The following is a 72,089-nucleotide window of genomic DNA, read 5'->3' as shown; positions in this document are numbered from 1 at the left end:
CTGCGTCGCCATCCTGCATCCCCATCCTGTCATGTGCTGCACCCATCCTGCGTCCCCATCCTGTCATGTGCTGCACCCATCCTGCGTCCCCATCCTGTCATGTGCTGCACCCATCCTACGTCCCCATCCTGCGTCCCCATCCTGTCATGTGCTGCACCCATCCTGCGTCCCCATCCTGCGTCCCCATCCTGTCATGTGCTGCACCCATCCTGCGTCCCCATCCTGTCATGTGCTGCACCCATCCTGCGTCCCCATCCTGTCATGTGCTGCACCCATCCTGCGTCCCCATCCTGTCATGTGCTGCACCCATCCTGCGCCCCCATCCTGTCATGTGCTGCACCCATCCTGCGTCGCCATCCTGCATCCCCATCCTGTCATGTGCTGCACCCATCCTGCGTCCCCATCCTGTCATGTGCTGCACACATCCTGCGTCCCCATCCTGTCATGTGCTGCACCCATCCTGCGTCCCCATCCTGGTATGTGCTGCACCCATCCTGCGTCCCCATCCTGCGTCCCCATCCTGTCATGTGCTGCACCCATCCTGCGTCTCTATCCTGTCATGTGCTGCTCCATCCTGCGTCCCCATCCTGTCATGTGCTGCACCTATCCTGCGTCCCCATCGTGTCATGTGCTGCACCCATCCTGCGTCCCCATCTTGTCATGTGCTGCACCCATCCTGTGTCGCCATCCTGCATCCCCATCCTGTCATGTGCTGCACCCATCCTGCGTCCCCATCCTGTCATGTGCTGCACCCATCCTGCGTCCCCATCCTGTCATGTGCTGCACCCATCCTACGTCCCCATCCTGGTATGTGCTGCACCCATCCTGCGTCCCCATCCTGTGTCCCCATCCTGTCATGTGCTGCACGCATCCTGCGCCCCATCCTGTCATGTGCTGCACCCATCCTGCGTCCCCATCCTGGTATGTGCTGCACCCATCCTGCATCCCCATCCTGTGCCCCCATCCTGTCATGTACTGCACCCATCCTGCGTCCCCATCCTGTCATGTGCTGCACCCATCCTGCGTCCCCATCCTGTCATGTGCTGCACCCATCCTGCGCCCCCATCCTGTCATGTGCTGCACCCATCCTGCGTCCCCATCCTGGTATGTGCTGCACCCATCCTGCGTCCCCATCCTGCGTCCCCATCCTGTCATGTGCTGCACCCATCCTGCGTCCCCATCCTAGTATGTGCTGCACCCATCCTGCGTCCCCATCCTGCATCCCCATCCTGTAATGTGCTGCACCCATCCTGCGTCCCCATCCTGTCATGTGCTGCACCCATCCTGCGTCCCCATCCTGGTATGTGCTGCCCCCATCCTGTCATGTGCTGCACCCATCCTGCGTCCCCATCCTGGCATGTGCTGCACCCATCCTGCGTCCCCATCCTGTCATGTGCTGCACCCATTCTGCGTCCCCATCCTGTCATGTGCTGCACCCATCCTGTGTCCCCATCCTGTCATGTGCTGCACCCATCCTGCGTCCCCATCCTGTCATGTGCTGCACCCATCCTGCGTCCCCATCCTGTCATGTGCTGCACCCATCCTGAGTCCCAATCCTGGAATGTGCTGCACCCATCTTGCGTCCCCATCCTGTCATGTGCTGCGCCCATCCTGCGTCCCCATCCTGTCATGTGCTGCGCACATCCTGCGTCCCCATCCTGTCATGTGCTGCACCCATCCTGCGTCCCCATCCTGTCATGTGCTGCCCCCATCCTGCGTCCCCATCCTGGTATGTGCTGCACCCATCCTGCGTCCCCATCCTGTCATGTGCTGCACCCATCCTGCGTCCCCATCCTGTCATGTGCTGCACCCATCCTGCGTCCCCATCCTGGTATGTGCTGCACCCATCCTGCGTCCCCATCCTGTCATGTGCTGCACCCATCCTGCGTCCCCATCCTGTCATGTGCTGCACCCATCCTGCGTCTCTATCCTGTCATGTGCTGCTCCATCCTGCGTCCCCATCCTGTCATGTGCTGCACCCATCCTGCGTCCCCATCGTGTCATGTGCTGCACCCATCCTGCGTCCCCATCTCGTCATGTGCTACACCCATCCTGCGCCCCCATCCTGTCATGTGCTGCACCCATCCTGCGTCCCCATCCTGTCATGTGCTGCACCCATCCTGCGTCCCCATCCTGTCATGTGCTGCACCCATCCTGCGTCCCCATCCTGGTATGTGCTGCACCCATCTTGCGTCCCCATCCTGTCATGTGCTGCGCCCATCCTGCGTCCCCATCCTGTCATGTGCTGCGCACATCCTGCGTCCCCATCCTGTCATGTGCTGCACCCATCCTGCGTCCCCATCCTGTCATGTGCTGCCCCCATCCTGCGTCCCCATCCTGTCATGTGCTGCACCCATCCTGCGTCCCCATCCTGTCATGTGCTGCCCCCATCCTGCGTCCCCATCCTGGTATGTGCTGCACCCATCCTGCGTCCCCATCCTGTCATGTGCTGCACCCATCCTGCGTCCCCATCCTGTCATGTGCTGCACCCATCCTGCGTCCCCATCCTGGTATGTGCTGCACCCATCCTGCATCCCCATCCTGGTATGTGCTGCACCCATCCTGCGTCCCCATCCTGTCATGTGCTGCACCCATCCTGTGTCCCCATCCTGTCATGTGCTGCACCCATCCTGCGTCCCCATCCTGTCATGTGTTGCACCCATCCGGGGGCCTGAGCAGGCGGGGACACCGGCGCGCTGTGGGGGTCAGGTGCCGGTATCGCCGCCAGCTCAAGCCCCCCAGCACTTACTATATTCACCTGTCCTCCGTTCCACCGCTGAGCGCCGCCATCTTCCCGGTCTCCTGGCTGTGACTGGTCAGTCAGAGGGCGGCGCCCTCTGAACTGAAGGTCACAGGCCGAAGACCGGGAAGATGGTGGCGCTCAGCGGTGGAACGGGACAGGTGAATATGGCCGATACTCACCCTCCTGGCGGTCCCTGCTTCTCTGTTGGAGATCGCGGTGTGCGTTCAGTGTGAACGCATGCTGCGATCTCCCGGGAGCGTCACTCTGTGAGGCCCAGACTGCGCCGACGCTTGCGCCTGCACAGTCTATAAAGGCTTCGGACAGAGTGACGCTCCCAGCGTTATATTATAGATGTTAATATATTGGATAATTCTATCAATAATAGATGGATCAGGAAATCTACTCAAAGACACAACAAGAGGGATCCAAATATGTTGTGCACATATTTAATATTTTCTTATCTATTTAGTCGACTCCGCTGCATTATTTTAAATTAGATTACACTGCTTATTATGCTGTTTCTTGTTTAGTTTCCCTCATTAGTTTTACTTCCTATATTGCATAGAAATTAATATTAAATTCATATAAGTGGCACATCTTGCAGTTCACATAAAAAAAACCCGCCACTGCTTCTTTTTTTATTTGACAGCTACTTGAACGATGTTCAGTGATCAATATATATAGATCGTACAAGGACCCTGCTTCTTGGCATATGTCTCCCATCTGCTTTAAAAAATGAGAGGAAGGGGGATGAGATGTTCTTATAAAGCTTCACCTAGAGCATCAAAGACAAAAGCTTGTGTACTCGCACATGAAAAGGACGCAGAACTTCAAAGACATACACTGAAGAATACAAATGCAACGCTTGCATACATTTGCATATCCGATTTTTAAGATTTAAATATGCAAAACACTATTAATTGTGTTTTTTTTTGCTCTGTGGACATCAACCCTTTTTATTCCTAAAAAAAAAGAATCAGAGTGGTATCTCTGCAGGTCAAAGAGCCTTTCATTCTGATTGGAGATATTTACAGACTGGCATCAATGAGGTATCATTTATTAGTATAATTATATTCAACGTTACTGGAGTATATAAATCACTCTACCAGCAGTAATATATGCAGAAGCAGGCAGAATCATTTCTTTTACCCATTTACATCTTCCAGTTAAAAATTAGACAATCAAGACAAATTGTTCTCGGCATATGAAGCAGAGTGCCACCCTCTATGGCATTTACAAGTCAGCAAAGTCTCATATTTTGCATTCTGCTTTTATATTTGCTGCTTTATCATTGTCAGCACATTAGTAAAGGTATATGTAGCAAAAGAATCTTACCTGGGACTATCTACATAATTCTGAAGTTTTGATTTTTTTTCTCGCTACACCATTTACCAATTCTTTTTCTATATTCATTGTGAACGCGGCGATACCAAATATGTGTATATTTGATTTTTTTTAAGTTGTTTTATTTTGAATGGGGCGAAAAGGGGGTGATTTGAACTTTTATATTTTTTTATTTTTTTAAATATTTTTAAAAACATTTTTTTTACTTGCGTCAATAGTCCCCATGCGATTATTCGATCGCTAGTGCTACATAAAGCAGGGCTGCAGCCCTGCTCTATGTAGCAGAAATGCTCACTTGCTATGAGCGCTGACCTCTGGGCGGCACTCATAGCTATTTGTCTATGACAACCACAGGGGTCTCCTGCAGACCCCGGGTTGTCATGCGAACCCATCGGCGACACACAGTCACGTGATACCGGCGCAGATGGGAGGAGATAATGACACTCTTCCTGCGCATGCATGTTAAATGCCGCTGTCAGAGCTTGACAACAGCATTTAACATGTTAACAGCTGCGGGTGAATCGCGATTCCACCCACAGCTGTTAGGGGAACATTTCGGCTGATCAGATCAGCTGTCATGTGCCGTAAAATGTACGGGCTCATCGTCGGAACCTGCACCAAAAAGGGGGAGGCGTACAATGTCAGATATATCCGTCATTGGACATTAAGGGGCAGGGTTATCAGGATAACATCAGGATTATCAGGATATCAGGATAACGTCAACCATAATCATATGCACATTAAACACACAATTATGCTGCAGCACAGTGGCCACGGTTGGCGCCTGCCTGCAGAAGAGGTTTTTTTTTATTGAGTATGTACATATAATGAGGGATCGGTGACCTGTCAGCAATCTTCATTATGAATAGCTAATCAGAGCACCACATGAAGCCCCCACACACACAGGACCACCCCAGAGCACAAGCATATTATAAACTGAAAATAAAAATTAAAAAACAACCACAAGACAGATTTCATCAACTAAGGTTTCATTTTAATTATCATAATGGCACCGACCTGACAGTATCTGGAGATTACTGTGCACAATCCTGCTGACAGATTCACGTTACGTTACACCATACACCACGGGTGCTTGCACAATGACTGCTCTGCTCTATTGTAATTACTGTCAATTCTCTTCAACAGGAACAGCTAGATGAAACTCACTAAGACGTACTGGTATGAAGAGACCTATACTTGGACATTCTTTTTAGAGTGAAAGTTCTGATTTTCTGCTGAGTAGGGACACATACCCAGGGACACAGTACATGGTATTTGTTTCTATTGCTGCAATCCTGGGTTATCTAAAATAGCATATGTATTGTCTGGTAGTATGCTAATAGTAATAAAAGTTATGTTCTAGATTTCACTTATTTTAGCAGTCTAAAGTTGGACTCTCTTAAATTTGCAGAAGATTTTGCTACTATAAAAACATTTACTTTTACTGTTGGCTCTACTTTTGATGGAAGTCAATCTATAACTTTTTAGGGTACTGAAATGTCCCTGACTCAGACAGAGTCAGAAATGCTATATGTTCTCTATTTCAAAAAATGGTTGCACCGCTAGTCACTACTCATGGACAAGCTGCAAGGCAGGGTAGTCAAACACTCCAGAGTCAGATAGGATGAGAGCACGTCATAAAACAAAGGGGAAAGTAGTCAGGTCAGGGTCTGAGGTCAGAATACCAGGAAGATAGATCAGCGCAAAGGCATAAGTAAACAGATGGTCAAAACTAGATTCAAGGTCAGGCAAGAATAGATCAGCAAACAGAGCACAGGACAACAATGCAAATATGCACCACCAAGCAAATGCTAAGATCGGCAGAGATCTGGGACTGGCAGCTTAGCTAAGTAGCTGGTTAATCACTTAGAACAGGGAATACCTGAAGGAAACTTAGCACCTCCCAGTCTCAGATTGGACAGCTGAGCTGTCTATCAAAAAACCGACAGCTCAGCACGGCCCTGCACTAGATTGGATGACTGAGCTGTCACTCACTGCATCCAAGACACACTAAGCAGAGGAATTGTGACACGAATGAAGCAGTTGACATATAAAAAGTTATTGTAAAGATCATCGAGTATGTGAAACATTATAAGCCCTACATCCCTTAGCATTATTTTGGAATAATTGCTCAAAATAAAAAAAATTAAATTATATATATATATATATATATATATATATATGTATATATGTATATATATATATATATATATATATATATATATATATATATATATTGTAAGGTGGCTGCTGCAGTACACATAGTGTATGGGAGTTGGGAGATATGTATCACAGAGGTTGTTATCCTTTGTGAAATAAACCTGGAGCAATGCTCAAGTACATATAGTACTGAGAGGACTTAATCGGTAATGACAGGTTGATTGTGAGCAGCTGAAGAGTTGGACAGAAAGGCTGCTCACTATATCTCCACCCCTGGGTGCGGTCTACATTGTAAAATGAGGTGACTAAGGCAGTATCTGGGATTACAGAAGGATTTAGGAAAGCGGAGGACCCCACACTTTAACCAGACCTTATTTTTATACAATGCTTCAAGGAACATATTTGCTCAGTCTATCACATCACATAACTGAACTCCTAGGCTCCAGCTCAGACCTTCATGTAACCAGGCCTCCACTAAAGCTCCTCTCCTTTTCCCACAGAACTAGCCTATATTACCAGCTAATTGCCTCCTGGGGTTTGGAACCAGCAAACCAGCTGGTTTCTTACACTCTGACCTTATTTATAGCCACATAAGACTCCCCACCAGAACTAACCCCACTAAGTTTGACAGTAGACTGCTATACTTTCCAAGACTCATTCAAGTACACCAGAGGAATCTCCAATGAGACTTCCTCAGACCCTTCCTTGGGATACAAACTGCTCTGTTCTCCAATCAACCATTACTCACAATGTCCGAGCCAACACCGGTTTTCAGCAAAACGTAATCCTTTCAAGTGTAGCAATCGTCAGGCATAACGTGTTCACATGTGAACTAGAACTCCATTACGCACGGCAGTTGGACACTATACAACCTCTTATTAGTGCCAAAACACGCTCCTTTCTTCCTCTCTGGGAAACCCTTACGTCACTTACAGCCACGTCACTTACGTTACGTCAAAGTATAGGAAAAATCAGCCGCACTCAAATGGTTGAAAGTTCAGCAAACTGTGTAGTTTCTTTATTAACATATACAATAAACATCACCAGGTGCTTTTTTAGGAGGTAAATGGGTGGTGGAATATTCAATTCGGGTAACGTTTTGACCCCAGCGGGTCTTTATCAAAACCACACTTATGCCAAAGAGGTAGAGGAGAGCAGAAAGAGCCGAGTTCCCATAGGGCAGCTCCGGTGGAGTTGTGTGAAAGCGCATCCGCCTAGTGGGTGATCACCCACTTTTCAATTTGACACCCCTTTTCAATTTGACACCCCTTTTCAATTTGCTATATTCTCCCATGAAAAATAAAAACAGCCTGCTCTCAGCTTTGTGGTGCCATTCCAGCAATGTGTGTGTCGGAACTCCTGGGGCTTGCGTGACAACGTTATGTCACGTGAGCCCTACAGCCAATTAACGCTGCTGCTCACTAACTTCCCTGAATGTCAGTTATATCCAAAGGGAGTGAGAGTGAAGTGGCCTCAGTTTGGCTGTAGGGCTCACGTGGTATGACAACGTCACGCAAGCCCGGAATGGCACCGGCGGTGAGTATTGCCTATTTCTAATTTGTTCAGGGGAATATAGCAATTGAGAAGGGGTTGTCCAAATGGTGGATAAGCCTTTTAGGGGAATAGGACTGAGTTACAATACCACGCACAAGCTTGTAAGCTCTGATATAGTGGCTCACATCAGTGTTTCAAAAAGGGTAATCACAACGACCATGAAAATTAAACCCTTAAAAACATATACTTTACGCTACAAATAATTATTAAAAACTTCGCTAAAAATTGAATATCAAATAGAAAAATGCTAAAAATGAATACTCACACATATAAGTTGTGTAATAACATCGATGATATAGGAAATTCCAATGACCTATGGTGTTGGGGAACCGTCTTTCCATATTATTTCCTGGTAGCAGCCCTGTCTAGCCATAGAAGTTGACACCCTAAATTCAACGCAGATGGCGCCCCCACTCAAAGATGTCTAATACAATCTAATACAATCTAGATACCGTAGTTTGTTTATTATCTGGAATTAATATAGGACTATTGGTGTACATAATAATATATCTGATATCCAGCCTATTATGCCAAATAGTGAGGGTGTGGGCTGTATGCCAAGTGTAGTCTGATATATACCCTGGGCCAGGGCTGGTTTTACAACAATGTGGGGCCCAAGGCAAAAGCTTAATGTTAGGCCCTAAATGAATGAAGGGGGCCTTAAAGGGAACCTGTCACCCCGTTTTTTGAGATTGAGCTATAAATACTGTTAAATAGGGCCTGCGCTGTGTGTTCCTATAGTGTATGTAGTGTACCCCGATTCCCCATGTATGCTGAGAAATAACTTACCAAAGTCGCCGTTTTCGCCTGTCAATCAGGCTGGTCAGGTCGGGAGGGCGTGGTGACATCGCTGGTTCTTCCTCAGCTTTACGTTGGTGGCGTAGTGGCGTAGTGGTGAACAAGCAGCGCGCGATCTGCGCTGTAATCCCTTGCATCGGTGGGGGCGGCCATCTTCCTGGGGCCGCGCGTGCGCAGATCGAGTGCTCTGCTGCACGGGGCTTCAGGAAAATGGCCGCGGGATGCCGCGCGTGCGCATTAGAGATCGCGGCGGCCATTTTCCCAAAGCCGAGATGCAAACTCGGCTTTGGGAAAATGGCCGCCGCGATCTCTAATGCGCACGCGCGGCATCCCGCGGCCATTTTCCTGAAGCCCCGTGCAGCAGAGCACTCGATCTGCGCACGCGCGGCCCCAGGAAGATGGCCGCCCCCACCGATGCAAGGGATTACAGCGCAGATCGCGCGCTGCTTGTTCACCACTACGCCACTACGCCACCAACGTAAAGCTGAGGAAGAACCAGCGATGTCACCACGCCCTCCCGACCTGACCAGCCTGATTGACAGGCGAAAACGGCGACTTTGGTAAGTTATTTCTCAGCATACATGGGGAATCGGGGTACACTACATACACTATAGGAACACACAGCGCAGGCCCTATTTAACAGTATTTATAGCTCAATCTCAAAAAACGGGGTGACAGGTTCCCTTTAAAATGATTTGAAAGTTATACACTGTAATGAATCGTATCTTCCTTTTAATATAAAAAAAAAACTTCACAGTAAAATACCCAATCAAATGTTTATACCATGTAATATCTCTAGAAATAAACTCTTTAGCAATTTAATTTCGCATGATGTCCATCAGCAGAAAAAATTGACTAGCTCTTCAGCAAAGATATGCGGTGATATCGTTACCCTGCACCGCCTTCTCTCTCATCTATCATTCCCTATCATGCATACAATCCATCTAAATATTTGTACCACTTTCCCAAGTGGGTGAATGAAATAAACATTCATTCATGAGATTAATTTAAGCGGCAGCAGAAATAGAGGAAAAGAGAAGGTTCCTGCTTTTTAGATGCAGCTCTATCACATATGGAAGCAGCAGGTTTTATTTTTTTAAATGGTAATTGAAAGAACTGAATCTAGAACTGCTATTATGGGAAGCAGTAACATTTAGCATGTGTACATTTTATACAGCTTTTCATTTCATCCAACAGTGTGATTTATTTTCCTTAAAGTCTACCTGCCAATTTGTCTCACATTTTGATGCAATTCATTTTTGCTAATGACAGTAAAATATTTGTTATTCCGTCCCCCCCAAAAAAAACCTTGATCATCCATTATTACCTATCGGAGAAAGAGCAATGAGGCTGCAGACAGTCCCCTAACATACACCCAGGATTGTGAAAAAATGGGGGTGGGGGAATGAATTATCTTGGGATACAAATAAAAAAATAATCTTTGCTTTTCCCAATTTAGAATGGTAATGTGAGACAAAATATAATCAAGCCAGAAGCTAAACAATAGGCGGGTCGTCCGTGCTGCTTTTCTTTACTTGTATGTGGTTATATCTTGATTAAAAAGTCTGAAGACTTCGAAACGCGTCGATAATAAAACAACATCAAATCTACTTTGTAATCTGGACTATTTTTCGGCTCTCCACCATCAGAGCAGACAACCCACCTATTGTTTATTTTCTGGCACATATCTGTCATATGCAACTTTACCAGATGAGCAATTCCCTGCACCTTATAATAATAATAATAATAATAATAGTAATCTTTATTTATTGTCCTTTATGATCAGATAAGACTCTTTTGTGATTTTTGCTCCTCAGCTTTTTCTTATAAAATATGATCACGGGAAGAAGAGAGGAATGACAGGAATTGATGAGATGTTTTTTTTTATTTGTGTGCATTTTCTGTGATTAAAATGGACCTGTCACCAGGTAAAAAATGGACAGATTGGCTCTTATTTTATTCCCTCTGCTTTCCTGAGTTTTTTTTTTTGTTCTTTATTTTATTTGTTTGTTTGTTTGTTTTTTTCACGCTTTACGGCTCTGGAGATATGGGCCTTTTTGTCTAGTTATAATGGACTTTGCCAAGAGGGTGTGGCTCCCAGGATTCTCTGTGTATTTTTACATTGTTCTGCAAAATTATTCTATGAGCAACGCCACCATTGGTAATAAAGACCATAAAGTTTAGCACTAAATAAAAAGATCTATAAGTTTGGAGCTGTATGATGGATTTATAGGATGCCAAAAAATAGAATACTCCGGGGGCAGCGTGAAAAGAATAAAAGTAAAATCTGGCTGCTTTAGACCTGATAACGGGTGCTCATTATAGGGGTTAGCCAGAACTTTTTTTTATGACATGGGCTAAGAACTTACCGGAAGTTAGTTGCTAATGACCTGCGCCTTCTGCCCTGCGACGATCTCTCCTGGCTTAGACAGCGATTTTGCTGCTTCCAATGACCTCACATCAACAGAGCAGTTATTTCTCTTCTGCTTTCTTCTGTCATGTTTGCAAGTTTTGACGCTACAGAGTGCTGCCTTATTTATTTTATTGTACATGAGTTGGTGACTCTAGGTTAGCACCTGTTCACATTTAGTCTATGTTTGGATGTGATGGTCAGTTTTTTGATATTTGTATTCATTAGCCTTCTGACTGAGCACTCCGCCTCTTAGCTTCAGGCGTGTTTAATCAAGACTGGACCCTACCCCTCCACAGAGATGTCGTTTTTTAGTCAGAGGACTCACAGGTTCCCATACAGATGAAGAATTTATTCTAAGTGAGGATGGCATTGATAGGTCCTGGTAAACGAGAAATGCCTTATCGTGGCTACCAGGTACACATGAATTGGCCGATTTATGTGCGATCTTTCTCAATTTTTCATATTTCTAGTGCAATTCAATTTTCAGATTTCATGTTTGCAAGTTTTGGCGCTACAGGGTGCTGCCTGAAAGTTCTTAGCCCCATAGGGTAGAAAAGTCCCTTTAACCCCTTTAACTTACATCTTTATCTTAAGACTGTGAACTGACATTGACTGTTCATTGTCTTTTCTAAGAAGCTGAATGAGAATCTAGAAAAAAAGGAAAATGGACTTTTATAAAACAGGAGAATGCTATAAAAGGATATATTCCTGCTTACAATGTTCACAGTAAAATTATCATTCAGAGCTGGAAATTAAAGTCAGTTATGGAAAATAAAACAGATCAAATACATTAGTCAGGTGTAAAAACATTTCTTAGGTCCTGCAATGTCCTGGATCGCAGACCCTGTGCACAAAATATCATGCAGCCTTACTATGCAGCTGCATTATTATTTCATTATGCATCACAGCCTGTTAATGCTGCAGTTGAAAACAATTCCGGAGGCGGCCAGCAGGGGGGCACTACGTAAAGCCCATTGCAAAGCAAATCACTAACTCCGCTGCATGAGCCATGTAATGACCTGCATGCTTACTACAGGTGGATGGAGGAGGGAAAATTGTTTCCTGAGAGATGTTTAATCTTCGTAGTCACATCACTTGTCATGTTTTCAATATTTTTCAATTTTCCAATGCGTTCAATATTTAGCAAATATCCTTTCAGAGATGGAGAGGACTAGAACTCTAGTGCTTTCTCTAGAGAGTAGCAAGCCGAAGAGTTAATATTGACCCTTTGATGAGCCTTACTTATTATATGAGTCACGATAACAATCCAAACCAGACACTCCATTTGCAGAATATCTATTGTAGTTTAGCTTTTATCCTAAATCATGTGGCAAGGCTCATTAAAGTGATAATATTGACTTTTAAGATTGCTGTCCCCAATAGGTAGCACTCAAGCTCTATTCTCATTCCTCTCTGAAAAGGATATTTGCATATTAAATTTCTCAGAGGAGCATTGCATGGCCTATAAGACTCCTTACAGCAACTTGGCACTCTCCACAAGGAGAAACATTCCCCCTTACAGCCCTTGAATATTTTGAGAAAATTGTGGGCTCTCCTATACATAAGTTGGCTCAGAGGTGTGTGTCACCCCAGGGCAGTGGGGTACTCGGTACCAGGTCCAGTCGCAAAACAGGGGATGTCACGGTGGCCGCGACCCGGTCCGTGGCCCTGGTGAAGAGAACTCATTTGCCTCTGAAAATGACATCACCTTCCCAGAAGGAAAAGCAATATCACTGCAGCAACCGGTTACCTGGGGTGCTGCACTCCCCCCCCCCCCCCCCCCGTTTACACCAGTACTCCCGGACTGGGAAAAGAAAACATAAACATTACAGGTAAAAATTATTTTGAGAAATGCATGTCAACAGGTGAAACAGATTAACTTAAGCATCCCTTTATGGGAGGTACGATTCTTGAACGTTGCATAACATAACAATAAAATAACTCTTTATTACATGTGCACACAGATTAAAGTGTAAACTTATGAAATCAACAAGGCACATTGACCAATCATGGTCTCTTCTGTGCCAGGTAGTTTTGCTCCATTCCTGAAAAGCAAAACAGGTACACATATATACAGTTTGAGTCTGTAAAGAAACCATGTAAACAAGGCAAACAAGACAAACAAGGTCCTACCCACGCAGGCAAAGTGGGCAGAACCAGGGTGCACCTTAACAGGTGCCAACTATTTATAACAGTTTCCAGGGAAACATCTTGTCCATGAGTACTGTAAAAGAAAAGGCATCAAAACAACATATATACATTGGTTAATTCACGCAGGTGAATGTCTTTTACTTCTGCTTTTTCCAGGGCAGGTCCTGGCATGCACAGCTTGGGGAAGTACATGAACACATGGGTCAGCAGGTGACTCCTTAGAAGAATGTTCAAGTTCCACAGTTTGTGTATCCTGAGTTTGCATTTCAGTTCCACTTTCAGTGGCTACACGGGTATGATCAGGATGTCCATGGCACCGTTTCACATGCAGGGTGTAGTATCCCCATGGTGCCGGGGATAAGTGACTCTGTCACCAGGGTATAAATCGAGGTCAGGGTGTCCTCTTAACAGGTGTGACTCCACATTCCTGCGGTTTACAAACAGTTCTCTTTGGCCAATTTGCTCTCTTATAAATCCCCAACCTCTGTCCAAGTTAAAGGATACTATAGTTCCAGTTCTAGTGGGCCCTCTACTGGCAGGTTTAATTAAATGGGATTGAGATTTAGCTGTTAAGTTCTTTTGCTCCATGGCTTCCCAATTATTTTGGCGTTTTCTCTGTTCCACTGCTAATTTACAAATCTGCTGTTTACAAAAGTCTTCTGAGTCAGTTAATTGTACATTATTAGCCACTGATAGGGCCTCCAATGGGAATCCCATAAGATCTGTGCTGGGGTGTTTCCAGTGTAATGTCTCTTTAGGTCTATATGCCTACAGGGGTGATGCTACTGGGATCATGGGCTCAGTCAATGTGTCACATGCATCAGTTATGCAGTCCCAAGTCATGGCAGTAGTTACTTGTTTGAGCACTAAGGTTGGCGGGGGTGCTAGTGGTCCCACTAAAGTGTCTTCAGCTACCGGGGAAGTGAACATACCTGTCTCACCAGTGCCAGTACTCTGTTTCATCTCCGCTGGGGTCTGGATGTCTGGTTGCCGCTGTGCTTGATCCGTGGGCTGCAGGGCCTGGTGCTGCGGCTTTGTCATCTCAGGGTTCGGCGTCTCGCTTGTCGGCATCTCGCTTTCCGGCTGGGCCTCACTTTCTGGCTCCATTGGGGGCGGCAGTCGCAAGGTCCAGGTTTTCCGTAGGTTGTGTTGTCTCCTCCATTAGCGCGTGGCCCTCCGGCTCCACTGAGGTCGACAGTGCAGTCTCCGCCAGGGCTGGGAATGCAGCTGGTAAGTGCTGACGTGGCGGCTGGGTGGTCTTCATTCTCTGGACCAGGGAATCTTTCCAGGTGGCCACCGCCGCCATGTAGGTCTTCATCAGTTGCTGGGCCAACTCCTCCATCTCTGCGACGAGGAGTTTCGGGTCCAGGGTAGGTTGCAGGTCCGAGGTTTCTTACCACTGCGGACCGGGGACATCTTTTGGGGTTTCTCTTAGTTTTGGCAGCGCTTCTTCGCTGTTTACCAGGGTCTTGACCAGGTTGCGTGCAGCCATCCTGCTGCCATGCTGTTCCATCTGCTTCTTTTTCTTACTGTGTCTCACACACTTTCCCGCTGGCTCTTTCTGGAGGTGGACCCATCCTGGTGACTGACATCTTTGTTTTGCACTAGAGTCTCTGAAGGGGGTAGATCCAGCTTTCGCACCGGTTCCTGAACTCCACCCATAGCAACACATCTTCTTCCTGCTTTATCCGCCTCGTGGTACACAAATGGCTGCCATATTTCAATCTCACATAGTATAACTGTCACGATCCATGTTTGGATCTGTGGCAGATCTGGTTTCCTTCAGATTAAAACCTTTTTTCCTTTCAGGTCATCAGGGGTTAATGCAGTTTTTCCCCGGTAGCTGCTGGTGTAATTGCATTGCAGCTTGTTCTGCTGTTGTGGGTGGTGACCACTCCCACCTTCCTTTAAAAGGTCACCTGGTGCATCAGCTGACTGTTGGTTATACAGGTCCTTTGGATACCAACCTTGCTGGAATAGGAGCTTGCTGAGTGCGGTTGTTCTACAGCTGAATACTTATTCCTGGTGCCTTACTCTGCTGTGCGGTACATTGCAGCAAAGAAAGCTAAGTGTGGTGTTATTGTTTCTTTGTCCCTTTGATGTTTGTAACTTTCCCAGTGTTGTATTAGTGCAGCAGTGGGACCAGTGCTCTCACCTGCCAGTTCCCTACATAGGGATTAGAGCAGCGCAAGTGAGGGACTAGGTGTCCTGGTCGGCGACGGGTTGAAAGAACCCTTATAGGGATGGTAGCAAGATCAGGGCACAGCCTCAGGTGAGTGCAGGAGGTGCCCATTCCCCGTTCCCTACCGACAGGGCCCACCGTTGTTAAAGTGTCCCCGGAGTACCCTTGTGTATTTCGCCGTTTTGTGACCAACCACCCACCAGGTCGTGTCACACCAGGACAGTCACAGCGTGACAATAACACAGTCCATTGCAATCCATGGCGCACAGTACCTGGTGATGCCAGGGCACAAAATCCTGTTCGTGATGCCAAAAAGTTGAGTTGCCCCCAGGGCAGTGGGGTACTCGGCACCAGGTCTGGTCGCAAAACGGGGGATGTCACGGTGGCTGTGACACGGTCCGTGGCCCTGGACCTCAACGTTAAAGGGAAAAATGTTCAAAGTATGTTGTGTCACCACCTGTGGCGTTCGGTCAGTAGTTGGACAGACACTGCATTAAAGGGGTCCCCTGGGGGATGTTGTGGCAGCATGGGTGTAACACTTCCCACAGGTGAAGCGGGGTCCCCAGGGGTCCTATAGTGTGGGGTGTAGATGGTATATGCCGATGAATAAAGATAAGAAAACAGGTGGTAAGTCTTTACCTGGTTTACTTGTGGGTGACAGGCCACAGACTAGGGTACCAGGCACGGATGATGGTGGTCCGGCCGGCTCAGAGGCAAATGAGAGTTCTCCTGTACCAGTAGAGGTCAATGAGCCTTTCCAACTAGCGCCTTCCAAGATGAGGTCCTTGCTGCCTGAAGCTTCCTCCAGGGTCCTCCAGTTTCCCCCTGTCCTGGGACAGGTACCTACATGACAGGCAGCTTGAGCCTTTTTACAGGGACTCTAACATGCCCCGGGCTCCTCTGGTGCTGCTGCGTCTCAGGAATGGTGCGGGCAGGTAACGTGTAGTGTCGTGCCCTCCAGTTCTGCTCCGTGTCCTAAAGTCCCACAAAAGCCTCGGGCTCCCGGTTCCCGGATTCTGTGCTTCAGCTCTGAGGGTGCCCTGCCACAGTTCCCCTCTGAGCTTTGTTCCTCTCCTGTGCCCCTTCCCTACCGACTACTTTACATACAACCCTTCCAGGTTATCTGTCCTTCCAGAGGCTGCAGCTCTCTCGTGGCAGTCAGGCCTCTCACGTCTGCACTCAGTTCCAGACTTCCTTCTACTTCAGTGTCTTTGAACAACTAGCTCCTCCTCCAGGCCAGGATACATAAAGCCTAGGGAAGCTCCCCTGAATCCGGATACTGAGCTCCCCTCCTGGCCTGGATTCAGAATGTGTTGCAGGTGTGTGCCTTACCTGGTGAAGAGAACTCCTTTGCCTCTGAACATGACATCACCTTCCCCGAAGGAAAAGCAACATCACTGCAGCAACCAGTTACCTGGCATGCTGCAGGTGCATCTATGGAAAGGGGAAACAAAGGGTCTAGAGTGCATCCCATTTCCAAGAGATCCTGCAGATTTTATTGAATATATTGTTTACTTTGCCAGAAAGAGTGCGGGATTGTTCTAAAAACTGTTTGTCTCCATGAGACAGCCCCTTTAAAGATTTTTCTCTCTCTCCTGACATGTCTAGTATAGCAATTATTTGCATTCTATATGACAATACAATTCCAAAACAACATTTCTCTCTGAATTGTGTCATTTCTCTTTTATGTTATAAATAGTAACTGATCCGTAGGCAGAATATTATGGAGCAGGAGGAGCTGATCAGATTGATATAGATTTTTGTTGGGAAAAGTTTCATATGAGGCTAGTGCAATCATACTAATGATTGACAATCTTCCATGTATGTCTGTGCAGAGATAGCTGTCAATTACTGAGTAGGAATAAAACACAAGTACTGAATCTTTTCCGGCTAACCTAAATATCATGCTGCTCGGCTTCTGCTTCTCTTTACCATGCTGTCCACTGATCAGACTGTGTGTATAAGGTGACAGGTTTCCTTTATTTATTCACCAAGTCCTTATACATTCTGACACTGGCCAATCTGTCCAAAAAGTTAAAAAATGTGTAAGGACACACAATATTTAATGAGTAAGGGCTCACTTACACGAGCGTATAACTCAGATGATGTTTTATCGGATAGCACCCACACCAATGTTACACAATGGGGCAGTTTTTTTCTCACGCTGAATCGGTCTGTGGAAAAAAATTGCGTGCTGCAAGTGGCTTCCCAAATCGAATCACATGCTCCCATAGAAGTCTATGGGTGCATGTAAAACACTGGACAGCACTCACACATCATCCTAGTGCTATACAGTGTCCAGACAATGGAGAAGATGGAGAAATTAAGTTCTCAGTCTTCTCCGCACCTGTGATATGATTCTCTCATCCGAGACTAACACTCTGATCAGAGTTTAAGAGGAATGTCATTATTACCATAATCGATCTGATTCTCTCTGGATTAAAAATGATCACTTGTATGACCATAGTCTAAGGCTAGGTTCCCATTGCGTTAATGGGTTAGCGCTAACGGACAGCGTTGCACGGCGAAAATGTTGCAATTAACGCCGTGCAACTGTCCGTTAGCGCACCCATTGACAGCAATGTTATTTCTGCCTGTAGCGCATCGCTAGCGCATGCCATTTTCGGCACGCGCTAGTGATGTGCCGTTCTTTTGTGATGGACCTCGGACGCTGCTTGCAGCGTCCGAGGCGCGTCCGAGGTCCGGTCCTCACTAGCGCAGATCGGGGATCTACGCTAGCGGGGACGGCGAACGGGGACCAAAAAGAAACATTGCGTTAGCACAATCCGCTAGCGCTATGCGCTTAACGGATTGCCATCCCGCAATGGGAACCTAGCCTAATAGTAATTCCCAGTTGCCAATTTAGTCATACATTTCCAGGAAAACCCATAATAGTCAACACATGCAACCACAATTTAGGGAACTTCTTAGACCAAATTAATCTTAAAAATACTAAGTATATAAACAATAGGTAAATGTATATTTATTTATTGTAATCATGTTAAATTGGAACAAATAGTGTTAAAAAAAGGCACACCCATAAATAGTATGAGGTAACACTGGTCTGGGACGTGAAAAAAAAAACAATTACATGTGGTAAAATCCATATAACTAACATGAAAAATTAGAAGCACATTGGAAAACAAGGCGAAAAATACATCAGGTCTAATTATCAAGGCCATAGAACTGAGTACAGGACACCAGCATGCCCCAAAATATGTTCTACCCAAGCTTCTAGGGATGAACACAGGGACGGCACAACACAAAGTTCATATTAAATGAACAAGGGACAAATCTTCCAATCTTAGTGTGACTGGTCAACTTTGGAAAGTGCATGGAGTATCCCGAACCCCCCCCCCCCCTTCCCCAATGACGGATGGCATGTGAATTAACTCCTTGATTCTTGAGATAGATAAGCTTCAGCTGGAGGTGTTTGACTGTGCCAGCAGTGTGATCAGGAGGCCATAGAGCAGGGGTCCCCAACTCCAGTCCTCAAGGCCCACCAACAGGTCATGTTTTCAGGATTTCCTTTGTATTGCACAGGTGATGCAATTATTACCTGGGCAAGACTAAGGAAATCCTGAAAACATGACATGTTGGTGGGCCTTGAGGACTGGAGTTGGGGACCCCTGCCATAGAGGACGAAACCCACTTCCTGCTACACTGCTCCAAATACACAGCAGTGAGGGACACTCACTTCAGGAGACTCTCACATCTCTTCCCAGACTTCATCACCATGAAGGAGGAAGAGAAAACATATATCCTGCTGGGAGAAGAAGAGAGAGCGGTGGAGATAGCAGCGCGGTATGTGAGCGAATGTCATAGACTGCGAGAAAGAGAACTATGATGTCATGGACTATAGCCGCCACAATGGATCTGCCCCATCCACCTCCCCTATGCCATGGACTATAGCCCCCACCCTGGATCTGCCCCCATCCACCTCCCCTATGCCATGGACTATAGCCCCCACAATGGATCTGCCCCATCCACCTCCCCTATGCCATGGACTATAGCCCCCACAATGGATCTGCCCCATCCACCTCACCTATGCCATGCACTATAACCCCCACAATGGATCTGCCCCCATCCACCTTCCCTACAGCTCCTACCCAACATCCCCACAGTCCCTATCCCTATTGCCTTTATACACTTGCTTTGGCAAAACTGATGTGTATTTGGTCCTGCCAATAAAGCTTCTTTGAATCTTGAATCTTGACTCCATTGAGAACACATGCATACCTAGTCAGGAGTGCATGAATGTCGATGAAAATAACTGTGCTCAGAACAAGTGTTTGGCTGGCAGCTATCTAAAGCCAATTTTCTCAATTGCTATATCCCCCAATCTAAAAGCAGTCTATACTCACCTCTGGAGCCAGTGCTATAACAGCACTGGCTCATCCAGAGCTCGTGTGATGTTATGTCATGTGCGCCCTGCAGGCAATCGGTGGCCGCTTCCCTCACTGATTACCTTCAAATGTCAGTTACCTCAGAAGAAAGAGAGCATACAGCAGCTCTCACTTCTTTTGGGTGTCAGTTTCATCAGAAGGAAGCGAGAATGAAGCAGATGTCGATTGCCTGCAGGGCTCATGTGACATAACATCACACGGGCTCTTGATGAGCCAGTGTTGTTGTAGCACTTGCTCCAGAGGTGAGTATAGACTGTTTTTATATGGGGATATAGCAATTGAGAAAATAGGGTTGTTTGAGTATGAGAGTGTCACCTGAGCCCCAGGAGACCAGACGCCAATGTCACTAGAACAGGGCGCCAGCACAGCATGCGAGTATAAGCCGTAAGCCATTCTCATTTTTATGAGAGTACATAGCAATTGAGAAGGGGGTATGTTTTCATTTTAGACTGGGGATATAGCATTTGAGAAAATCAGGATGTTTGAGTAGCAGATAACCCCTTTAAGTAATACAGAAAAATAAAATAAATCTTGTCTATGTGTTTCGGGAGCTCAGTCAGGCCCCACTCCTCTTCCTTACTGTCTGATGTATGCCTATAAGACAACTGGCAGCAGCAGAGGCCTCTGTGATGAGCCCTCTCTGCCCCAATATCACGCTATGACCGTCTTCGGTAAGAAACGGGGGCCTGAAACGGTCCCTGAAACTGTGACCCTAACTATCCCTGTCCTGGAGTACTCTTGAAGGTAGAGAGGACCAAGTCTCCAACCTTTCTATGCTCCTGCTAAACCCTGATCTGCCTCCTCCCCTCCCCCACTCCATGAGGCATGGGGGATAAATGTAAGATAAACAAGACACAAAGACAAAAGAGGGATAACAGAGAACCTCTATCATACAAAAGCACTAACCAACAATAGGGAGTAGGATAGGGACTGGGAGGAATAAAGTAATAGGAACAAGGACCAGGAGATAAACACACAAGCACTACAGCAAACCACAGAACACTACTCCAACTTCTTAGCTTTACCACACAGCACAGGAAGACAAATCTTTCAAAGGCAGGGCCAAAAAGGTCTGATCAGTTTTTATAGAAAGAAGTAATGAACAGATCAGAAGCAGCTGAAATGGAGTTGCATGTTTTTGACCAGCATAGAAAGGGTCGTTAACCTGTTCACCACCAAGGATACTAAATTAATTTAATATGGGACATAAATCACACCATCTCTAAGGAACATCTGCAAATCATTACCTAACGTGACCATCTAACTACAGGTCTTCCAGGGGACGTGACTCCCTTGTAACACCCAACCCTTGGCTAAGTTGGCGGGACTATTGGTGGAACTGATCAGTGTGAAATTAACCTCTATGCGCTTTGAGGGTTTTCTACAAGACTGGCTGTTTTATGTCTGTGCAGAAAACGCTGCAGAGGGCAACTCTGTGTCTGATTTAATTTAATTGTTAATTTCTAGGGTTGATGTTAAAAAAACATTCTCCGGCATTGGTATTGCATTGGAAATACAAGAATTACATGTAACGGACACGGAAGAAGAGATGAAATTCTCTCTTGCAGAAACAACCTACTAAAAGAGATAAAAATAATTGTTATGTCACAGTTATATTGAACTTATAGAATTGATTTAATTATATTTTCTAAAAAAACAGCAGATTAAAATGATGACAATAAAGCTTCTTTTTTTTATTCTTGAAGACGTCTTATTTGTATTTACTATAATGGCCATGAAATACTGATATTTTTTTTAGCACAGAAAAACCTATTTACTGCACACAAACATGATTGGATATATAAAAAATATCAAAAATGTGAATTTACTAGATCTTTTGTTACTCACTGGAGCTTCCCTCTGCTTATAAATATTTTGGATACAATTCACAGTAGGAATCTCAGAGTAAAAAGATTTATTCACTAAATGTGCAATTACTGGAAAGAGCTGAAAAATTACAGTTGTTGATTTTCTCTTTTTTTTACTTTGCTTTCCTGACAAATAGTGCGAGTTGTTGTGCTATTTCTGTTGATTGCCTGTTCTGCACCAGGAGTTTGCAGTTTAAACGTTTTGCTTGTGTAAATAATATTGAAAGTCTCGGAATTAAATTCCCATCTCCTGTGAATTACATGAGGGGCATATGGCTGAAGAGGTGCGAAAAAAGCATTCAGTCACAGGGGAAAGCATGTGCTGTAGAGGTGATGTTTCTTTCCCGAGAATGTTACAATGGATATAAACCTCTTAGCAATTTTTAGTAATCTTGCCTTCTATTAACCCCTTAATGACCGCCAATACGTCTTTTAACTGACCTGAGATATAAGAGAATAGCCTCCCCATACAGGTGACAATCCAGCATCTGTTGGTTGTACACTATAGCTGACAACTTGCTGTATCAGCCACGATCAGTATTTGCACCATCTAAATCTGTTTAACCCCTTAGATGCTGCTGTCAATAGTGACTACATCATTATAAATGGTTAACAGAGTGTGGGGGCTTCTTCTTTATCCCAATTGGTGCCCTCAGATCATGATTTTGTTGTCCTGATGTTTGCGATGGCAATTCATGACCAAATAGCGGCCTTAGAGTCTGACGGCTATAGTAATCTGTTTAGAAGTTAGCAACATTTAGGTGGTAAAAATACACATTTTCATTTCTGTCATGCCACTTTGCATTAATTCCTGTAAAGCACCTGAAGGGTTAATAAACTACCTGACAGCAGTTTTCAATATGTCAGGGGGTGCTGTTTTTAAAATGGTATCACGTTTAGGGGTTTCCCAATATATGGGACCCCTAAAGTCACTTCAAACATGGATAAGTCCCTAAAAAAATAAATGTGGTAAATTTCTTTGAAAAAATGAAAAATTACTGCTACATTTTTAAACCTCCTAAAATGCTAACAAAATAAAAGAACATTTTACAAATGATGCTGATGTAAAGCAGACATGTGGGAAATGTTATTTATTAATGGTTTGCTGTTGTATGACTATCTGGATTAAAGGGATAATCATTCAAATTTAGACAATTGCTAATTTTTTAACATTTTTCTCAATTTTTTTATATTTTTTATAAATAAACACAAAAAATATTGAACTAAATTTACCATTATCATAAAGTATAATGTGTCACGAAAAAACAATCTCAAAATCACTGGGATTTGTTGAAGCGTTGCAGAGTTATTACCACATAAAGTGACACTGGTCAGATTTCAAAAATTTGGCTCGGTCACTAAGGGGTTAAAAGAGCAGATTTACAGCAGGAAAATATTATTTCCAAATCTTATTAGGGAAAGGCCATGTATTTAGTCAATGGGTACATGCACACAAAATGAATGATCAAGGAGAAATGGAAGGCAGGGACAAATACCCAAAATTGGTAAATTGTAAACAGAGTCAGAATAGGCGGCTTCACAGGAGCGCCAAGCTGGCGATGGGTTTTTTTTAGTGCAGGTATAACTGCCACCTGAAGAAGACGGAACTATTCCGTTGAAACACGTTCTGGAAATATTAAATGAAGACTTTTTGATACCAGCTGAACTGTGTCACTTGCGCTCCATATGACCGGTCCATTTTTACTTCATCCAAAATTGGTAAATGTGATCCTTTAGTATACAAAAATTGAATTTTGTGGCATTGGGTTAAAATCACAATCCCTGAAGTTTCAGGTGAGGTTTCTACTGTGAAGAATCTAATGATATATGACAAATTAGACATAGAAAAATAAAAAGGGAAATACACTGCTAAGTTATTTGAAAAATGGCATAAGTTTTTTGATCACAGCTTTACTCCAACAGAAATTCAACGTTTCGGCCAAGATTCATCAATACCGGCGTTGTTTATGGATGAGGAAGCATAGTCGATTTAAAGGCTCCTGATTCTTGAAGGTAAAAGTAGCGCATGCCTCCGCTAGTCTCTCCATATATCTTACTCAAGTCAAGGACCCTGATCTTTGCATGTATAGAAGTTCAATGGGTGGTCCTCAGTGATGGACAGTCTTCCCTATATGAATGTGCACGCGGAGATAGCTGTCATGATCCCAATGGCAGGGGATCACAAAAAGGACAAGCACAGATACAAACAAGCTCTAGGGCGATGGAACCTGAGCTGACCGCGACCCTGAACCTAACACACAAATAAAAGTAGCCGGGGAACGTGCCTACGATGATCCTAGACGTCTCGCTCCAGCCGAAGATCTAACTTCCCCTATCAGAAGAAACACAGACCTCTCTTGCCTCCAGAGAAATACCCCACAGCAAATAGCGGCCCCCCACATATAATGACGGTGAAATGAGAGGAAAGCACATACGTAGTATGAAAACAGTTTCAGCAAAATGAGGCCCGCTAAAGCTAGATAGCAGAGGATACAAAAGTGAACTGCGCGGTCAGCGAAAAACCCTTCAAAAAACCATCCTGAAATTACTTGAACTCATGTGCCAACTCATGGTACATGAAAAGCAATTTCAGCCCACTAGAGCAACCAGCAGCAGAGAATCACATATCTGCAGGCTGGACTAAAAGCCAAATTAAGCAAAACACAAAACAGGAAAATCCAAACTTAGCTTGTCCAGAAGGTTCTAGGAGCAGGGAGCAGAGGTAACAAGACACACTGGATACATTGATAACCGGCGAGGAAATGCCAGCAAAGCCAGGTTAAATAGGAAACTCCCATATGCTGATGGAACAGGTGGAACCCAGAAACCCAGGAAAGACAAGTCACCCAGTACCATCAGTAACCACCAGAGGGAGCCCAAAAACAGAACTCACAACAGTACCCCCCCCTTGAGGAGGGGTCACCGAACCCTCACGAGAACCACCAGGGCGACCAGGATGAGCCCTATGAAAAGCGCGAACCAAATCATCAGCATGAACATCCGAGGCAACCACCCAAGAATTATCCTCCTGACCATAACCCTTCCACTTGACCAAATACTGGAGTTTCCGTCTGGAAACACGAGAATCCAAGATCTTCTCCACAACATACTCCAATTCTCCCTCCACCAGCACTGGAGCAGGAGGCTCAAGAGAAGGAACAACAGGTACCTCATACTTCCGCAACAACGACCGATGAAACACATTATGAATAGCAAACGATGCCGGGAGATCCAAACGAAACGACACAGGGTTAAGAATTTCCAAGATCCTATAGGGACCGATGAACCGAGGCTTGAACTTAGGAGAAGAGACCTTCATAGGAACAAAACGAGAAGACAACCACACCAAGTCACCAACAAGAAGTCGAGGACCCACGCGGCGACGGCGATTAGCAAACTGCTGAGCCTTCTCCTGGGACAACTTCAAATTGTCCACCACATGACTCCAAATCCGATGCAACCTATCCACCACCATGTCCACTCCAGGACAATCAGAAGGTTCCACCTGACCAGAGGAAAAACGAGGATGAAACCCCGAATTACAAAAGAAAGGAGAAACCAAGGTAGCAGAACTAGCCCGATTATTAAGCGCAAACTCGGCCAGCGGCAAAAAGGTAACCCAGTCATCCTGATCAGCAGAAACAAAACACCTTAAATAAGTTTCCAAGGTCTGATTAGTTCGTTCAGTCTGGCCATTCGTCTGAGGATGGAATGTGTTATGGCTGGCAATCAGGCAACACAGCGTGCAGTAATCAGCGCACATGCAGAGATCTGGCAATAACCCAAAACAATAGGACGAGCTCTGAGACGTGGAATCTCTGTAGACTGCAGTACCTGATCTATCCTCACACAACTGGAAGCAGCAGTGGATTGCGCCTATCAACTACCTATGCAACTCGGCACTGCCTGAGGAGCTGACTAGCCTGAAGATAGAAATACAAGCCTGACTTACCTCAGAGAAATACCCCAAAGGAATAGGCAGCCCCCACATATAATGACTGTTAGCAAGATGAAAAGACAAACGTAGGAATGAAATAGATTCAGCAAAGTGAGGCCCGATATTCTAGACAGAGCGAGGATAGCAAAGAGAACTATGCAGTCTACAAAAAACCCTAAAACGAAAACCACGCAAAGGGGCAAAAAGACCCACCGTGCCGAACTAACAGCACGGCGGTGCACCCCTTTGCTTCTCAGAGCTTCCAGCAAAAGATAATAACAAGCTGGACAGAAAAAACAGAAAACAAACTAGAAGCACTTATCTAGCAGAGCAGCAGGCCCAAGGAAAGATGCAGTAGCTCAGATCCAACACTGGAACATTGACAAGGAGCAAGGAAGACAGACTCAGGTGGAGCTAAATAGCAAGGCAGCCAACGAGCTCACCAAAACACCTGAGGGAGGAAGCCCAGAGACTGCAATACCACTTGTGACCACAGAAGTGAACTCAGCCACAGAATTCACAACAGTACCCCCCCCTTGAGGAGGGGTCACCGAACCCTCACCAGAACCCCCAGGCCGACCAGGATGAGCCACATGAAAGGCACGAACAAGATCTGGGGCATGGACATCAGAGGCAAAAACCCAGGAATTATCTTCCTGAGCATAACCCTTCCATTTGACCAGATACTGGAGTTTCCGTCTAGAGACACGAGAATCCAAAATCTTCTCCACAATATACTCCAATTCCCCCTCCACCAAAACAGGGGCAGGAGGCTCCACAGATGGAACCATAGGTGCCACGTATCTCCTCAACAACGACCTATGGAATACATTATGTATGGAAAAGGAGTCTGGGAGGGTCAGACGAAAAGACACCGGATTGAGAATCTCAGAAATCCTATACGGACCAATAAAACGAGGTTTAAATTTAGGAGAGGAAACCTTCATAGGTATATGACGAGAAGATAACCAAACCAGATCCCCAACACGAAGTCGGGGTCCCACACGGCGTCTGCGATTAGCGAAAAGCTGAGCCTTCTCCTGGGACAAGGTCAAATTGTCCACTACCTGAGTCCAGATCTGCTGCAACCTGTCCACCACATAATCCACACCAGGACAGTCCGAAGACTCAACCTGTCCTGAAGAGAAACGAGGATGGAACCCAGAATTGCAGAAAAATGGAGAGACCAAGGTAGCCGAGCTGGCCCGATTATTAAGGGCGAACTCAGCCAACGGCAAAAATGACACCCAATCATCCTGGTCAGCGGAAACAAAACATCTCAGATATGTTTCCAAGGTCTGATTGGTTCGTTCGGTCTGGCCATTAGTCTGAGGATGGAAGGCCGAGGAAAAAGATAGGTCAATGCCCATCCTACCACAAAAGGCTCGCCAGAACCTCGAGACAAACTGGGAACCTCTGTCAGAAACAATATTCTCAGGAATGCCATGTAAACGAACCACATGCTGGAAGAACAAAGGCACCAAATCAGAGGAGGAAGGCAATTTAACCAAGGGCACCAGATGGACCATTTTAGAAAAGCGATCACAGACCACCCAAATGACAGACATCTTTTGAGAAACGGGAAGGTCAGAAATGAAATCCATCGAAATATGTGTCCAAGGCCTCTTCGGGACCGGCAAGGGCAAAAGCAACCCACTGGCACGTGAACAGCAGGGCTTAGCCCTAGCACAAATTCCACAGGACTGCACAAAAGCACGCACATCCCGTGACAGAGATGGCCACCAGAAGGATCTAGCAACCAACTCCCTGGTACCAAAGATTCCTGGATGACCGGCCAGCACCGAACAATGAAGTTCAGAGATAACTTTACTAGTCCACCTATCAGGGACGAACAGTTTCTCGGCCGGACAACGATCAGGTTTATTAGCCTGAAATTTCTGCAACACTCTCCGCAAATCAGGGGAGATGGCAGACACAATGACTCCTTCCTTGAGGATACTCGCCGGCTCAGATAACCCCGGAGAGTCGGGCACAAAACTCCTAGACAGAGCATCCGCCTTCACATTTTTAGAGCCCGGAAGGTATGAAATCACAAAATCAAAACGAGCAAAAAATAACGACCAACGGGCCTGTCTAGGATTCAAGCGCTTGGCAGACTCAAGATAAGTAAGGTTCTTATGATCAGTCAAAACCACCACGCGATGCTTAGCACCCTCAAGCCAATGACGCCACTCCTCGAATGCCCACTTCATGGCCAGCAACTCTCGGTTGCCCACATCATAATTACGCTCAGCAGCAGAAAATTTCCTGGAAAAGAAAGCACATGGTTTGAACACTGAGCAACCAGAACCTCTCTGTGACAAAACCGCCCCTGCACCAATCTCAGAAGCATCAACCTCGACCTGGAACGGAAGAGAAACATCAGGTTGACACAACACAGGGGCACAGCAAAAACGACGCTTCAACTCCTGAAAAGCTTCCACGGCAGCAGAAGACCAATTAACCAAATCAGCACCCTTCTTGGTCAAATCGGTCAATGGTCTGGCAATGCTAGAAAAATTACAGATGAAGCGACGATAAAAATTAGCAAAGCCCAGGAATTTCTGCAAACTTTTTAGAGATGTCGGCTGAGTCCAATCCTGGATGGCCTGAACCTTAACCGGATCCATCTCGATAGTAGAAGGGGAAAAGATGAACCCCAAAAATGAAACTTTCTGCACACCGAAGAGACACTTTGATCCCTTCACGAACAAGGAATTAGCACGCAGTACCTGGAAAACCATTCTGACTTGCTTCACATGAGACTCCCAATCATCTGAGAAGATCAAAATGTCATCCAAGTAAACAATCAAGAATTTATCCAGATACTCACGGAAAATGTCATGCATAAAAGACTGAAAAACAGATGGAGCATTGGCAAGTCCGAACGGCATCACCAGATACTCAAAATGACCCTCGGGCGTATTAAATGCCGTTTTCCATTCATCTCCCTGCCTGATTCTCACCAGATTATACGCACCACGAAGATCAATCTTAGTAAACCAACTAGCCCCCTTAATCCGAGCAAACAAGTCAGAAATCAATGGCAAGGGATACTGAAACTTAACAGTGATCTTATTAAGAAGGCGGTAATCAATACACGGTCTTAGCGAACCATCCTTCTTGGCTACAAAAAAGAACCCTGCTCCCAATGGTGACGACGATGGGCGAATATGTCCCTTCTCCAGGGACTCCTTCACATAACTGCGCATAGCGGTGTGTTCAGGTACGGACAAATTAAATAAACGACCCTTAGGGAATTTACTACCAGGAATCAAATCGATAGCACAATCACAATTCCTATGCAGAGGAAGGGCATCAGACTTGGACTCTTCAAATACATCCTGAAAGTCCGACAAGAACTCTGGGATGTCAGAAGGAATGGATGACGAAATAGACAAAAATGGAACATCACCATGTACTCCCTGACAACCCCAGCTGGTTACCGACATAGAGTTCCAATCCAATACTGGATTATGGGTTTGTAGCCATGGCAACCCCAACACGACCACATCATGCAAATTATGCAGTACCAAAAAGCGAATAACTTCCTGATGTGCAGGAGCCATGCACATGGTCAGCTGGGCCCAGTACTGAGGCTTATTCTTGGCCAGAGGTGTAGCATCAATTCCTCTCAACGGAATAGGACACCGCAAAGGCTCCAAGAAAAATCCACAACGTTTAGCATAATCCAAATCCATCAGATTCAGGGCAGCGCCTGAATCCACAAACGCCATGACAGAATATGATGACAAAGAGCACATTAAGGTAATGGACAAAAGGAATTTGGACTGTACAGTACCAATAACGGCAGAGCTATCGAACCGCCTAGTGCGTTTAGGACAATTAGAAATAGCATGAGTAGAATCACCACAATAAAAACACAGTCTGTTCAGACGTCTGTGTTCGTGCCGTTCTACTTTAGTCATAGTCCTGTCGCACTGCATAGGCTCAAGCTTACTCTCAGACAATACCGCCAGATGGTGCACAGATTTACGCTCGCGCAAGCGACGACCGATCTGAATGGCCAAGGACATAGACTCATTCAAACCAGCAGGCATAGGAAATCCCACCATTACATCCTTAAGAGCTTCAGAGAGACCCTTTCTGAACAAAGCCGCTAGTGCAGATTCATTCCACAGAGTGAGTACTGACCATTTTCTAAATTTCTGACAATATACTTCTACATCATCCTGACCCTGGCATAAAGCCAGCAGATTTTTCTCAGCTTGATCCACTGAATTAGGCTCATCGTAAAGCAATCCCAGCGCCTGGAAAAATGCATCAACATTACTCAATGCAGAATCTCCTGGTGCAAGAGAAAACGCCCAGTCCTGTGGGTCGCCGCGCAAAAAAGAAATAATAATCAAAACCTGTTGAATAGGATTACCAGAAGAATGAGGTTTCAAGGCCAAAAATAGCTTACAATTATTTCTGAAGCTCAGGAACTTAGTTCTGTCACCAAAAAACAAATCAGGAATCGGAATTCTTGGTTCTAGCATCGATTTCTGATCAATAGTATCTTGAATCTTTTGTACATTTACAACGAGATTATCCATTGAGGAGCACAGAGCCTGAATATCCATGTCCACAGCTGTGTCCTGAAGCACTCTAATGTCTAGGGGAAAAAAAAGACTGAAGACAGAGCTAAGAAAAAAAAATGATGTCAGGATTTCTTTTTTCCCTCTATTGGAAATCATTGAATGGCTCCTTGTACTGTTATGGCTGGCAATCAGGCAACACAGCGTGCAGTAATCAGCGCACATACAGAGATCTGGCAATAACCCAAAACAATAGGACGAGCTCTGAGACGTGGAATCTCTGTAGACTGCAGTACCTGATCTATCCTCACACAACTGGAAGCAGCAGTGGATTGCGCCTATCAACTACCTATGCAACTCGGCACTGCCTGAGGAGCTGACTAGCCTGAAGATAGAAATACAAGCCTGACTTACCTCAGAGAAATACCCCAAAGGAATAGGCAGCCCCCACATATAATGACTGTTAGCAAGATGAAAAGACAAACGTAGGAATGAAATAGATTCAGCAAAGTGAGGCCCGATATTCTAGACAGAGCGAGGATAGCAAAGAGAACTATGCAGTCTACAAAAAACCCTAAAACGAAAACCACGCAAAGGGGCAAAAAGACCCACCGTGCCGAACTAACAGCACGGCGGTGCACCCCTTTGCTTCTCAGAGCTTCCAGCAAAAGATAATAACAAGCTGGACAGAAAAAACAGAAAACAAACTAGAAGCACTTATCTAGCAGAGCAGCAGGCCCAAGGAAAGATGCAGTAGCTCAGATCCAACACTGGAACATTGACAAGGAGCAAGGAAGACAGACTCAGGTGGAGCTAAATAGCAAGGCAGCCAACGAGCTCACCAAAACACCTGAGGGAGGAAGCCCAGAGACTGCAATACCACTTGTGACCACAGAAGTGAACTCAGCCACAGAATTCACAACAGGAATGCAGACGAAAAGGACAAATCAATGCCCATCTTAGCACAGAAAGTCCGCCAAAATCTAGACACAAACTGGGATCCCCTGTCAGAAACGATGTTCTCAGGAATCCCATGCAAACGAACCACATTCTGAAAAAACAGAGGGACCAACTCAGAGGAGGAAGGCAACTTAGGCAAGGGTACCAGATGAACCATTTTAGAAAAGCGATCACACACAACCCAGATGACGGACATTTTTTGAGAGACAGGGAGATCCGAAATAAAGTCCATGGAAATGTGCGTCCAAGGCCTCTTCGGGATAGGCAAAGGTGACAACAATCCACTGGCCCGAGAACAGCAAGGCTTAGCCCGAGCACAAACCTCACAAGACTGCACAAAAGAACGCACATCCCTCGACAAGGAAGGCCACCAAAAAGACCTGGCCACCAAGTCTCTAGTACCAAATATTCCAGGATGACCTGCCAACGCAGAAGAATGGACCTCGGAGATGACTCTACTGGTCCAATTATCCGGAACAAACAGTCTCTCAGGCGGACAACGATCAGGTTTAGCCACCTGAAACTCCTGCAAAGCACGTCGCAAGTCTGGGGAGACAGCAGACAAAATCACCCCATCCCTAAGGATACCAGAGGGCTCAGAATTTCCAAGGGAGTCAGGCACAAAACTCCTAGAAAGAGCATCCGCCTTCACATTCTTTGAACCTGGCAGGTATGAAACCACAAAATTGAAACGAGAGAAAAACAGTGACCAACGAGCCTGTCTAGGATTCAGACGCCTGGCAGACTCAAGGTAAATCAAATTTTTGTGATCAGTCAAGACCACCACACGATGTCTAGCACCCTCTAGCCAATGACGCCACTCCTCAAATGCCCACTTCATGGCCAAAAGTTCCCGATTACCAACATCATAATTCCGCTCAGCCGGCGAAAACTTTCTAGAAAAAAACGCGCATGGCTTCATCACTGAGCCATCGGAGCTTCTCTGTGACAAAACCGCCCCCGCTCCAATCTCGGAAGCATCAACCTCAACCTGAAAAGGGAGCGAAACATCTGGCTGACGCAACACAGGAGCAGAAGAAAACCGGCGCTTAAGTTCCTGAAAGGCCTCCACAGCCGCAGGAGACCAATTAGCAACATCAGCACCCTTCTTAGTCAAATCCGTCAAAGGTTTAACAACACTAGAAAAATTAGTTATAAAACGACGATAGAAATTAGCAAAGCCCAAGAACTTCTGTAGACTCTTAAGAGATGTAGGCTGCGTCCAGTCACAAATAGCCTGAACCTTGACGGGATCCATCTCAATAGTAGAAGGGGAAAAAATATACCCCAAGAAAGAAATCTTCTGGACTCCAAAGAGACACTTTGAGCCTTTTACAAACAAGGAATTGGCCCGCAGGACCTGAAACACCTTCCTGACCTGCTGAACATGAGACTCCCAGTCATCAGAAAAAACCAAAATATCATCCAAATACACAATCATAAATTTATCCAGATATTCACGGAAAATATCGTGCATAAAGGACTGGAAGACTGAAGGAGCATTAGAAAGTCCAAAAGGCATTACCAAATACTCAAAATGGCCCTCAGGCGTATTAAATGCGGTTTTCCACTCATCACCTTGCTTTATTCGTATAAGATTATACGCACCCCGAAGATCAATCTTAGTGAACCATTTAGCCCCCTTAATGCGAGCAAACAAATCAGTCAACAATGGCAAAGGATACTGATATTTTACAGTAATCTTATTCAAAAGACGATAATCTATACAAGGCCTCAAGGAACCATCTTTCTTGGCCACGAAAAAAAAACCTGCTCCCAAAGGGGACAAAGATGGACGGATATGTCCCTTTTCCAAGGACTCCTTAACATAATCCCGCATAGCAGTATGCTCTGGCACTGACAGATTGAACAAACGACCTTTAGGAAATTTACTGCCCGGAATTAAATTTATAGCACAATCGCAATCCCTGTGAGGAGGAAGCGAACTGAGCTTAGGCTCCTCAAAAACATCCCGATAGTCAGACAAAAACACAGGAATCTCAGAAGGAGTAGATGAAGCGATAGAAATCGGAGGTGCATCATCATGAACCCCCTGACAACCCCAGCTTAACACAGACACTGATTTCCAGTCAAGGACTGGATTATGAGTTTGTAACCATGGCAGACCAAGTACTAGAACATCATGCAAATTATACAGTACCAGGAAGCGAATCACCTCCTGATGAACGGGAGTCATACGCATGGTCACTTGTGTCCAGTACTGAGGTTTATTCATAGCCAAAGGTGTAGAGTCAATTCCCTTCAAAGGAATAGGGACTTCCAGAGGCTCCAGACTAAACCCACAGCGATTGGCAAATGACCAATCCATAAGACTCAGGGCAGCGCCTGAATCCACATAGGCATCGACGGAAATGGATGATAATGAACAAATCAGAGTCACAGACAGAATGAACTTAGACTGTAAAGTACTAATGGCAACAGACTTATCAACCTTTTTTGTGCGTTTAGAGCATGCTGATATAACATGAGCTGAATCACCACAATAAAAGCACAACCCTTTTTTCCGCCTATACTTTTGCCGTTCACTTCTGGACTGAATTCTATCACATTGCATTATCTCAGGTGACGGTTCAGACGACACCGCCAAATGATGCACAGGTTTGCGCTCCCGTAAACGCCGATCAATCTGAACAGCCATAGTCATAGACTCATTCAGACCAGCAGGCGCAGGGAACCCCACCATAACATCTTTAATGGCCTCAGAAAGGCCATCTCTAAACTTTGCAGCCAGAGCGCACTCATTCCACTGAGTAAGTACCGACCACTTCCGAAATTTTTGACAATAAATTTCTGCTTCATCTTGCCCCTGAGAGAGGGCCAACAAAGCTTTTTCTGCCTGAATCTCTTGGTTAGGTTCCTCATAGAGCAAACCCAATGCCAGAAAAAACGCATCTGCATTAAGCAACGCAGGGTCCCCTGGTGCCAATGCAAATGCCCAATCCTGAGGGTCACCCCGCAGGAAAGATATAATTATCTTGACTTGTTGAGCAGGGTCTCCAGAGGAGCGAGATTTCAAAGAAAGAAACAACTTGCAATTGTTCCTAAAATTCAGAAAACGAGATCTATCTCCAGAAAAAAACTCTGGGACAGGAATTCTAGGTTCAGACATAGGAGCATGTACAACAAAATCCTGTATATTTTGAACCTTAGTGGCAAGATTATTCAGGCTGGAAGCCAAACTCTGGACGTCCATGATAAACAGCTGAGATCAGAGCCATTCAAAGATTAAGAGGAGGAGGAAGTAGCCAGGCTGCAATAAGGCTAGGCAGCAAACTCTGAGGGGAAAAAAAAAAAAAAAAACTTCCTCAGACTACTTATCCTCCTACTTCAGCCAATACAATTAACACTTTGTGGGCCGGTTATACTGTCATGATCCCAATGGCAGGGGATCACAAAAAGGACAAGCACAGATACAAACAAGCTCTAGGGCGATGGAACCTGAGCTGACCGCGACCCTGAACCTAACACACAAATAAAAGTAGCCGGGGAACGTGCCTACGATGATCCTAGACGTCTCGCTCCAGCCGAAGATCTAACTTCCCCTATCAGAAGAAACACAGACCTCTCTTGCCTCCAGAGAAATACCCCACAGCAAATAGCAGCCCCCCACATATAATGACAGTGAAATGAGAGGAAAGCACATACGTAGTATGAAAACAGTTTCAGCAAAATGAGGCCCGCTAAAGCTAGATAGCAGAGGATACAAAAGTGAACTGCGCGGTCAGCGAAAAACCCTTCAAAAAACCATCCTGAAATTACTTGAACTCATGTGCCAACTCATGGTACATGAAAAGCAATTTCAGCCCACTAGAGCAACCAGCAGCAGAGAATCACATATCTGCAGGCTGGACTAAAAGCCAAATTAAGCAAAACACAAAACAGGAAAATCCAAACTTAGCTTGTCCAGAAGGTTCTAGGAGCAGGGAGCAGAGGTAACAAGACACACTGGATACATTGATAACCGGCGAGGAAATGCCAGCAAAGCCAGGTTAAATAGGAAACTCCCATATGCTGATGGAACAGGTGGAACCCAGAAACCCAGGAAAGACAAGTCACCCAGTACCATCAGTAACCACCAGAGGGAGCCCAAAAACAGAACTCACAACAGATAGCTGTCAGTGAGTAGTGAACTTATAAATAGAATAATAGGCAGGGCGCTCTATAGTTCAGAAATCATTAATAAAGTGTAGGTGGTGAGGACTGACAGAAAGGGCATATGGTAGAGGACTCACCTCTTTTAAAAAATTCTTTTGAAAACATTTCTTACCGCCCTGTCATGCTCAGCAGTGCATATATCACCCATTTTTATTTTATTTTAATAATTATACTAATTATTTGTTGACCGACTTCCTTTAACTTGTTAACAGCCATAAATATATAGGGGCAGCATGGTGGCTCAGGCGTTAGCACTGCAGCCTTGCAGTACTTGGGTCCTGGGTTCAAATCAAACCAAGGACAACATCTGCAAGGATTTTGCATGCTCTCTCCGTGTTTGCGTGGGTTTTCTCCGGGTTCTCTGGTTTCCTCCCACACTCCAAAGACATACTAATAGGGAATGTAGATTGTGAGCTCCATCGGGGACAGTGATGATAATGTCTGTAAAGCGCTGTGGAATAAAAGGCGCTATATAAATGAGTAAAATAAATAGTTAAAATTGAAATAAAGCAAAAGCAGGACAAGCACATGCATTTAAAAAACTATACGCATTATATCGCTTCAACTTCAAGTTAAAAAAATTATACATTTCATTTTTGATTTACATTTATTATTTTTTACGTTTTGCAATTTATCGTTAACTATAATTTCGGAAAAAATGTTACTGTAAAATAGTATGAAAAAAGCTCTAAGCTATAAAAAAAAATATTTTGATAGCCTAATAAATAAAAAAGATTGGAAGCAATGATTTTGATTTTGCTATGTTTACTACAGGAGTCAGCTGCACTTAGAGGGACGCTATATAGAGAGCACACTGTAATTGCTCCCCCTACACCTTGACTGACATCTTGTCCCGCACACATGCTCCAGTGCAGAATATCAGTCAAGTAGTGGCGGACATGAGAGCAGAATGCTCACTGAGCGCTGCCTGTTAGTGCTAGCAACTCCCCAATTTCTGAAAATGAGCAGCAGCAGGGAGAATATAAGCCCTTTTTCCCGTATAGCCACACTTCCATTTAGACTACCAACCATTTTTCAAACAATTTTTACCTGCAGATTACCAGTATGACTGCAGGTAAATACTGCTTTTGTTTTTATATGACAAGTTACCTTCAAAATCTATATGTGTACCTCATGTACTCCAGGTTGCAATCCTCCATGCTTGACTACCCCTATAAAGTGTATAAATGTGTATCAGGGAGATGCAAAAATGGACTGATGTTACAATCAAGCAGGCTGATAAGGGGGGTAATGTGGTAATATGGCCTAACCATCAATATGAGAAGCAAGCGTTCAAATTACTGTCAGATAAGATATGTTGCAAAAAGCTGTACTACAACCCCATTATAGATTTCCAACAGGACCTTATCGAAATTATGACTCACGCCTTTGAGATGGGCACTATTCCAAAGAAATTGATGGATTCAATTGTTTTAATTAAACCTAGGATGCCCACTTTTTACCTTATTCCCAAGATTCACAAAGACCCATTAAATCCACCAGGGAGATCCATAGTCTCAGGAAATGAAGGGATTTTTGAAATGGCCTGCCAGATAATTGACTTTTATCTCAAACCGCTGGTGAACACACTACCGTCGTTCATCAAGGACACCACAGCAGAGTTACGTAGTTTTGATGGTCTTCATGTACAGGATGATATGATCCTTGTAACAGCTGACATAGAAAGCCTTTATACATCAATTAGGCATGGAGACGGACTTAGGGCGGTCTCCTGGTTCCTTGAGGCTGGTGATATGGATGGATCATTGATTGAATTTATTCTAAAACTTCTTCAATTTATTCTGACACACAATTGTTTTATTTTTCATAACGAGATTTATCTCCAGCTTCAGGGAACCAGCATGGGGGCCGCCTTTGCTCTGTCCTATGACAATTTATTTTTGGGTGCCTGGGAGGGGGATTTCTTCCTTAGCAATCCAGTGGAGCACATTGACAAAGTGCACCACTGGATTCACTATATTGATGACATACCCTTTATATGGGAGTGAACAGTTGAACAACTGTATGAATTCATTGCTAAACTTAATGAAAATAATCTCAATATTAAGTTAACCTTCTCCCATGGCAGAAAACTCAATTTTTTGGATTTGGACATTTGTGTTTCCCCTCAGGGTTTGATTGAAACCAATGTCTACCGGAAGCCAACAGCAACAAACACATTGCTGCACGCAAGTTCATCACAACGTCAGTCAACCATCAATGGGATTCCTATTGGCCAACATTTACGGATCAAACAAATCTGCTCAACCCAAGAGAAGTTTCAACATCAGGCACGGGACCTATATTGCCATTTCAGAGAACGGGGATATAGTCATAGACAAATTCGTCAAGGCTATAAAAGACCTTGTCAAGCATCCCGTAACGAACTCCAATATCATACTTCACCCAAAAATAATGAAGATGCACAGGTGAGATTGACCACTCCTTTCAATTGCCAATGGAAAGCTTTCATTGAAATAATAACCAAACATTGGGGTATGTTACTGTCTGATTCAATTTTGAAAATGTTCTCCCTGTCAGACCTTTGATTACTGCTAAAAGGTCAGATAACCTTTGTGACTTGCTAGTTAGAAGCCATTACTCTCCTATCCACAAAAGCTTGATTGATATGAAGGAACCCATTCATGGATTTTTTCCATGTACTTTTTGCAAGGGGTGTTAGAATCATGTTAAGAGTAAAGAATACAGTAATTCCCAAAGGAATCGTATTTTTAAGATTCGCCATCAACTCACCTGTGCCTCCAAAGGAGTTATATATTATGCTCAATGCCCATGTAACAAAATCTACATAGGGATGACAATTCGTCAATTAAAAATAAGAACAAGGGAGCATGTGCGTGACATCGAAAATACTAAAACAACACATGATGTGGATTCTTTAAAGACTATCCCTGGCATTTTTTTCAGTACCATGAGTGCAATGCAAATAAGTTGACAATCAAAGCTATTGATCAGGTGTCACTGGGTCCACGGGGTGGAGATCTTTTTAACGCTTTGGCCACGGTGGAAAGCAGTTGAATTTATCAGCTCAATACCGTCACCCCGATGGGCCTTAATGAATTTTCAGTTTTGGGTCATTTTTATAGAGTATCTTACACTTTTTTTTACTTATGTGGGGGGTGGGTTCTTGGTACTATAATATTTTTTAAGTGTTTTTATATTTTTTATTTTTATTTTAATCATCTCTTTAGAGGGGCTCTTCGGCGCCCTGGAGGTTTCCATCCTATTTGGTTGACTCAGAGGATTTCAAGCGGTTTCTCCAGGTCCATTGGAACAACTTCTTGGACGATAACATGTCCTCATCTTCGGATACCTCACTGATGTGGCGCACATCTAAGGCCGTCATGAGAGGCCATATCATTTCATACATGATACACCAAAAAAAGGAAAGGAGGTCTAGGTATAATCTTCTTCACACTGACCTGCTAGCCATGCACCAGGAGTACTTGAGAGACCCTACAGACATTAATAAACAAAATTACTTCTCCGCCAAACAACTGCTAGATGCTTTTACTATCACCCAGGCAACCAGGAATATAGAGTTCACAAAAAATCATTACCATAGATGGGGGGGGAAGACGGGTAGTTTACTGGCCCGTCTGACTAAGCCGCATACCTCCAAGCGCACAATCCTGCAGATTCAACAACCCAAAAGTAACCGACTAGTCACCTCGCCACTTGAGATACAACAGGCGTTTATAACATACTATACCACACTTTATAAAGAGAGACCGTATGACGCCCAGGGTGCATGGGACTTAATTTCCTCGGTGGAGCCCACAAAGCTGACAGCAGAGCAGAGAGATTTCTTGTCTGCCCCGATAACCATTGAGGAGGTGCAATCGACGATTAAATCTTTCCATAATAATAAGTCTCCGGGACCTGATGGACTGACCATAGAATATTATAAGCTTTTGCAACCGTATAATACCCCTATTCTAGTGGATATACTCAATGATATTTATCTTAAAGGGGAGTTGGTGGAGGGCTTTCATGAGGCCCACACAATTCTTATACCCAAACCAAATAAAGATCCCCTTGATGTGAGCTCCTTTCGCCCTATTTCACTAATGAATGTTGACTACAAACTTTTAGCTAAAATATTGGCGAATAGACTGCAGGTATTTCTGCCACAGGTATTGACACCCTCACAGTTGGGGTTTACGAGGGGGCGACACTCGACCTTAGGGGTCCGATTGGCGGTGGCGGCTACGGTTATGGCCAAACAACAAAACTACCCCCGGACAATGCTTCTCAGCCTTGACGCGGAGAAAGCGTTTGATTCGATCTCATGGAAATTTTTAAATACAGTATTGCGCTACAGGGGTTTTGGAGAGACTTTTCTGGGATTTCTGCAGAATATTCAACGTGGCGCGACTACTAGGCTTTGGGTGAACAACTTGATGTCTCCCCGGATTAATTTGGAAAGAGGGGCGAGACAGGGATGCCCGATATCACCCTTATTGTTCAACCTGGCTTTGGACCCTTTCTTACAGTATCTCCATGGCTGGACAGGTCTTCAGGGCATACGATATGGGGCGACAGAAATTAAGATTGTGGCCTTTGCTGATGACTTATTGATTTTCCTGTCAAACCCGCGGGAGTCTCTGGGCCCGCTCCTTAGAACAATAGAACAGAAGGGGGCGTTGGTGGGTTTCACCATAAATGTTGGTAAGTCTGAGGCAATGATGCTCTCTGGCCCTTCTGAACCACGTTGGACACAGGAACACTCTTTGCACTGGAAGACTCACTCCTTGACTTACCTGGGGGTCCAGATCACGAGAGACCCGGCAAAACTTTACAAAACTAACCTGCAAACATACATCACCTCATTACAGGACGAGTTGACAGCATGGGAAAAGTTTACCTTGTCCTTCATAGGCCGGGCAAATTTGATAAAAATGATCTCATTTCCCCGATTATTATATCTATTTAATGTCCTGCCATTTTATCTGAGACCAGTGGATGAACATAATATTAACCGTTTGTTTCGCAGATTTATTTGGCAAGGGAAGAGGCCCAGAATAGGATTCCACACCCTCACACAAACCCGAACCAGTGGCGGAGTGAATTTCCCAGACATTAAGCTGTATAACCTGGCAGCAAACATGCGAATTCTCCGAGACTGGTTGAAGGGTACCTCTATATACTCAGCTCTAGCGGTTGAAACATCACTAATGGGAGGTAGGTCACTGGTAAACGTATTACATGAGCCTTATACATTGATGCCCCAGGAGCTGAGAGCCAATCCTCTGTTTACAACAATTTGGCGGTCTTGGGTTGTCATACGCCGTGGGTTGGGGCTATCGCCACGGGTGTCACTGGCACAGACGTTTTGTACTAATTCTAGGTTTCAGGCAGGGAAGGCACACCACATTTTTCATGGTTGGCAAACATTAGGCCTGGGCAGGGTGGGAGACATAGTGGATGTACATTCCAAAAAGGTCCTTACTTTCAACCAGGCGACACTTTTATTTGATTTCATCAATACACACCCTTTCCACTTCATGCAACTACAGAGCTATGTGACGAGTGTTACTTGTGGCTTCAGTGATAATGATTGGCAGGATAAGCTGATAACCAAACTTACCACATGCAAGCTGACGAAACGGCTTGTGTCAGACTACTATACATTCCTAAGAACTGAGACCAAGAGGGAAGAACATTCCACAGGAATAATGAAGTGGCAGCTCCGTGACCCGTCATTGACACCTACTCTGATTTTGCAAATGTTGAAGAACACGCTTAAATTTACACCGTTTATATCTTATTGGGAAATGGCGTTGAAAATTATGCATAGATCCTATATCTCGCCAAGGCGCAACTTTCTTATGGGTAATATACCGAGTCCGATCTGTTCCAGGTGTGGAGAGGCCGAGGCAGACATGTTCCACTGTTTATGGGCTTGCTCACAAATCCAACAATTTTGGCAACGCATACTTGTATTTACTCATACGCATACACCATATAGAGTAGCTCTCACCCCAGCCTGGGCTCTTTTCGGGTACATTACTAATGAAGGGGCTGTGATCCCCACTCATGGTAGAAAATTCTTGTACATGATTTCGGCCTCGGCCCGGAAAACGATTTTACAAACCTGGCTGGCACCTAATGTGCCCACCCTGAGGATCTTCCTGGACAAACTCTCCTTCCTATTTAGGATGGATTGGGTGGAAGCATCCCTTCAGAAGGAACTAAAAACCCAAACTTTTTTTGAACTATGGCAGCCACTTATACCCATCCTTCCAACGCATATACAACAGAGGCTCAAACAATGCTTCTGTACAACTACATGGTTTCTGGAACAGGCGGTAGCGGGCCGAACACCCTTGTGAGCGGAGTTGTCTCCTAAATAACACATTGGGCGAAGTGCGGAGCCGTGTGTCCCCCCCCCTCCCTCCCTTCGACATTCCCTAGTCTGTTTGTTGACCCCTCCCCCCTCTTTTTTGTTTTTCATTTTTTCTCTAGCTATAACTTCCCCTCTCTCATCATTTGGGGTTATCTAGTTACAGAGTGGTAGTCCACTCGTATTGTATTTCCATGTTGAATTCTATGTTTTTAGCCTTATGTTTATCTTGATTGAGAGGTACTTTGCCTTAATTTGCAAATTGGAACGCTAAAATAGTTACCGTCTTTAATAATGGGCTTCTGTAATACCGGAAAGAGGGAGGTAATTCCTTGTACCTATGTTTGCATGTTAATATACTAATGTTGAAAATGTTTAATTGAAAATGTTTAATAAAAACAGTTTGGAAAAAAAAAAAAAATCATCTCTTTATGTAGTTTTTCAGTTTGGGCCCTGCAGCCTTTCTATGCCCAGTGATGGGTATGCTGTGTTAGATATACTGATCCTTGGTTGCAATTCCGTTCCCGTTAAGTTTGTGTTCTGGACAATGCTGAAATTCTTCAATAATGTTATTTACACATCACTTGCGTGTCATCGCCGACATGGGACCGGACTTTTTATATGTATTCAAGCATCTTGGTGAACGAAATCTTGGATGCGACGTTTCTTTGATACTGATATTTGCAATATTTTATTAAAACAGCAACTTTTTTGGACATATTTGTGGAGTGCGTATTTTCGGTTATTTATTCCATTATTTTTGCATTTTTTTGTATAGGTCACTTGTTATTATAATGTTTTATTCTGTCACTGTTCACTTTATGATATTAATCACCTAGATATCAGTCACTGTTCACTATAATATATATTTTTTATGTTATATTGCTGATGTATAGTATTTTATTTAGTATATTATTCATTCTTTCACTTATGTGTAATTCAATGTGTGAATCTGGTTATAATTTTGCCATTCACGTACATGCTTATATAGACTAATTCATTGTTGTACACTTTTTGGTCTTAATGCATTGCATTCTTGGTTCTTGGTGTGCATGCGTTGCCTCTGTGGCTTCGGAGCTTTGTGTGAGTGGAGCCGGGGATGCACCGCGCGTGCGCCTTCTCCTTGACGGCCGCTCGTGTTTGCATTCCACTGCCGCTTATGTGAAGGTCCCAGAGGTTGCTATGGAGGCGGCACATGCGCCATGTCTACAGGATCGATCTGGTTGCTAATGTGATTGTGCTGTATTCTTTATTATTACGAGCACATAATTGTATCACATGGGCATTTAATAGCATGCTCATTGGCCAAACTACACATAAATAGCCAGGACCCCCTCCCTAATGCACGTCTCCTGAGCAAGTCCTGACAAAACGTGCGTTGGGGTGGTGGGGACGGTTTGCCACTGACACATTGCCTGCTGACAATAGTAAGTTATGCTGCATTTCCATTTAAGCGTTTGAATAATATGGTCTACACTGTAGCGGTTTATTCTGGAATACATAGTATGCATTTTGCCCTTTATATTTATTTTGCCTACAGACTGCTGCTAGACTGAGTCTTTATTTATAGATTCAGAATCACCCATGTGATGCACATTGCACTAAGTTACTATAGCTTTTACTATTCAGTAGTACTGGAGGATGCTTTGTAATAAGTGTATATAAAAGGCTTTTAGATGTGTTGGTCACATTCCGTCCCTGATGTGATGGTGTCCAGTAGTTCTTATTTTATTTTGTTACATTTTAAACTTCATTAATAAAGAGTTTAATTCAAGGATTATGCTCAATTTGTGGTCTGTATGTACCATTTTTTTGCTGTGAATAATATGTTCTGAGTTTTTTGTCCTATATACTTTATGGGATATTTTCTTGAGTGTTAATATTGTATAAATATGTAATAGAAATCTTAAAATCTGATCCAAAGTAACGCTATTTACCTTCAAATACAGTAGTTATCTACAGGTACGTAGCCTTTAAATCGTTTTATTTGAACAGCAACTATAGGGAGAAAATGAAGTTTTATTGTCCCTGCAGCCACTGACTTCCAGTTATTGGGTTGGTGCATAGAGCAATTACAGTCAATGTTCACTAAATTGTGTTTACACTGTGAGCACCTAGTACATTGATTAACCCCCTGCTCAGCCCACATAAAATGCACAAATGCTGAAGAGCGGGCTGTCAATTAATGTGCTTGAGGCTTTATTACATTGGTGACTGTAAAAGCCTCCAGCACCTCCCCAATAACTGGAAATGAGTGGTTGTGTGATGTATAAAACTTAATTTTCTCCCTGTAGACATTGCTCAGTAAAGCAGCCAAGCAGGATTTAAAAGCTATATACCTGTAAATTACCACTATATCTTCTGATAAATAACATTTCAGGAGGTTACAGTTTCCCTTAATGTGAATAAAAATGCAAAATGTTTGTAAAAGCAAGCAACTTTACACTTTACCTCTTTTTAAATATCCTGTCTGTCCTTAAGAATAGGTGTATTTTTAATTCTATAATGTGCTGCTCATTTCATACTTTACTGGCCACCTATTCAGTCTATCAGAAGTAGCCAGTTTCCTAAGCAAGGAGCTTGAATATGCAAGCATCTTGCTTTAAGCTCTGCTCTGAAGTTGGCTGGATCTCTGGTTCCGAACTGTCAAACTTCAGGAGGGCACAAACCACAAGGAAACGCAAAACTGGTAAGTAGGTGAGTACGGTGCTCCTGATCACTGAAGATGAGTACACCCTTTAAGATGATAATTTTTAAGTTGATTATGTGTAAATACAGGGCATTACTTGTGTTACCGTTGTCTTGATTAGTGTCTTATTAATTTTTATCCTTATTCATTCAGAATTCTGTTTTTGTAAACAGCCTTCCATCTTGCTGACAAACAGAATTAGTCTAGGCTCCTATAATAAACTGTGCTAGGTTAAAACTCAACATTAATTAAGATTTCAGCCATCTACTAAATAATTGTGACTACAGCTCTCAACTATTCTATGAAAACAAGAAAAAAAAAATGAAGAAAGGCATATCAAGTAAGGGATGTATTGCTGATAAATGAATCAAAACTTACTGCAAGGTCCTTCTTTAAAAATAGGGGTCCGAGAAGGCAGTCACTTTGTGATCTGCTTATTTTTAACCCCTTCCCGACCCATGACGCCACGTAGGCGTCATGAAAGTCGGTGCCAATTCGACCCATGACGCCTATGTGGCGTCATGGAAAGATCGCGTCCCTGCAGATCGGGTGAAAGGGTTAACTCCCATTTCACCCGATCTGCAGGGACAGGGGGAGTGGTAGTTTAGCCCAGGGGGGGTGGCTTCACCTCCCCGTGGCTACGATCGCTCTGATTGGCTGTTGAAAGTGAAACTGCCAATCAGAGCGATTTGTAATATTTCACCTATTATAACGGGTGAAATATTACAATCCAGCCATGGCCAATGCTGCAATATCATCGGCCATGGCTGGAAATACTAATGTGCCCCCACCCCACCCCACCGATCGCCCCCCCAGCCCTCCGATCTGGCCGGTACACTGCTCCGGCTCCCCTCCATCCTGTGCTCCGCTCCCCCCATGCTCTTGTGCGCTCCCCCCGTGCTCCAATCACCCCCCCGTGCTCCAACCACCCCCCCTGCACTCCGATCCACCCCCCTTGCAGTCCGATCCACCCCCCCTGCAGTCCGATCCACCCCCCGATGCTCCAATGCACCCCCCCCGTGTTCCGTTCCACCCCTCCCGCGCTCCGATCCACCCCCCCATGCTCGATCCCCCCCCCGAGCTCCCCCCCACCCTATCATACTTACCGATCCTGCCGGGGTCCGTCCGTATTCTCCCTGGGCGCCGCCATCTCCCAAAATGGCGGGCGCATGCGCAGTGCGCCCGCCGAATCTGCCGGATTTATGGCGGATTTACCGCGTTTTTTCTGCGCATTTCACTGCGGTTTTACAACTGCGATTTTCTATTTGAGCAGTTGTAAAACCGCTTCGGAATCCGCAGAAAGAAGTGACATGCTGCGGAATGTAAACCGCTGCGTTTCCGTGCAGTTTTTTCGCAGCATGTGTACAGCGATTTTTGTTTCCCATAGGTTTACATTGAACTGTAAACTCATGGGAAACTGCTGCGGATCCGCAGCGTTTTCCGCAGCGTGTGCACATACCTTTAGGATTAGGCTATGTGCACACAGTGCGGATTTGGCTGCAGATCCGCAGCGGATTGGCCGCTGCGGATTCGCAGCAGTGTTCCATCAGGTTTACAGTACCATGGAAAACCAAATCCGCTGTGCCCATGGTGCGGAAAATACCGCGCGGAAACGCTGCGTTGTATTTTCCGCAGCATGTCAATTCTTTGTGCGGATTCCGCAGCGTTTTACACCTGTTCCTCAATAGGAATCCGCAGGTGAAATCCGCACAAAAAACACTGGAAATCCGCGGAAAATCCGCAGGTAAAACGCAGTGCCTTTTACCCGCGGATTTTTCAAAAATGATGCTGAAAAATCTCACACGAATCCGCAACGTGGGCACATAGCCTTAGGGTTAGGGTTGGAATTAGGGTTGTGGTTAGGGGTGTGATTAGGGTTATGGCTACAGTTGAGATTAGAGTTAGGGGTGTGTTGGGGTTAGTGTTGGAGGTAGAATTGAGGGGTTTCCACTGTTTAGGCACATCAGGGGTCTCCAAACGCAACATGGCGCCACCATTGATTCCAGCCAATCTCGTATTCAAAAAGTATAATGGTGCTCCCTCACTTCCGAGCCCCAACGTGTGCCCAAACAGTGGTTTACCCCCACATATGGGGTACCAGCATACTCAGGATAAACTGCGCAACAATTATTGGGGTCCAATTTCTCCTGTTACCCTTGTGAAAATAAAAAAATGCTTGCTAAAACATCATTTTTGAGGAAAGAAACGTCTGTGAAGCACTTGGGGGTTCAAAGTGCTCACCACATATCTAGATAAGTTCCTTGGGGGGGTCTAGTTTCTAAAATGGGGTCACTTGTGGGGTTTTCTACTGTTTAGGCACACCAGGGGCTCTGCAAACGCAACGTGACAGACCATTCCATCAAAGTCTGCATTTCAAAAGTCACTACTTCCCTTCTGAGCCCCGACGTGTGCCCAAACAGTGGTTTACCTCCACTCATGGGGTATCAGCGTACTCAAGAGAAACTGGACAACAACTTTTGGGGTCCAATTTCTCCTGTAACCCTTGGGAAAATAAAAAATTCTGGGCTAAATAATTACTTTTGAGGAAAGAAAACATATTTATTATTTTCACGGCTCTGCATTATAAACTTCTGTGAAGCACTTGGGGGTTCAAAGTGCTCACCACACATCTAGATAAGTTCCTTTCGGGGTCTAGTTTCTAAAATGAGGTCACTTGTGGGGGGTTTCTACTGTTAAGCCACATCAGGGGCTCTGCAAACGCAACGTGACGCCCACAGAGCATTCCATCAAAGTCTGCATTTCAAAACGTCACTACTTCACTTCCGAGCCCCGGCATGTGCCCAAACAGTGGTTTACCCCCACATATGGGGTATCAACGTACTCAGGAGAAACTGGACAACAACTTTTGGGGTCAAATTTCTCCTGTTACCCTTGGGAAAATAAAAAATTGCAGGCTAAAAGATCATTTTTGAGAAAATATATATATTTTTTTATTTTCATGGCTCTGCGTTATAAACTTCTGTGAAGCACTTGGGGGTTCAAAGTCCTCACCACACATCTAGATTAGTTCCTTTGGGGGTCTAGTTTCCAAAATGGGGTCATTTGTGGGGGATCTCCAATGTTTAGGCACACAGGGGCTCTCCAAACGTGACATGGTGTCCGCTAATGATTGGAGCTAATTTTCTATTTAAAAAGCCAAATGGCGTGCCTTCCCTTCCGAGCCCTGCCGTGCGCCCAAACAGTGGTTTACCCCCACATATGGGGTATCAGCGTACTCAGGACAAACTGGACAACAACATTTGGGGTCCAATTTCTCCTATTACCCTTGGCAAAATAGGAAATTCCAAGCTAAAAAATCATTTTTGAGGAAAGAAAAATTATTTTTTATTTTCATGGCTCTGCGTTATAAACTTCTGTGAAGCACCTGGGGGTTTAAAGTGTTCAATATGCATCTAGATAAGTTCCTTGGGGGGTCTAGTTTCCAAAATGGGGTCACTTGTGGGGAAGCTCCAATGTTTAGGCACACAGGGGCTCTCCAAACGCGACATGGTGTCCGCTAACAATTGGAGCTAATTTTCCATTCAAAAAGTCAAATGGCGCGCCTTCCCTTCCGAGCCCTGCCGAGTGCCCAAACAGTGGTTTACCCCCACATATGAGGTATCGTCGTACTCGGGAGAAATTGCCCAACAAATTTTATGATCCATTTTATCCTATTGCCCATGTGAAAATGAAAAAATTGAGGCGAAAAGAAGTTTTTTGTGAAAAAAAAGTACTTTTTCATTTTACAGATCAATTTGTGAAGCACCTGAGGGTTCAAAGTGCTCACTAGGCATCTAGATAAGATCCTTGGGGGGTCTAGTTTCCAAAATGGGGTCACTTGTGGGGGAGCTCCAATGTTTAGGCACACAGGGTCTCTCCAAACGCGACATGGTGTCCGCTAACGATGGAGATAATTTTTTATTCAAAAAGTCAAATGGCGCTCCTTCCCTTCCGAGCCTTACCATGTGCCCAAACAGTGGTTTACCTCCACATGTGAGGTATTGGTGTACTCAGGAGAAATTGACCAACAAATTTTAGGATCCATTTTATCCTGTTGCCCATGTGAAAATGAAAAAATTGAGGCTAAAAGAATTTTTTTGTGAAAAAAAAGTACTTTTTCATTTTTACGGATCAATTTGTGAAGCACCTGGGGGTTCAAAGTGCTCACTATGCATCTAGATAAGTTCCTTGGGGCGTCTACTTTCCAAAATGGGGTCACTTGTGGGGGAGCTCCAATTTTTAGGCACACGGGGGCTCTCCAAACGTGACATGGTGTCCGCTAAAGAGTGGAGCCAATTTTTCATTCAAAAAGTCAAATGGCGCTCCTTCCCTTCCAAGCCCTGCCGTGCGCCCAAACAGTGGTTTACCCCCACATATGAGGTATCAGCGTACTCAGGGCAAATTGGACAACAACTTTCGTGGTTCAGTTTCTCCTTTTACCATTGGGAAAATAAAAAAATTGTTGCTAAAAGATAATTTTTGTGACTAAAAAGTTAAATGTTCATTTTTTCCTTCCATGTTGCTTCTGCTGCTGTGAAGCACCTGAAGGGTTAATAAACTCCTTGAATGTGGTTTTGAGTACCTTGAGGGGTGCAGTTTTTAGAATGGTGTCACTTTTGGGTATTTTCAGCCATATAGATCCCTCAAACTGACTTCAAATGTGAGGTGGTCCCTAAAAAAAATGGTTTTGTAAATTTTGTTGTAAAAATGAGAAATCGCTGGTCAAATTTTAACCCTTATAACTTCCTAGCAAAAAAAAATTTTGTTTACAAAATTGTGCTGATGTAAAGTATACATGTGGGAAATGTTATTTATTAACTATTTTGTGTCACATAACTCTCTGGTTTAACAGAATAAAAATTCAAAACGTGAAAATTGCGAAATTTTCAAAATTTTCGCCAAATTTCCGTTTTTGTCACAAATAAACGCATAATTTATTGACCTAAATTTACCACTAACATGAAGCCCAATATGTCACGAAAAAACAATCTCAGAACCGCTAGGATCCGTTGAAGTGTTCCTGAGTTATTACCTCATAAAGTGACACTGGTCAGAATTGCAAAAAACTGCAAGGTCTTTAAGGTCAAAATAGGCTGGGTCATGAAGGGATTAAAAGACTCTTGACAATCTCAGGATTGTCCAAAGCATAGACTCCCCTATGATAAATATTACTATCTCCCCCATCAATAAAAAAAAATAGACCTATGAGGTCTATTATGTTAAATGCAGAGAACGGCTACAACTGATGGAATTGGATACAGTTCTGATTATGTATATCTGAATATATAAACATTTATATACAATATCTTTCGAAATAGTGTGTTGAAATCAGTCCAGTGAGCTACACACCACATTTGGCAACACATTAGAGGTACTCTGCTTATCATTTACCCCAATAAAATGCAACCTCTGTATATGCCGATTGACTCCCAATAAAAACTGTGCAGTTTGTGCTTTAGTGGTTTTGTTTTGTATACATGCTATTATTTTCAATACAGGTGAGACAGATATGTACTATCAGATTCCTCAACCAAGAATCTGCAAAAACCCTAGTCCATGCCCTCATCATCTCCCGCCTCGACTACTGCAACCTCCTGCCCTGTGGTCTCTCCTCTAACACTCTCGCACCCCTCCAATCTATTCTAAACTCAGCTGCTCGACTAATCCACCTGGCCCCTACTATTCCTCGGACTCTCCCCTCTGACAATCCCTTCACTGGCTCCCCATTACCCAGAGACTCCAGTTCAAAACCCTAACCATTTCATACAAAGCCATCCACAACCTGTCTCCTTCATACATCTGTGACCTCGTCTCCAGGTACTTACCTGCACACAACCTCCGATCCTCGCAAGATCTTCTCTACTCCACTCTTATCTCCTCTTCCCACAATCGCATACAAGATTTCTCCCGCGCATCACCCCTACTCTGGAACTCTCTACCACAACATCTCAGACTCTCGCCTACCGTGGAACCCTTCAAAAAGGACCTGAAGACCTACCTCTTCCGATAAGCCTACAACCGGCAGTAACCACCGATCAACCAAACCACTGCACAACCAGCTCTGTCCTCACCAACTGTATTCTCACCCATCCCTTGTAGATTGTGAGCCCTCGCGGGCAGGGTCCTCACTACTCCTGTACCAGTCGTGTTTTGTATTGTGTAAGATTACTGGATTTGTTTTTATTATGTATACCCCTTTTCACATGTAAAGCGCTATGGAATAAATGTCGCTATAATAATAAATAATAATAATAATACATTCCAAATATACAGAAGAAGGAAAGTCAGCTCCCCCACTGGAATAACGAGAAGCACGGGAACAGCAAGAAAGAAAAAGAATCCAACTTCCAGGATCTTCTAACAAAAAAAAAATGTATTGTAGAAAAACATTAAAAAAAAGTCACAGCTGTCCAACACCACAGTAAAATGGGCCAACACATTTCAGACATGGTCTTTGGTCATTGCAATGAGTACAGAACCTGTCTGAAACGTGTTTGCCCACTTTACTGCAGTGGTGGACAGCTGGTTTTTAATGTTTTTCTACAATACATTTTTCTTTTTATTGAAAGATCCTGGAAGCCGGATTCTTTTTGTTTCATACCTGCCAAATGTCCCAAAAAGACATTATTTTGATTTATATCTGACTAAAAGAAGTCTTTGCTTCTAAATCAGTGGCATTTTCTGATTTATGCAGAATATTATGCCCAAACAGTGTGCATTTAGCCTTGCTACAGATGTTATTCCGCATTTGCAGATTATTTATCAACTTTTGATAATGAACCTTTTATTTAACTCCATCGAGGGTAAAAATTGTTTCAAAATGAAATCACCTCATGCAGAACTGTCTGGGTCTGAAGTTTATTTATGTACATTATTTAGAACATGTTCCATTAGGCTAATGCAGAATTTGATAAATTGGATGTGCAATTTCCTTAGAAATAGACAAAACTGCTTAACAGCAAATAAAGTCCAATTCATTCAGTTAATGGGGATTTGGACAGGAATGTTTTTGCATATTTTTTCATTTATTAATACCGGTTCTAGTCTAACTAAGCTGATTTCTGATACAGTCCAGCATGGCATTGTAATTACGAGTACGGAGTCGTCCATGTGGCAGAAAATCAATCTTAGCACTTAGGTTTAATTAAAGCACAATGAAAGTGGACTAGGTAGAATGTAAAAAAAGAAGAGAAATAAACTAATTTATAACAGACACAAAGTAACTGTATTGGAAGGGTGATGAATAATTAACATAAGGAGATCATGGCCGTTAAGGTGTGGCTATATGTGAATACTATCTTTTTCCAATAATTGTCTACCATAAGTATTATTTTTGCAACATCCTTGAGTCGAGTTTTTTTTCCACAATCTTTTGCTAAGCAAGCCATATCTGTTAGCATAGATTATAACCATGCTACAGCACATGGAGTGCACTGCCTGCAGCTTCTTGATTTGGATCAGCATCCATGCAGACAACCATCATTTTGGTCAGAGAGTTATCTGTCAAAACATCGGATCACACTTGGACCAATGTTATTTTATGGGGTCGTGCACATGTGTGATTTTTTCCTTGAACTGACAAAAAAAATTGTTGCATGAGCAATTTGCCTCAATTGGATTGAACTCGGCCACAAATGATTATGGGTCCATGAAAAAAAAAAAAATCGGTCCACACACAGATGACATCTGAGTGCAATCCGATTTTCATGGAGTGATGGAATGGAGAAGACAGAAAAGCTTTTTTTTTTAATGTATTTTTGTATTCTTCAGATCCAAAAAACAAATCTCACTCTGATCATATTCTGATGAAACTCTGATCAGAATCTGATTAGCATAATCAGACCATTTTTCTCGGATGGAAAGCGTACGGTCATGTGACCCTGGTCTTATAGGAACTCTAGTCTTAGATTGTTAACAATACAGAGGGTAGTGGTAGGGTGGTACACAGAGATGAGGGAAAAGATATAGAGCGATGAACCATTGTGGAAAGTTTTGTGTGTGATCAATTCATATTATATTTTATAGTGGATAGACCACCAGTAAAATAACTGGCACAGGGTAGAGGCATCTGTGTAGCAGCTGGACAGAAACTGAAGAAAAATTGCAAAACTGAATGGTCTTCGGTTGCTTTTTCAAAAGCAACTTAAAAAAAATGTATATCACTGTAGCATTGCCGTAATTATACTGACACACCGAATTAATGTAATGTGATCTTTAATGAGAAGTTAAGTGACTGTAACACCCCTTTAGGGCTACCACGGTACACTGGGTGTTATGGGGGGTCTCACCTCTTCAGGGCGCAGTGCGTCCACCCAAATCTTGATTGGATCTCTCTCCGGGACTGCAGAAGGACTATTATCTTCTGCCAGGGGCTGACTCGGGAAGCCCTTGCCACACTCAGTACACACTCACAGGGATCAGGAGTAAAACAGTTTAACAGGTTTATTGCTATGCTGCATAAATGAGATGCATTTAAAAGAATAACATGCAATACAGGTAACTGTGCTCTGTCAAAGTCATATATACATCACACTCTAATTCTACTTCAACCCTGCAAGTATAACGTAGCAGGGTTTTTTGTCTCTTCTGGTTTAACTCAGTCCAAACGTTGGGGCCCAGTTGCTGCGGATGTTGGCACGCAAATTAGAACAGTTGGTGCACTTAGATGAATACTAATGGCAATAGTCTGGGCTGTAGTGTACTCACTGTAAATAGCGCTCGTAGAACCACAAGTCTCAGAAGGGCACTCACTGCATGTCTCCAATGGTCGGATGGGTCTCTGGACACCAGCTGGGGGCGGCCGGATTAAGTCCTTTATACTGTGGGAGTGCCGGCAGAACTCTCCAAGTTCTTGATGTAACTTGCTTCAGAGGGTAAAAACCAAGCCGCGCTCTCTCCAGCAGCACCGGTATATCCGAGGGGACAGCAACACTGCAGCGTAGAAGGATGCAAATCCGCCGTGCTCAGTCTCTCTTAGCAAGTTGCCACGCGCGCTTCTTTCTCTGAACTTTTGCTTTCACTTTCTGCACTGCTCCTCCCTCCAAGTCCCTCCTCATCCAATCCAGGCTGTGTCATCTGACTGAAACAAGGGTCCCTGGGAATGGTAGTCCGCGGCAGCCCAGGGGAAAATCTGCTAATGTCTGTAGATCCCTGTCTAAAAGCAGCTGCAAAGCTCTTCTTAGTGTCTGTAAGTCCCAGTATACCAGTAGCTGCCCTGACAGTTCCCAGTAGCAGGTGTTACATAACAATTGAGAAATTACGCTTTTTCCTCTTTTGCACCCCACAAAGAATGTTCTTATCATTTTTCAGTAAAATACATAGTAAATTGAATAGCAGCATTAAAACCTACATCTCATTCCACATGAAAAGCCTTTATTAACATAAGAAATCAGAAAAAAAAATGTTATAGCTCTTGGAAGCTACAGAGAAAGCAAAACAAAAAAGTAGCAAAATATAAAACTGACCATGCTTGTAAGGGCTTAAAGGTGCTTTTATGCGATCTGCAGACTGACATATTTGCAGATCAGTGTTTGAGTAAAGTGATTGCTAAAATACGGACCTCATGATAATATGCACCCAGAATGATCAGCAAGGGCAGAGACAGATTGCCGTATTTCTCGTGCGAGAATCACATGGTAAACCTCGTACTGGCTGTCAGCTCTCCTGACTAGTGTGAGCGAGTGTACTCGTTGCTCGGGTTTTCCCCAGCACGCTCAGGTCACCTCCGAGTATTTATGACTGCTCGGAGATTTAGTTTTCATCGATTCATAGCTACTAGCCAGCTTGATTACATGTGGGGATTCCCTAGCAACCAGGCAACCCCCACATGTGCTCAGCCTGGCTAGTAGCTTTAAATCATTCAGCTGCCACGATGAAAACTAAATCTCCGAACACTAACATATACTCGGAGGTCACCCGAGCGTGTGCTGGAAAACCGGGCAACGAGTACACATGCTCATCACTACTCCTGACCTGAGCTTGACAGCTGCATAGTAATCCATCATGCTGTCTTGCTCACGTCAGGAGAGGTACCAGGCACTACCTTGCAGTGTGATGCAATTCTCGCACAAGAAATAAGGCAGTCTGGCTCTGCCCTAATAGATCGTTTTGTGCACATAACCTGCCATTACTCTCAAAAGCACAAGTTCTGTTTTAAGTGAAAAATTATTTCACTCGATGAACAAGCGTTTTGTGGCTTTCTTGTTTGCAGCCAATTCATTATTCTACTTGTGCTCTATTTTAATCTTTTTTATGTGTTCACCTGTTTTGTTTTTCCTGCTTTCTGGGTGGAGTTTAGTAATTCCAGATATTTTCCCCAGATTCATCAATTACTACTTTAAAAAAAAAATTTGTTGCAAATTCACTTCAGTCTTGCCTTGGTGTTTTTTTTTTTTTAATATGGAAACAGTTGCAACAACAGTTCAAGACAGGGAAAAAATGAAAAAAATGCAAATTTTTCACTATGAGCCAAATTCATGAATTGTATACACCATTTTGTTGAATTTGGGCCAAAAAGGGAAACTAATAACACAAGACAAAAAGGGAAAGTGACTTAAAAAAAAACGCAAATGATGAATCAAGGCCAAGGTATATTCATCCACTTTCACATTGCTATGGAATTCACAATAGCTATTAATTTTAATGCAATTGTATATATCATATTGTTTGTTCCTATTTTGTATCATCTTGTATATTTTTTTTAATAAACACTGGCTATTTTTTGAGAATAAATATAAAATGTAATACTGTAGCTCTGTTCCTCTATCTCTGTAAACTGTACCCCTGAAGCCACCCTGTAATGGGTGTCCAATCAGCCTGTATAAACTATTGCTATTTCTTTGCCAATTGCGGAGTGGGCAGTGACCGTTTCATGGTATTTAAAGTACATATATTCCATGTGTTGGAATCGGAGGTGTATATACCATATGCTCACTTTCAATTTCCTGATAACTGGCCTAGTAGTGGAAGCAACCATGGTCTCGTCCATCACTCGTCAGACAATTGCGTAATTGTCCTAATGATTGAAGGCAGCTTTTGTTTCAATCATTGATGGGGTCCTGTCATAGACCCTTTCAGTCAGATAAATGGGTCTTGCATTTGCGTTTTAGGTCTTAGTATGTGTTATATAGGGGTAAGAACTGGGGTAGCTACAGGTGTTGCATGGAGAGCAATCACAAAATAAATAGTTTTGATGTCCATAGTTCACTTAGCCACAAATCAAAACTAGCTGAGTTATCTCATTACACTGATGTTTATGTGTTCAAATATAGATTCCCTATATGCTAATATGCCCTGGATGGCCATAGCAGACAGTGATTAGGGTCATAACATTGCTATGTAATAATTAAGGAATTTTAAGGGACTTTAATATTAGTAGTCTGAAATCTTTAGGATGAGCCATCAATTTTTGACTTGTTGGGGGCCCAACTTCAGCTAAATATTGGAGCGCCGTGCCCCTTCCGTGTTTAGATACAACATAAGGCCGGGATCACACATAGGCCGGAGTCACACATGCGAGAAACACGTCCATGTCTCGCATGTGAAAAGCAAGCTTTGGCGCCGGCACTTCGGAGCGGAGCGTGCAGCTCCATGTATTGCTGTGTGGCTGCACGATCCGCTCCGGAGTGTCGGCACCAGAGCTTGCTTTTAACATGCGAGACGCGGATGTGTTTCTCGCATGTGTGTCTCCGGTCATACGCGAGATACAGCCGAGTCTCGCAGGTGAAAACCCAGCTCTGGCGCCGGCACACCAGGAGCGGAGCATGCAGCTCCATGTATTGCTGTGTGGCTGCAGGCTCCGCTCCGGAGAGATGGCGCTAAAGCTGGGTTTTCACCTGCGAGACTCGGCCATATCTCGCATATGTGTGATCCCTGCCTAAAGCTGATGAAGACGCAAAATGCATGTGAGTGTTTTACTCAGTCGTCCCTCTATTTACCTGTCTCGCCATGTGCACAGGTATTTTATTACTATTGATATATAGTTATTATATGACAATAAATTGAATCCTTTGGTTATGTGCACACGTTGCGGATTGGTGTACGGATTTTTAAGCACTGTTTTTGCAAAATCTGCAGGTAAACCGCACTGCGGAATACCTGCGTATTTACAGTGGTTTTTGTGCAGCTTCCACGTGCGGTTTTACACCTGCGGATTCCTATTGAGGAGCAGTTGTAAACCACTGCAGAATCCACACAAAGAATTGACATGCTGCGGGAAAAAACACCGCTGCGTTTCCGCGCGTTTTTTTCCGCAGCATGTGCACTGCGGATTATGTTTTCCATACGTTTACATGGTACTGTACAACGCATGGAAAGCAACTGCAGATCCGCAGCGAATTTGACGCTGCAGCAAAATTTGTAACGTGTGCACATAGCCTTTGTAAAAAATTTTGACGCAGCTTCTTTCCTGCCAAGAAGATCAGGTTTTGCCGCAGAAAAAAAAGCAGCAAAACGCCCTGTGTGAACATGCCCTTTGATGCATTTTTTTGTTGCATATTTGGTGCGTTTTGGTGCATTTTTTTGCTGTGTTTTTTGCTGCTTTTTTTCCTCTTTGCCCATGCTAATGTCCTTGAATTTTCAGCAGCAAAAATGCAGCAAATAATGATACCTGCGTTTTTGCTGCATTTTTGCTGTGTTTTTTCAACACCCGTTCAAGTCAATCGGTGAAAAACGCTGAAAAAACGCAGCAAAAATGGTGAAAGAACTGACATGCTCTATGTCCAAAAAACGCAGCACAGCACAGCACAAAATACTGATCACACAAAAAACCAGTGTGTGTGCATGAGATATCTGAAATTTCATAGGCTTTGCTGGTACTGTAAGGCTATGTGCACAAGTTGTGGATTTTGCTCCGCAGCAGCTTTCCATGCGTTGTACAGTACCATGTAAACCTATGGAAACCGCAAAAAAAATGCGTGGCAACGCTGTGGGTTACATTATGCAGCATGTTAATTCTTTGTGCGGATTCCGCAGCGGCTTACACCTGCTCCACTATAGGAATCCGCAGGTGTAAAACCGCAGGGGAATCAGCACAAAATCGGTGATAAATCCGCGGTAATTCCGCAGGTAAAACGCAGTGCCTTTTACCTGTGGATTTCTAAAATCTGCTGCGGAAAAATCCATTCTACGTGTGCACATACCCTAAAAAGCAGCTGAAAATTAGCATTAAAAAACGCAGCAAAAACGCCCTGTGTGAACTTACCCTTATTTTTGTGTAGATTTGTGTACCTATAAAGTGTATATTTTGGTAACAAATGATAAGTGTAATTTATGTTTATATATTTGAATATGTTGTTAGCTCATTTTGATGCTACTTTGGGAGGATCAAATATTTATGTAGCAACTGATATTAGAGCCCATTCACTTACAATTCAAGATTTCTTTTTTTATTTCTCCATCAGATAGATATCGGTAATGTATGTTCCCTGTGTATAGTAACGTTCTTACCTGTCTACGTCTTCTATTGTTTCTGGTACTTCTCGGTCCCTCATCACCATCTTGTGACCGCAGCTCTGACTGCTCAAGTCACTATATTACTTGATGTAAGTGTATGAGAGGCTCGTTCCGAATCTCACAGACTTAGGCCGGCGTCACACTAGCGAGTTTTACGGGCGTATGAGAGGTGCAGAAAATACGCATTGCACACGGTACAATGATTCTCTATGGCCCAGCTCCTATCTGCCGTATTTTACTGATCCGTATTATACGGTCTTCTACGGCCATAAAAAATCGCAGCATGCTGCGTTTGTCAGCGTATTGTGCAAAAAAAATCACCAATGAAAGTCTATGGGGGCGAGAAAAATACGGATTACACATGGACCAACAGTGTGACTTGCGAGAAATACGCAGCGGTGGTCTATAGAAAAGTCGGCAATTCAGTGCGGTGTACAGTAAAATCACACTGACAGATTAGAATAGCTTAAATAAATGTCTACACATAGTATAGGTATATATATATATATGTATATGTCAGTGAGACATATATATATATATATATTAATATTTCATACAGCGCTAGATAGCAGAAAAGCCGGTAATTCAATTGCCGGCTTTTACTATCTCCTTCTCAAACGCGACATGATATGAGACATGGTTTACATACAGTAAATCATCTCATATCCCTTCTTTTATTACATATTCCTCTTTAGTAATGTAAGAAGTGTCTTGATGTAAAATTTGGTGGCTCTAGCTATTAAATTAAAGGGTTAAATCGCGGAAAAATTGGCCTTGGCTCCTGCGCAATTTTCTCCGCCAGAGTGGGAAAGCCAGTGACTGAGGGCAGATATTAATAGCCTGGAGAGGGTCCACGGTTATTGGCCCCCCTGGCTAAAAACATCTGGCACTTAACCTCTCTCTTCCCACTCCCGTGTAGCAGTGGGATATGGGGTAATGAAGGGTTAATGTCACCTTGCTAATGTAAGGTGACATTAAGCCAGATTAATAATGGAGAGGCGTCAATTATGACACCTATCCATTATTAATCCAATAGTACGAAATGGTTAATAAAACACACACATTATTACAAAGTATTTGAATGAAATAAAGACACAGGGTGTTTTAATATTTTATTATACTCTTAATCCACCTGAAGACCCTTGTCACCTGAAACAAAGTTTAAAAAAACAAACAACAATATTCCATGCCTTCCGTCGTTCAGTCTTGTCCCACACTGTAAATCCATCTGAAGGGGTTAAATCATTTTACACTCAGGAGCTCTGCTAATGCAGCTGTACTCGTGGCTGTAAAAACCCGGGGAATGAATGGAATGCAGGGGAATGACCTGTAGTTACCTCGAGTCACGGTGATGCGCCCTCTGCTGGACGTCCTCATATGAACTCGAGCATGGGAAAATATTATATTATATTATTTTGGGGATATTTGTGCATATTACGGCCGTAAAAAACGGACCGTATTTTCATACGCTGAGTGTGTCGCCGGCCTTACAAAGAGAAGTGAGTTTTGGTCCAGCTAGCAAACAATGGCATGATACAAATATAGCTGGTCACAATTCCGGTCATGTGTTCCAGAATAGGACCAGAGCAGCACTGGAAAAAGCAGAACTAACAGTCAAACCGCTGAATAAATATATATGGTTCCACAATCACGCAGGCTCACACTGAACATCGCAGCGATCGGGTGCGGGTGTCAACTCTATGTGAGAGGTAACACCCTGCAGCAAAGCCCACGATTGGTGCTAGCACCGATTGCGGGAGTTTAACCCCTCTGATGCCACTGTTAATAGTGATGTCGACAGAGTAGCATCGCACATGGAGTGAGCTACCTGTGTTCCCAACAACAAAAACATAATCGCATTGTGCAAATGATATCCATGGAGACCACTGATACAGCTGCCTTATCAATTTTACACGCAGAACGGCAAAGAAAAAAAACTATTTATGAATTGCTAGTTTTTTGTTCATTCTGCCTCCTAAAAATTGGAATAAAAAGCGAAAAAAAAGTCATGTGCCTGAAAACGGTGCCAATAAAAATGTCAATTCGTCCCGAAAAAATAAGCTGTCCAAAATGTGGAAAAATTATAGCTGTCCAAATATGGGGATACAGAAACTAGTATTTGCAATAAAAAACATCTTCTAGTGTGTGACAGCTGCAAAACATAAAAACCCTATATAAATATGGTATTGCTGTAATTGCACCGACCCAGAGGATAAAGTGGTCTAGTCACTTTTACTGCACGAGGAAAGGCGTAAAAATTAAATAAAATCAATTCTTCACCTACTTGATTCGTTCATTCTGTCTCCCAAAGATTGAAGTAAGGCTCGGCTCATATTTATCTTGCGTTATACGCTGAGTGCTTACACTGGGGCTTCCGTGTAAATCTATGAAATACGTGATTTACATGGAACCCCCCGGTGGAAGATTCCCTATAATGAGGCAGACGGAGGCACTGTGGACGACGCTTGACCTGTGATCAGTCGGATTCCAGAGTAACTCTACTGCCTCATTATAGTGAATGGATCCCTCGGGGGTTTCATCTGAATCATGTCACTTGGAGATTTAGATGGAAACCCCAAAGTGCTCACCGTAGAGCACCGGATAAATTTGATCATAAATGTTATTTAAAATGTTCCCAATAAAGGCTTCAACTCAATCCTCAAAAAAAGTCCTCAATCATCTGTTAATGGAAATATAGGGGGTTTCCATGTTACTTGTAGTACAAAGTCTCTAGAAAAGCGCCCCCAAAAAAGAAATTCAGCAAATTCTGAGCTCTCAAATCCAAATGCCATCCTCCCTTCTGAGCCCCAGTCTGTGTAAACCACATTCAGCGTCCACATGTTTGGCATTTTGTAGAGATGAGAGCTCGCCTAATTTACGGGTGCGTGTCTCCAGAAGCATGAGCTGGGCATAACATACTGGTAACTACATCGTACTGGTTACTACAATGGCAGTTTGCAATTTTTACTTTGCAACATCCATTACTGCTTGTTTCGGGAAAACACCTATAGGCTGGAGTCACACTAAACGTATGGCAAACAGGTCCAGTCTCCCTGCTGAGAGTCACACAAGTGATCTCCGTATGGTCATCTGTGTATAAAGTAATGGCCGGAGTTGGAGCCGCCCCTCCCCCCCCCAGCGGCGTAAGGGTAGGCACATCATGACCATGGGATGGAGGGAGGGGTTAATAATGAAGAGGAGGGAATTAAGGGGACGTTGGAGTTTAACCAGGCAATGGGGGGTGTGGCCTGGTCAGTTCCCGCTCTCTGGGCAATAAGTGTGCACCTACCATGGCCACTGTGGATGGGATCCTGGAGAGCCTGAGGGCCGCAGCAGCAGTGCACCCTCCAGGCTGGCTCGAGCAGCAGGTGGCCGGAATCATCGGGAGCGGTGGCAGCAGCAGCGACGGCGGCGGCGTCTCCGGTAAGGCGCGCACGTCGGACCAGGTCTCCGGATCGCCTGTCGCCCGACTCAGCTCCTCGGGCCCCCCTGTCGGCGCAGGAGCCCCTCCAGGGACCCTCCAGGCCGGGCGCCTTTAAGTAGCGCGGCCAGCAGGCCCCGGCCTGGGAGGAATCCTACTGCCAGGCGGGGTCCGTCGGCGGCTGCAAGTCCTTCACCTTGCGACAATGTGGGGGCGGAGCCAGCACGAGCCGGGCAGCATCTGAGGCCTAATATGTCGGGGGGCCGTGGCGGTGATGCTCCTGCTGCGCGGCCTGCCTCTGCCTCACCTGCAGCAGGACGGGGGAGCGGCGCGGTTGCGGGTGGCCCTGCAGGTTCGGGTGCGGGGCTGGCCCCGGGCACCACAGCGGGGTTTGCCCCTGCAGCCGGGCGGGTGGACACAGCGGCGGCCTCACCCGGAGTAGACGGGGGTTCGGCCGTTTGGGTGGCGGATCAGCGCCAGCCATCAGGAACGCAACAGGCAGCATTTCCTTCACCTCGGCCTCGTCATCACAGCAAGATTCAGTGCAGACCCCCCTGTGGCAGTTGCCTCCGGATGCGTTAGACCTCCACGGACAGCGGCGGCTGGATCCTGGGACTCCGGCTGGGGGGATCACAGCTCCCTCGCAGCCTGGTGAGTGTGTGTCCATGTCTTTAATACCTTTACAGTGTTTACCTTCTCCTGTGCATGTGGGGGCGCCAGGGGGTTGGGTGACGGGTTTTGGGGTTAGTGGTGCGGACGGGTCTGATGTGGGGGTGTTGGGGCAGTGTTAGCGAATGTGAGGGATTTGTTGATGCGTTTGGAGAGGGGAATGAGTGATCAGCGGCATTTGGCGGCGTGGATGGGGTCGCAGAGGGTCAGGGGTGTAAGTGAGGTGGCGTCGGGCCCCTGGGCGCCGGTTTCGGTTCAAACGGAGAAAGAGAAGGAGTATCGGATTCATTTAGATGATAGGGCTCATGGGGAGGTTTATGTATGTTTTGAAGGCCCTTTGGGGGCGCATCTTAAGAAGGAGGTAAAAGAGAAAATCATGAAGGATGAATATGTGGAAATTTTTTCGCTGCTCCCATTAGAAAAATTTAACTTGGACAAGGAAGGGGAAGAAGGAGGATAGCAAGAAGGAGGAGGAGGAGAAACGGAGGTGGCGGTTGATTCCTCAGACTTTCATAAATTGGCTGCAGGAGTTTGCTATTTTGGCGAGTGTGATTGGGGAGAAGGCGCCGGAGAATTGTTTGGGCCTGTTTTGCTACATGGACTCTATAGAGGAGGCGCATAGGGTTTATGGCGGCCAGTCTTGGTTGACATACGACGAGCAATTCCGTCAGCGGAAGGCTATACGTCCAACTCTTCGCTGGGATCAGAAGGATATCGGGCTTTGGCTGCGTATGATGGCGCAGTATAAGTTTGGTCACTCCTTTCAAGGGGGGGCCGGAAGTTCCGGTCAGAGTAGTCAATCCAGTTCGGCGGGGGCGGCAGGACAGTCCAGTCAGGTGGGGGGTCACAAAGCGGGTTTGTGTTGGCAGTTTAACGACGGGCAATGCAAGTTCGGGGTTAACTGCAAATTCAAGCACTTGTGATCACACTGCAGTGGCTCTTCCCATGGGGCCTCAAAATGCTTCAAAAAAGCTAAGTCCAAGTCAGGGGCCGGGAATTCTCAAGGGGGTGACGCCAGTGAGGCTGGAAAGGATGGTCCCCTTTCTAAATAGGTACCCCGGAAGGAAGCGGCGGTTGTGCTACATCAAGGCTTTCGGGATGGTTTTGTTATTCCGGCCCCTACGTTTGTGGTTCCTCGGATGCTTAAAAATTTGAGGTCGGCGGTCTTACACGGGGAGGTGGTGTCAGAGAAGTTGGGGAAGGAGGTCGCGTTGGGTCGGATGGCTGGTGTTGTGAATTCTGTTGTCAAGCTCCCTCCTGTGGTCATGAATGGTACTTCGGCTGGTTCTGTCCATGGGCTTCCTCTGGTGGTTGTGAGTGGAGCTGCGGCTTCTGAGTTTCCTTCTACAGGTGACGAGGTTAATTCGTTAGCTGGCTGCTCTATTTAACTCCACTTAGATCATTGCTCCATGCCACCTGTCAATGTTGCAGTATTGGTCTAGCTCTCTCCTGGATCGTTCTTGTGACCTGTCTTCCCAGCTGAAGCTAAGTTACTGCTTGTTTTTCTCTGGTTTGCCATTTTTCTGTCCAGCTTGCTATTTTGATTTTTGTCTTGCTTGCTGGAAGCTCTGGGACGCAGAGGGAGCGCCTCCGCACCGTGAGTCGGTGCGGAGGGTCTTTTTGCGCCCTCTGCGTGGTCTTTTTGTAGGTTTTTGTGCTGACCGCAAAGTTACCTTTCCTATCCTCTGTCTGTTCAGTAAGTCGGGCCTCACTGTGCTAAATCTATTTCATCTCTGTGTTTGTAATTTTCATCTTTACTCACAGTCATTATATGTGGGGGGCTGCCTTTTCCTTTGGGAAATTTCTCTGAGGCAAGGTAGGCTTTATTTTTCTATCTCTAGGGCTAGCTAGTTTCTTAGGCTGTGTCGAGTTGCATAGGGAGCGTTAGGAGCAATCCACGGCTATTTCTAGTGTGTGTGATAGGATTAGGGATTGCGGTCAGCAGAGTTCCCACGTCTCAGAGCTCGTCCTATATTATTAGTAACTATTAGGTCATTCCGTGTGCTCTTACCCACTAGGTCCATTATTGTCCTTACCACCAGGTCATAACAGTACAGGTGGCCCAAAGTATTAATGCATCTCAATAGAGGGATAAGAGAACTTCTGAGACCATTTTTTTTCTTTGCACTGTGTTTTGTTTCTCTTTTCCCCTAGACCTTTGGGTGGTTCAGGACACAGGTGTAGGTATGGACATTCAAGGTCTGTCCTCTTGTGTGGATCATCTCACTGCAAGGGTACAAAACATTCAAGATTTTGTGGTTCAGAATCCTATGTTAGAGCCTAGAATTCCTATTCCTGACTTATTTTCTGGGGTTAGATCTAGGTTCTTGAATTTCAAAAATAATTGTAAACTGTTTCTAGCTTTGAAACCCCGCTCCTCTGGTGACCCCGCTCAACAAGTAAAAATCATTATTTCTTTGTTGCGTGGTGACCCTCAAGACTGGGAATTTTCCCTTGCGCCAGGAGATCCTGCATTGCGTGATGTTGATGCGTTTTTTCTGGTGCTTGGATTGCTTTATGATGAACCAAATTCAGTGGATCAGGCAGAGAAAATCTTGCTGGCTTTGTGTCAGGGTCACGATGAAGCGGAGGTGTACTGTCAGAAGTTTAGAAAGTGGTCTGTGCTTACTCAGTGGAATGAATGTGCCCTGGCAGCAATTTTCAGAAAGGGTCTTTCTGAAGCCCTTAAGGATGTCATGGTGGGATTTCCCACGCCTGCTGGTCTGAATGAGTCTATGTCTTTGGCCATTCAGATTGATCAGCGCATGCGTGAGCGCAAAGCTGTGCACCATCTGGCGGTGTTCTCTGAGCATAGGCCTGAGCCTATGCAGTGTGATAGAACTTTGACCAGAGCTGAAAGGCAAGAACACAGACGTCGGAATGGGCTGTGTTTTTACTGTGGTGAATCCACTCATGCTATCTCCGATTGTCCTAAGCGCACTAAGCGGTTCGTTAGGTCTGCTACCATTGGTACAGTACAGTCGAAATTTCTTTTGTCCGTTACTCTGATTTGCTCTTTGTCATCCTATTCTGTTATGGCATTTGTGGATTCAGGCGCTGCCCTGAATTTGATGGACTTGGAGTTTGCTAGGCGCTGTGGTTTTTTCTTGGAGCCCTTGCAGTATCCTATTCCATTGAGAGGAATTGATGCTACGCCTTTGGCCAAGAATAAGCCTCAGTACTGGACCCAATTGACCATGTGCATGGCTCCTGCACATCAGGAGGATATTCGCTTTTTGGTGTTGCATAATCTGCATGATGTGGTCGTTTTGGGGTTGCCATGGCTACAGGTCCATAATCCAGTATTGGATTGGAAATCTATGTCTGTGTCCAGCTGGGGTTGTCAGGGGGTACATGGTGATGTTCCATTTTTGTCTATTTCGTCATCCACCCCTTCTGAAGTCCCGGAGTTTTTGTCGGATTACCGGGATGTATTTGATGAGCCCAAATCCAGTGCCCTACCTCCTCATAGGGATTGCGATTGTGCTATCAATTTGATTGCTGGTAGTAAGTTTCCTAAGGGCCGACTGTTCAATTTATCTGTGCCAGAGCACGCTGCTATGCGGAGTTATGTAAAGGAATCCTTGGAGAAGGGTCATATTCGCCCGTCGTCGTCACTATTGGGAGCAGGGTTCTTTTTTGTGGCCAAGAAGGATGGTTCTTTGAGACCTTGTATTGATTACCGCCTTCTTAATAAGATCACAGTCAAATTTCAGTACCCTTTGCCGCTGCTGTCGGATTTATTTGCTCGGATTAAGGGGGCTAGTTGGTTCACCAAGATAGATCTTCGTGGTGCGTATAATCTTGTGCGTATTAAACAGGGCGATGAATGGAAAACAGCATTTAATACGCCCGAGGGCCATTTTGAGTACCTGGTTATGCCATTCGGGCTTTCCAATGCTCCATCAGTAATTCAGTCCTTTATACATGACATCTTCCGAGAGTACCTGGATAAATTCCTGATTGTATATTTGGATGATATTTTGGTCTTCTCGGATGATTGGGAGTCTCACGTGAAGCAGGTCAGAATGGTGTTCCAGGTCCTTCGTGCGAATTCTTTGTTTGTGAAGGGGTCAAAGTGTCTCTTTGGAGTTCAGAAGGTTTCATTTTTGGGTTTCATTTTTTCCCCTTCTACTATCGAGATGGACCCTGTTAAAGTCCAGGCCATTTATGATTGGACTCAGCCGACATCTGTGAAGAGTCTGCAAAAGTTCCTGGGCTTTGCTAATTTTTATCGTCACTTCATCTGCAATTTTTCTAGTGTTGCTAAACCGTTGACTGATTTGACCAAGAAGGGTGCTGATGTGGTCAATTGGTCTTCTGCGGCTGTGGAAGCTTTTCAGGGGTTGAAGCGTCGTTTTTCTTCTGCCCCTGTGTTGTGCCAGCCAGATGTTTCGCTTCCGTTTCAGGTCGAGGTTGATGCTTCTGAGATTGGAGCAGGGGCTGTTTTGTCGCAAAAAAGTTCTGATGGCTCGGTGATGAAACCATGTGCCTTCTTTTCTAGAAAGTTTTCGCCTGCTGAGCGCAATTATGATGTTGGCAATCGAGAGTTGTTGGCCATGAAGTGGGCATTCGAGGAGTGGCGTCATTGGCTTGAAGGAGCCAAGCATCGCGTGGTGGTCTTGACGGATCACAAGAATTTGACTTATCTCGAGTCTGCCAAATGGTTGAATCCTAGACAGGCTCGTTGGTCGCTATTTTTCTCCCGTTTTGATTTTGTGGTTTCGTACCTTCCAGGCTCTAAGAATGTGAAGGCTGATGCCCTGTCAAGGAGTTTTGTGCCCGACTCTCCGGGTGTTCCTGAGGCGGCGGGTATTCTCAAAGAGGGGGTAATTTTGTCTGCCATCTCCCCTGATTTGCGGCGGGTGCTGCAAAAATTTCAGGCTGATAGACCTGACCGTTGCCCAGCGGAGAAACTGTTTGTCCCTGATAAATGGACTAGTAGAGTTATCTCTGAGGTTCATTGTTCGGTGTTGGCTGGTCATCCTGGAATCTTTGGTACTAGAGATTTGGTGGCTAGATCCTTTTGGTGGCCGTCTTTGTCGCGGGATGTGTGTTCTTTTGTGCAGTCCTGTGGGACTTGTGCTCGGGCTAAGCCCTGCTGTTCTCGTGCCAGTGGGTTGCTTTTGCCCTTGCCGGTCCCAAAGAGGCCCTGGACGCATATCTCTATGGATTTTATTTCGGATCTCCCTGTCTCTCAAAAGATGTCGGTCATTTGGGTGGTTTGTGATCGCTTCTCTAAGATGGTCCACTTGGTACCCTTGTCTAAATTGCCTTCCTCCTCTGATTTGGTGCCATTGTTTTTCCAGCATGTGGTTCGTTTACATGGCATTCCGGAGAACATCGTTTCTGACAGAGCTTCCCAGTTTGTTTCGAGGTTTTGGCGATCCTTTTGTGCTAGGATGGGCATTGATTTGTCTTTTTCCTCGGCTTTCCATCCTCAGACAAATGGCCAAACCGAACGAACTAATCAGACTTTGGAAACATATCTGAGATGCTTTGTTTCTGCCGATCAGGATGATTGGGTGTCCTTATTGCCTTTGGCTGAGTTCGCCCTTAATAATCGGGCCAGCTCGGCTACTTTGGTTTCGCCATTTTTCTGCAATTCTGGTTTCCATCCTCGTTTCTCTTCAGGGCAGGTTGAGTCTTCGGACTGTCCTGGTGTAGATACTGTGGTGGATAGGTTGCAGCAGTTTTGGACTCATGTGGTGGACAATTTGACATTGTCCCAGGAGAAGGCTCAACGTTTCGCTAACCGCCGGCGCTGTGTGGGTCCCCGACTTTGTGTTGGGGATTTGGTTTGGTTGTCGTCTCGTTATGTTCCTATGAAGGCTTCCTCTCCTAAGTTTAAGCCTCGTTTCATTGGTCCGTATAAGATTTCTGAGGTTCTCAATCCTGTGTCGTTTCGTTTGACCCTTCCAGCTTCTTTTGCCATCCATAATGTATTCCATAGGTCATTGTTGCAGAGATACGTGGCGCCTGTGGTTCCATCCGTTGATCTTCCTGCCCCGATGTTGGTTGAGGGGGAGTTGGAGTATGTGGTGGAGAAGATTTTGGATTCTCGTATTTCGAGATGGAAACTCCAGTACCTGGTCAAGTGGAAGGGTTATGGTCAGGAAGATAATTCCTGGGTCTTTGCCTCCGATGTTCATGCTGCTGATCTGGTTCGTGCCTTTCATTTGGCTCGTCCTGGTCGGCCTGGGGGCTCTGGTGAGGGTTCGGTGACCCCTCCTCAAGGGGGGGTACTGTTGTGAATTCTGTTGTCAAGCTCCCTCCTGTGGTCATGAATGGTACTTCGGCTGGTTCGGATGTTTCCGATTGTTATTCGATTATACACTATTTGGACGATTTCCTGTGTGTGGGCCCGGCTGGGTCAGATCGTTGTTCTCGCCTCTTACGGGCTGTTGAATGGGTGTGTGAACGTTTTGGGGTTCCCCTGGTCCCCGGTAAGACGGAAGGGCCGTGTACGTGTTTGAGTTTCCTGGTGACTGTCATTGATACGGTCGGTTGGGAGTTCAGGCTTCCCGTAGACAAGATTGAAGGGTTGAGGGAAGATTTGGCCCGGGCGCGGCTTGTAAAGAAACTGACTTTGCGAGAATTGCAGTCGTTGCTGGGGAAACTTAACTTGTCGGGTGATGCCGATGGGGAGAGCTTTTTCCAGGAGGTTGGCGAGTGCTACGGCTGGAGTTCGTGCGCCACACCACTTCATTCGTTTGTCAGCTGAGCTGAAAGAAGATTTGGCGGTTTGGAGTTCCTTTTTTGGCTCCTACAATTGTCGTTCCTTGTTTATGGAGGAGGCGGTCGACAATGAATCTTTGGATTTGTTTACGGACGCGGCGGGCGGCAGTGGTTTTGGGGCTTACTTCAGGGGGCAATGGTGTGCTGCACCCTGGCCTGCGGAGTGGGTTTCATCAGGGCTGGTCCGTAACATTGCGCTATTGGAAATTTTTCCTATCATGGTGGCGGTTCATTTGTGGAAGCAGCAATTTCGCAACAGGTGCATTCGCTTTAACTGTGATAACATGGGGGTGGTGTGTGCGGTGAATGGACTTACGGCTTCATCACCGCCTGTGGTTCGGGTTCTCAAGGGATTGGTCCTAGCTTGTTTGGAGTTGAATTCGCAGGTCACTGCGACGCATGTGCCGGGTGCGAGGAATTCAATAGCTGATTCTATTTCTCATTTCCAGTTCGAGCATTTCCGGTCCTTGGCTCCGGAGGCAGAAACCATCGGTTTGGATTGCCCTGCGGACCTTTGGCTCGTGGCATCTGGGACGCTGAAGATCTGATAAGGTCGTTGTTGGCTCCTAAAACATGGGAGGCTTTATCAGATGGTTTAGTCATCTTTGGAATGGGTTTTGGCATCCTGCCCGGGTGGAGGCAGTGCCGATGATCAGGTGGGGATTTTGTTGTCCTGGATTAGCCGTGGTTTTTCTGAGGGTTGGTCGTGGGCGAAGGTATCACGCTTGCTGGCTGCTTTGGCATTTGGTTTTAAGTTGAGAGGGCAGTGTGATTTGTCTAAAGCTTTTCTGGTGAGGCAGGCGGTAAAATGTTTCCAGAGACAATATGGTAGGTTGGATTCACGGCGTCCCGTGTCTTTCGCGATGTTGGAGCGATTGGGTGAGATTTTGGGGGACTGTTGTGGGTCACTGTTTGAACAACGTCTTTTCAGTCTGGCTTTCTCGTTTGCATATTTTGGTGCAATGAGAATTAGTGAACTGGTGTCTCCTAATAAGAATACAGCTGGGGGAATTTTGGCGAGGGATGTTCCCTTGTCTGAAAGGCGTGTGGAGTTTTGGTTGCGTCGATCCAAGACTGATCAGGTGGGGCGCGGTAGGAAAGTTGAGCTGGGTGCGGTCGTTGGTTCACTGATTTGCTCAGTTAGTTGTTTGAAAAGTTTTTGGGGGCTAGGGCCTCGAAGGGAGGGATCTTTACTTTGTCATGAAGATGGTTCTGCGTTGTCAAGATATCAGTTTCAGACGATTTTTAAGAGAGCGATTGATGTGTTGGGGTTGGATGATTCGCGTTTTACTCCTCATTCCTTTCGGATTGGGGCGGCAACGGATGCGGCTGCTGGAGGTTTGGATTCGGAGGCCATCAAGCGTATTGGTAGATGGAAGTCGAATAGATATCGTAGTTATGTTAGGTGTTAAGTGGGGGTGTGTGGGTCAGTCTTGAAGAGGTTCGTTTTAATAACCGGGGGGTTTTTTAGCTGCTGGATTGACCTTTGTGTTTGTATTTTTTAGGTTCCTTACCATTTTTGGTGTGGATTTTCGGCCATTCCTATGTGCATTGGGGAACCCGGCGCGCTGACGTATGGTCGGATGGTAGACATCTTGGTTTCGATCGGTCAATAACAGTGGTCCGGTGGATTGGTTTTAGAGGTTTGGCATGGAACAGGGTGCTGAAGGAGATCAATGCTGCGGTAGTTTTGGATAAGTCACCGGATATTTTGGTGCTACACGTGGGAGGTAATGATTTGGGGATGCGCCCATTCAGAGAACTTATTAAGGATATCAAGCAGGACTTGTTGCGGTTGTGGCGTCTATATCCGGGGATATCTGTGGTCTGGTCGGAGATTATACCGCGAAAACGGTGGAGGAATATGCGGTCCTTGGAAAAAATCAATAAGGCCAGGATCATGGTCAACAGAGCGGTGCCTGCGTTTGTGGCCAGGAATGGTGGTGTAGCCGTGAGGCATTTCGAGTTGGAGAAAGGTGACGGGGCGTTCTGGCTAGCAGACGGGGTGCATCTGAATGCTGTTGGGATTGAGTTTTGGGCGCTTGGGCTGCAGGAAGGTGTGGAGAAGGCCATAGCGTTTCGGTGTGGTGGGGTCTCGGGCCTTTGAGGTATTCCAAGTCCCTCGTTGTGGTGGCTGGGGGGAGTCCTTGGAGTTGATGGAAATTGGGTTGGGGGGATTCATTGGCTTATGGCTCCCCGGTATTTAGTGTTAAAACTGGTTTTGGATCTGGTGACTTGGGGGGTTCCGGCGGGGGTGGTCGGTTCCCCGGGAATTGTAACGTGAACAGGGAACCTGTTGTGAATTCTGTGGCTGAATTCACTCCTGTGGTCACAAGTGGTACTGCAGCTTCTGAGCTTCCTCCCTCAGGTGTTCTGGTGAGCTCGTTAACTGCTTCATTACTTAACTCCGCCTGATGCTGCTATCCTTGCTCCTTGTCAATGTTTCAGTGTTGGATCTGAGCTTCTCCTGATTGTTCCTGTGACCTGCTGCTCTGTATAGTTAAGTGCTTTTTGCTTTTTTGTTGCTTTTTTTCTGTCCAGCTTGTCTTTTGTTTTGCTGGAAGCTCTGAGACGCAAAGGGTGTACCGCCGTGCCGTTAGTTCGGCACGGTGGTTTTTTTTTGCCCCTTTGCGTGGTTTTGCTTTAGGGTTTTTTGTAGACTGCAAAGTTCGCTTTACTGTCCTCGCTCTGTCCTAGAATATCGGGCCCCACTTTGCTGAATCTATTTCATCCCTACGTTTTGTCTTTTCATCTTACTCACAGTCATTATATGTGGGGGGCTGCCTTTTCCTTTGGGGAATTTCTCTGGGGCAAGTCAGGCTTATTTTTCTATCTTCAGGCTAGCTAGTTTCTTAGGCTGTGCCGAGTTGCCTAGGTAGTTGTTAGGCGCAATCCACAGCCGCTTTTAGTTGTGTTTAGGATAGGATCAGGTGTGCAGTCTACAGAGTTTCCACATCTCAGAGCTCGTTCTTGTATTTTTGGGTATTTGTCAGATCACTGTGTGCGCTCTGATCGCTAAGCACACTGTGTTTCTGGATTGCCTTCATAACACCTGTCATTAGCAAACATAACAGGAACCCGCTGGCTCGACATTACCAGGGTCAAGTAATGGCCAGAGCTGGAGCCGCCCCTCCCCCCCCCCACGGCGTAAGGGTAGGCTGTTGTGAATTCTGTTGTCGTGCTCCCTCCTGTGGTCATGAATGGTACTTCGGCTGGTTCTGTCCATGGACTTCCTCCGGTGGGTGTTTCTGAGTTTCCTTCCTCAGGTGACGAGGTTAATTCGTTAGCTGGCTGCTCTATTTAACTCCACTTAGATCTTTGCTCCAGGCCACCTGTCAATGTTCCAGTATTGGTTTAGTTCACTCCTGGATCGTTCTTGTGTCCTGTCTTCCCAGCAGAAGCTAAGTTCCAGCTTGTATGTCTTTGGTTTGCTATTTTTCTGTCCAGCTTGCAATTTTTATTGTTCTCTTGCTTGCTGGAAGCTCTGGGACGCAGAGGGAGCGCCTCCGCACCGTGAGTC

Source organism: Ranitomeya imitator, chromosome 3 (genome assembly GCF_032444005.1).
Source record: "Ranitomeya imitator isolate aRanImi1 chromosome 3, aRanImi1.pri, whole genome shotgun sequence".
Classification (NCBI taxonomy): domain Eukaryota; kingdom Metazoa; phylum Chordata; class Amphibia; order Anura; family Dendrobatidae; genus Ranitomeya; species Ranitomeya imitator.
Note: the sequence above shows the minus strand (reverse complement) of the source record.